Below are 72089 nucleotides of genomic sequence, written 5' to 3'. Positions count from 1 at the left end.
TTGTAAAAAACACAGATACCCCTTTATAAAAACACATACATACCCCTTTTGTAAAAAACAGATACCCCTTTATAAAAACACATACATACCCCTTTATAAAAAACATACATACATTCACACATACATACCCCTATATAAAAAACATACATACATACATACCCCTTTTGTAAAAATCACATAGATACCCCTTTATATAAAAACATACATACATACATACATACACACATACTGTACATACCCCTTTTGTAAAAAATGACATACATATCCCTTAAAAAACATATATACATAAATACATACCCCTTAATAAAAAACATACATACATACACACATACATACCACTTTTGTAAAAAAAAGACATACATACCCCTTTTGTAAAAAACACAGATACCCCTTTATAAAAACACATACATACCCCTTTAAAAAAAACATACATACATACCACTTTGGTAAAAAAAACACATACATACCCCTTTGTAAAAAAAACACATAAATGCGCCTTAATGAAAAAACATATACATACCCCTTTTGTAAAAAACACAGATACCCCTTTATAAAAAACATACATCCATACATACCCATTTTGTAAAAACCACATACATACCCCTTTCACAAAAAACACATACATACCCCTTTATAAAAACATACATACATACCCCTTTTGTAAAATACACATCAATACCCATTTATAAAAAACATACACACATACATACCCCTTTTGTAAAAATCACATACATACCCCTTTATAAAAAAACATACATACATACACACATACATACCCCTTTCACAAAAAACACATACATACCCCTTTATAAAAAACATACATACATACCCCTTTTGTAAAATACACATCGATACCCCTTCATAAAAAACATACACACATACATACCCCTGTTGTAAAAATCACATACATACCCCTTTTGTAAAAATCACATACATACCCCTTTATAAAAAAAACACATGCATACCCCTTACTAAAAAAAACATACATACTGTACATCCATATATACATACATACCACTTATGTAAAAAACACATACATACCCCTTTAAAAAGAAACATACATACACACAGACATACCTATTTTGTAAAAACCACATACATACCCCTTTAAAAAGAAACATACATACACACATACATACCTATTTTGTAAAAACCACATACATACCTATTTTGTAAAAACCACATACATACCCCTTTCACAAAAAACACATACATACCCCTTTTGTAAAATACACATCGATACCCCTTTATAAAATACATACATACATACACACATACATACCCCTATATAAAAACACATACATACCGCTTCATTCATTCATACATACATACATACATACATACATACATACATACATACATACATACATACATACATACATACATACATACATACATACATACATACATACATACCAACCACTTTGGTAAAAAAACACACATACATACCCCGTTATAAATCACACACATACCCCTTTTTAAAAAAACACATACATACCCCTTTATAAAGAAACGTACATATATACATACCCCTGTATAAAACACATAGATAGATAGATAGATAGATAGATACTTTATTGATCCCGAGGGAAATTCAAGAACATACATACATACACATACACATACATACACATACATACCCCTTTTGTAAAAATCACATACATACCTCTTTTGTAAAAAACACATACATACCCCTTACTAAAAAACATACATACATACATACATACATACATATATGCCATTGAATGGCTACACACATTAGTCCACACTTACAGTACATACACATACAGTAGATACATACATATATTCATTTTTATGTATACATTTTTAACTAAATTGGCTTTTTTAATCTTTTGCAAATCATCAGATTTTGTTTTATTCATACCATGTCCAAACGTTTTAAGATTTTGGTTCAGAAAACGTAACCTTTATTTACACTATGTCAATGTGATGCATCGTCTGCTGAAGAGAACATCACTGGTTCCTCATGATTCAGCAAGTGTTCACAGACAGTTTATTACTTAGCTTTGCTATTTATGTTACTGTTATGTAACAGATTGAGGTTTGCGCAGCAGATCCCTCTGCTCATTTATGGCATCGCGGGAGGGAGTGAGGGAGCCCGTTAAACTCCCACTCTGCTGGGGTAGCTGGGTGGCTTTTTGCCTGCCAGCAATGCAAAAGCCTCTGGCCCAGGGACTTTATTTATCCTGCTTCAGCTCCAATGCACATTCCCCAATTTATGGCCCGCCAAACAATTTGTGTCAAACTATTTCTTAAATTATTAGAATTGCAGGCAGGTTTGGTTCGGAAAAAGATCATTCAGCAAAAACTTAAAACCTAAAAAAATAAACTATTATTATGTTTATCTGTGAAGAAAAACATTCAAATCAATCAGCTGGAAACAAAACAAGCAACTTATCACTAGATCTTTTTATTTTTCCTGCATTCCCTGTTTCAAATATGCAACAGATGCCAGAGCTGATGTCAGCACAAACACACTGAGCCTACACACTCCTAACTCTAACAACAGCTGGAAATGCTGCCAATCACAACACAGTGTCAAGAGCTGCACTCGTTCCATTTTTTAATTTTTTTTTTAGAAAAAACAGCATAGCTTTACTGGCATCTGGAGAAAACTTGATATTACATCATTTACCATATGTCTAGCATGTGATGGTGTCTCATAAAGGACTTTTGCTACTCTCACAGCAGAACAGATTTGATGATCTGCAGGGTATCAACAACTCCCTGCTTTGCTGAATAATCATGTGTTCAATTACTTGTGTGCTTCACCCCACACAGTGTGGGTGGGGACAGTGTTGGAAGATTGCAGTTTAAATGGACAGTTGTTTGGTGTTGAAAAAAAAAAAAAAAGGTTGCTTGGGAGTTTTTGTGCTGAGTTTTGAACTGACTGCCCATTGATGTGCTGCCTCATATCAGAACAGGAATGGAATGGTGGGAAAGATTCAGGAGGGAAACTGAACACATACACATTTACACATACACATGCACCTACATTCAGCACATTTGCACATGAAGGAGTAGGCATGTTAAGTCTTTCCGGTTGAACGTGGGCGTATTTGTGTGTTGACTCCAAATTTCTAAAAGGGCCCAGAGGCTTTATGTTGCATTAAATCTCCAACTCAGCTCTGTGGAAACTAGTTCAGGATACCTGTTCTCTGGAGTGGGAGACATACAGCCTTCGCTTGCTTGACTGACTGACTGACTGACTGACTGACTGGCTGACGCCCACAACCACCCAGCATACCTTTCACTCTTGTTTGAGATTGTTTATGAGCCTCTTCCTTTAAAGGGAGGCCAGTTAGACCCTTAGGGCTGAGAGGAAACATGGTAGCTAGCTTTGAGTTAGCGTGCGACAGTCACATCTCTTTCACGTCCACTCACCATACTGAAGGTTCTCAGGCACCTTTTAGTCTACTCTCCAAACAACACCACAGAAACGTGTTTGTTATAATCCACTGTTACTGTATCTCTGTCTACAACTATTCTGTGTGCATTGATTGATTGATTAGGTCTCCACAAATGAATAAAGCTGCTTAATGCTCAGTTATTATTTTTACATTTTTCTTTTTCTTTTTTTGGGTTAGGGGGTGGAGTGGTGGTAAAAGATGTCACATTTCTAATGTCTAGTCAGTGACTTATCATGTACCCAGGGGAGTTTACAATTGTTTCCATCAAATAAAAAGCTTTGTTAACAACCAAATAAGCTAACAATCATCAAATCAAATTCATCCACATTAGTTTATCGAGTAAGAAAATGTTCTGACACTGTATAAAAATGAAGGAGAGTTAGAGAATGGGAGCAAGATGAAGAATGACTAATATTGATATGAGGATGGGAAAAATTGAGGGGAGGAGGAGAAAGATACACAGAAAGACAAATAAGCAGCAACAGCAAAAAGGACAGAGACAGGATGACGCTTGAGGGAAAACTGCAATTTCAGAAAAGGGTAGAAAACAGAAGCAGAGAAAGAGAAGGAGATAGAGAGAGAGAGAGAGAGAGAGAGAGAGAGAGAGAGATGTGAAACTAGGAGGGGAGGGGTATAAGCTGTGCAGCCTATCTAGTGGAGGGTAAATGTTTCTGTGTTTGGGCTCTCACATTGGCGAGCGAGGCTCAACACTTCCCCTGTGGAGTGGATGAGTGTAAGCGTGTCGCGGTTGGAGGCTGGGAGGCCGAGCTGTGATAGCATGTGGTTAGCAGGGGCCTCCTGCAGCCGCCTGCTCCCACTTTGGAGGAGGCGCAGGGAAGGGGAAGAGTAGTGTGTAGTTTTAAATTCCCAATAAATAACACAAAATGAGAGTATTACTCATTCTGCCCCAGAGTTAAATTGTGTTAGAACGTCATATTTAATCAGTACTTTGATATGTGAGCTTTTGAAGCTGAATGAGACCCCAGCAACAAAGTACAGGTGGATAGCCTGAAAATTAAACTGTTGAATGGTTTCTACTATCAAGGGGAAGAATGGGAGTTCTGACAGCAAAGTATCAAACAGCAGACAAAAAGGAACAGTGGTTACAAATTAGAACTAACCATCAGGGAAATGATGGAAATCATCAGAGTTTGGAGCTGCTGCTGATTTGCATAAAAGCTAATAATGTCATACCTTGAGAGTGGTGTTTGTGATCAGGAATTAGTTTGTTCAAGAAGTAGAAAGTGAGCTCCTGGCTGCTATTGGCTGGTCGTGGTGTTACAGGTTTAATACAATATAAGACAGTAGATTCATTTGGAAGGGGAGAATGGTTAGAAGTCCATTTAAGTTATTTTAATTTGATTGTGCACCCAACAGTTGTTCAGTGTTTTTGTCTGCCACAGAGGTTTTCTTTTTCTAAAGCGGGAAAGTCTCAAATAATTTTCGAATTCATTTTAAACATTAATTTTTAACATATAATTATGTTTACTCTTAGTCACATAGGGGCTGCTAAATCTTGTTTGGGGGATTATTGTATACAGAGGGGAGGGGGGACAGCGGGTGTGTATTGTAACTAATGTCTTGTGTCCTGCCTGTCTGTATACTGCTACTGGATGCCTTGAATTTCCCTCGGGATCAATAAAGTATATATCTATCTATCTATCTATCTATCTATCTATCTATCTATCTATCTATCTATCTATCTATCTATCTATCTAAACAAAATGTATAAATGAGTTTCTGATAATATCCTACACCATTGACAAAGCTTACTCAAATGTTGTTGGGTTTTCCTGTAAGTAACACTTTTAGAGTCTGTATTTGTGACTCTACTTTTTTCAGAGACTTTACCATTTATCAGATATGACAGCTGAAGAGAGACAAGAATGATGGGGGCTTGACATGCAGTAAAGGCAAAGGTCAATTAAGAAACCATGGCTGCTGCGAGGAGGACCAAAGTCTCTGTACATGGGTATGCAACATAACCACAAGGCCAACTGGTGCCCCTAGAATCTGCAATTTTCACTTGCGAATAAACAAGGATCAATCACAACATGCAACAGTTTATGAATTTATTGCAGCCCTAAATAAAACATATGCACACATGGATAGATGTTAGCATCGACTTCCATCAAAGACTTTTTTATTTGCAGAAAGTCGGCTAAGACTCTGCTCATAAAAAAGGAAAGTGCAGCTTTTTCTAATTTTTGTTTTTGTGATGTGTCCATTTTAAACCCCTCTTTGTAGCCTTCAAGGGCATATAGATTTGTAATTTATCTTTGAATATCGTCATGCGCTCGTTTTTGTTTTATGATAGTGTTTATCTTATTTTTACATGAGTTTCTCTTTTACTTTTCATTTTTCCATTTGGCATCTGTAAAATAAATTTACAGCCTGCCACAGGATGGGGTTGTATCTTGGACCACACTCCACATTATAAAAAGCCAGACCTGTACATCACTGTATCACGAGGAAGCATTTGTCACTTAAACGTGAGCATGTCATTTAGGTGTTTGCATGTGTGGATGTATGTGTACCTCTGCAGATGACGGTGTCAGCTGTTGAGTGCCACCTCCAGGGTAAATAAACCCACCGACAGACTGGAACTTGATCAACAGTCACAATCCAAACACTTTGCCTGCCCTTCTGTGGCTGTTTTCTCGTTCAGCAAATTGTTGTTTTTTTCCCTCTTGTAGCCCCCATTAGGATGATAGATGAGTGGAGATGCAGAGGGGATGGTTAATCTTTCAGGGAGAGAAAGAACAGTGGGAGGAGGGAGGGAGGTAGAGAGCAGCATGCTATGTATATAAATAAACAAGATGTCGAGATTTCGCGGGAAAATGTGTGGAGAGAAGGGAGATTACACAGATAGAGGATGGAGAGCAGACCTGAGTGATTGAGACAAAACAACACGGAGAGCAGATGGAATGAAAGGAAGAAAAAAGAAAAGAGAGAGAAAGAGGGAGCAGCGGGATTCTGGTGGGCGAGGGGAGGAGATTCTGGAGGGATATATCAAGCTCAGTTTCTCCACAGGAGCTGCTTAATGAGCACAGAGTTTGTAAGTAATTATTGGTTATCAACCTGATAATAGTCATTGCTCCATTTTGTGTTTCAGTTTCCACATACTTATACAATTACGGCAATTATTAACGAAGCAGTGTTGTTTTTTTTAGCGTTTCTCTGCTTTGCATTTCAAATGTATAGAGGCCCCCTGGCAGGCTTTTGTTGGTTTGGTTATTATATAATACAGGTTCCCTGGGAGGTGGAGAGGACAATAAGAAGGGCCTTCTTGTAAGCAATGAAGTAAACAATAAGGAGGAAATTTGGCAAAAAAAAAATACCAGAATTTTATTTGTGTCAAAAGGAACGCAAGAGATTGTGAGTCTGCTTTCAGCAGCAGTTTATCCTCACTCAGATCAAATGAGAGGACTCCTGCGTGCCCCCCTGACATCTGATTGACATCTAACCCATAAACTATGATAAACAAATGGTAAGCTTTCTGCTGCAAAGCATTTTTAGTGGCATTTTATTTATTTATTTATGGGCATTATTTTTAACTTTGACCTTTGCAGATTCATCTCATCCTTGAGAACTTTAATATTAAACTTTGAAAGATTCGATTGTTTCCACATTGTTGTGTTGTTGATCATTTTCTGTGGCAGTTTTGTCAAAGTGGAAACATGGTGAATGAAGAACACAGTTTATTTAGACGTGTGTGCGTAGACTGACTTAACGTGTTTAATTTTGAGCTGCAGGAGCAGAGCAAATCCAACCGACAATCTTGACTGCGCAGACTCTTTGACGACATGATCATTGTTCCAAGGTCTGTTTTTGTTTTTACTTTTTTTAATGAAAAGGATATTTTTTCATCATCAGAGTGGAACTTTGGCTTCACTTTTGTACATTGAGAGGACGTAGTGATGTGTTGTCCACTTTAATTTAGAGTTAACTGTGCAAGTCAGTGCCCCTGTTGGGACCTCTACCCAGTCAAAAAACTGGGCACGCCCCTGTTTACTGGAAAAGAGAAAAAAAAGGAAAGTGGTCACAAGTAAGTGTCAGCATGCGGCAGAGGTAGAGAAGAGAAAAGAAGAAGAATGATGTGGGAGCAAGGTGCGCTCAGCAGCCTCCACTGCGCAGGGAAGTCATCCATTTTAAAGCTGCAGCAGAATACCTGCTAGCTTTTCATTAGCAGGTGAGACACACTGATAGGATCTGAGGAAGCCGACGGATGGCCAGCCAGACAGACAGATGGCTCTCCGCTCCATTAACCAGCGACACAGCACTACACTGGACACATCACACTCCCTTCTCCATATCACTCACACACACACACACACACACACACACACACACACACACACACACACACACACACACACACACACACACACACACACACACACACACACACACACACACTACATTGTAGGCAGACAAAAGAAAAGAGCACTAGACTCTAAAGAGAATGAAAGAGGTGGAGCAAGGCTACATCTTCAAGTCTGCAAAGCGATGTGAACACACTAGCCCGAGGATTTATGGCTGTACACTTTTTGTGAATGAAATCTGCCTCTTTAAATAATACAGCTTGTTTTTTTTTTCCACTCTCTTTTGGAAGAATTGGATTTAAATTTCAGATGAGTGCTGAGCAGGGAAAGAGATGCAATGACTGTTCAGCTGAAAAAGCAAAGAAGTCAGCGGTTACTTTCCACTCTGTGTTTGATTCAGTCATCAATTACTGTACAGCGGCAGCAGTCGTGATAAATAAAAGTCAACAACTGACTAACAGCGAAGCCCTGTTGCTGGCATTCATCCAGCGCCCACTGCAACATATTGAGTTATAGAGCTACAATATCCGCCCGCCTGTATACACACTTCATTGATCTCTATAAGTTCCTCTTCAAAGTCTACACGTTTGATCAAAGCTAGTGGAGGGTGGATGGCATTTTTCGAAAGCGAAAAGACCACTGATGCACCTGAGGAAGACTATGGGGGGAGGGTGTCTCTTCTGCCACGACAGATCAGGATCAAAAGTACTTATTGCAGAATCAAAGTCAGCGCCATCAATATTTCATCATAGGACAGCCTGCTGGTCGTCTCACACCCCCTCATGCAACCTTTTCTTTCTGTCCTTTCTTTTTTTTTTTACAGCTTCCATCTCTGTTAGCTGCAGGCCTCATGAAGAAATATTGTTTTCCCTCTTAGTTTTTTGAGTTCAAAATACCTCCAATCAATTTTAACAGCCCTGGAGTAGGAGTCATTGCATCCTTGTTATTGCAATATCTCAGAATCATCAAAGACATCGTATCCTTCAACACAACCTTTACGATTCTTAGCTATCTGACATCTGCAGTTTAATGAGCTGATACAAGCCTAACCTAGCCAGTGTTTACTATGTTGATCAGAGTAAACATAAGCCACATATTGCTAAACATAAGCTAACATTTCTGTAGAAAAGGCCCAAAGTTAGGGGTATGTCTGATGACCCGAGAAGTGAGCCTGCCCATGTGATGAGTCATAATATGCTAATTAGTGTCACCGCAGTATCAACAGGCAGACGAGAGAGCTTCGGTTGTGCCGTTTTAACTCTATAGAAGCTGTGTGTGCGTAAATGAAAGTGTGAGTATTTACCTCTTGTATAGTTATCACATTGTTACTCATGTTGATGTTGTTGGTTGATGTTGTTGGTTGAGTGAAAGTCGAAGCCTGCGTGCTCGCGGTATGATCGGTCCCGTTAATGATAGCTGATTGCATGCAGGCTAATTTACGTCCCTCTGCTCACTTGACTCTGTGCGTCAGTGTGAGATGTGTCATGTTGGAGGCATGTCCATTATACCCTTATTACGTCGTATTAAGACGGTTATGACTGAGCCGAAAGTGTTTAATGTCAATTGAGTATTGTTATTAATGTTGCGTTCCAACTACGCTAATTTGGTAACCGGATGTAGCAGCTCGTCTGCATGTTTCAAAATAAAAGCATCCTGGTTTTTGTAGTTAGAGGATTTGTATTGTATAGACTGAAATGTTAAAGAGGCCTGTACATTCTGTGTTTATGTTTGATAGTTTAAGTTAGTGTAAAGAGAAATGTGATTTATTATTACTGAATCGCTTGCTGTGTTATATTTCACTGATATTACTTTATATAGGTAAAGTCCTTTGTTATTCTGTATTATTGATACTGTATTTTGTTATTCTTTCTGTTTATAGAGACCACACACACACCCATTCACGTTCAAATGCATAACTGAAGCAACCAGTTACCAATATTTGTATGTGCTGCTTGGTTGGAAGTAAACAAAGCTGAACAGTGAAATCTCTCTCTGCCTGTCATTCATCATACTCCCTGGAACCGTGGCCTTAAGTGGTGTTCTGGCCGACACTTTGGATGTGAACCTAGTGATTAACACAGAACTAGCGCCCAGCCTGAACTATTTTCATTATCTCTACTACATTAATGGTCCTTCGAGCCGGATCACTGGGTTTACGTCAGAGATGGATCATTTTCCGGAGTATGATGCTCGTGGTGCACGCCCCAGACGTGACATTCGCCTCCCTGCACGCTATGCAGACTACGAGGTGGATCACATCAGTCAGAGACCCAGAGAGGAGGTGAAGACGCCAGAACAGGGGAATAGAGTAAGGAGCTCCCTAACCTCCCCTTATGACTCCCCGACACCTAGTCACCTGCCGAGGCGGGATGCTATTCTCCAGGAGATGGAGTTGAGCTATGAGAGTCTGGGCCAACGGCACATTCGTGAAAACGAGCCTGTCTCCCCACAGTTTTCAGAGGAAGAATCTAGGTACCGGTCACCAGATCACTTCACTCCCTTACCTCGCACGCTGCACCCCAGACGGCCATATGAGGATTATAGAGCAGAGTTAGAGGGCATTCGTCAGGAGAGACACACGATTCAGCAAACACAGAGACGCATGTCATCAGAGCTAGATGAGTTGAGAACACTGCGATCGGAAATGAGCCAACTAGTGGATGCTGTACGTAAAATGCAGACGCAATCTTCTGTTCATGTTCACAACTCAGAGTCAATGGTGAAGCCATCACAGCCACCGGCAGCAAGTGGATCTTATGATGGAGAAGAGGACGACTGGCCTGCACCGCCACCACAGTTAGCACAGGTACATGAAGTACCACCGCCTAGCAACCCACCCCAGCTGCATCGCCTTAATAGGAGACTAGAGGAGCTTTACGGTGTTAAGGAAGAGATGCCAACCCCAACCATTGACCATGTTGTGGGTCAACCACAACTCTCAAACTCAGCTCGTGATGTCCCTCCTGCAATGAGGCCACAGGATGATAATACCTACCCATCTCCCTGGTTCAAGCCTGTTCAGCCTCCACCACTGCCATACGGTGGTCCTATGGTTAGATCCAAGTTTACTGCAGCTTATGGTGGTCACAGGAGTGGGCTTGGATATAATTCAGTCCTGCCACAGCAGCACTCAAGCATGCCATGGTCACACCAACCGCCTACTGGACTACCTCAAGGAAGCAATCCAGAGCCAACTTACCATGGACCACGCCCAACAATTCCCAACTTCTCAAGTCGGGACCCTAGTGAGTTTGCACGGCTCAAGATCTCACTGGAGAACCTCCTACCACAGACTGCAACTGAGTTGTTTAAGTACCAGGTGTTGGTCGATCATCTACACCTAGAAGAGGCCAAGTTAATTGCTGATGCTTACCTCAACTCTCCGATGCCCTTCTCAGACACGATGGTTGCCCTGAATGACAAGTATGGCCAACCACATCAGATAGCGTTGAGGCGGATAGCTGCTGTGCTGGACGGCCCAGACATCAGACGTGGAGACCTTACTGCATTTGAGAAGTTTGCACTCCAGATTCAGTCACTTGTGGGAATGCTGAGAACATTAGGCCCCGATGGAGAAGTCGAATTACAGTGTGGCTCACATGTTGCTCGTCTGCTAAGTAAGCTGCCACCTGAACAGAGAGCAGAGTTTCGCCGCTGCATGTTTCATCAGGGCAGACGGTCCCACACCTTACTAGACCTTTCCGAATGGCTGAAATATGAGTCTTGGTGCCAGGACTCTGAAGGGCAGTTAGCGGTGAGAGGTGCTAGGGAGAAGCTGGGGGCAAAATCTGAAGGACGACAGGGCAAGCGATCCATCACTGTCCTCCACGGTGTGGAAGAAGCTGCCAGGACCCCTGTGGTCCCGGTGTCAGGTAGCTACTTTAAAGGAAACAAAAGCAGGCCATACTGTCCATTCTGCAACAATGAGGAGCACTACCTCAGTCAATGTATAGCAGTATCTAAGCTAACTAAAGAGCAGCTAACAGAATGGATAAAGAATAATAGAAGGTGTTGGCGCTGTGCACGGCCACACCAGGCGGCCCAGTGCAACTTGAAAAGGCCATGTAGTCTCTGCCAGGGGAAGCATCTCCAGGTGCTGCACGAGGTCAATGTGAGACCACCTAAGTCAGCGACAACACCCACGGTGGAGAACCACGGAACAAGGGCTACAACTGAGGTACTCTACCTAGACAGACCAAGGGAAGGCAGCCGAGTTCTTCTGAAAGTAGTCCGTGTCCGCATTCACCATGGTGACCGAACACTCAACACCTTTGCCATATTGGACGATGGTTCAGAGAGGACTATGCTGTTGCCAGATGCGGCGGAGAAGTTAGGTGTGCAGGGGACCCCAGAGGACCTACCTCTACGTACAATTAGACAGGATGTACAGACCCTCAGTGGTGAATCAGTGTCATTCACAGTCTCTTCTCCTGCAAAGCCAAAGACAAGGTTCAAGATTTCAGGTGCATTCACTTCTGCTCGCATCGGGCTAGCCGACCATACCTACCCCTTTAAGCAACTTCAGCAGAAGTACAAGCACCTTATTGGCCTTCCTATCCGTGACCTCACGAGAGTGGAGCCCTTGCTTCTCATAGGGAGTGACCACCCCCATCTCGTCACACCTATCGAACCCGTCAGGTTGGGACCTCCAGGAGGGCCTGCCGCCATTCACACTAGGCTGGGCTGGACACTTCAGGGCCCAGCTAGTGTAGTCTGCCACCTCAACCGACCACAGCAGTGCCTATTCACCACAGTAGCACCTCAGGTTAGTGAGCTGATGAAGCACGTAGAGAGACTATGGCAGGTTGATACTGTTCCATTCAGAAGTGAGAAGATAGTCACACGTTCAAGGCAGGACCAAGAGGCCATAAGTATCCTTGAGGCCAAAACCACCAGGGTAGAAGTTGATGGCATATTACGTTATGCCACCCCACTGCTCCGTCGAAAGGACATGCCGCTCCTTCAGGCCACTAAAGAGGCCGTCATCCCCAGTCTACGAAGTGTAGAAAGGCGATTGGCTAAAGACCCTGCCAAAGCTGAATCCTTCCGAGTTGAGATGGAGAAACTGATCAAGGCAGGCTCTGTCATCAAGTGTGGCCCTGAGGCACCAGTGGAGGAAGGCCAAGAGACATGGTATATCCCACACCATATGGTGAGCCATAATGGAAAGAATAGGCTGGTGTTCAACTGTTCCTATCAGTATCGAGGGCAGAACCTGAATGACTACCTGTTGCCTGGGCCAACCTTAGGAGCATCGCTTCTGGGAGTCCTGCTACGCTTTCGAGAGCATTCTGTGGCAATCAGTGGAGACATCAGAGGCATGTTCCACCAGGTTCGTCTCCTCCCAGAAGATCGTGCCCTGCTCAGATTCGTTTGGAGAGATGTCCGTCTAGCAGAGCCTCCTGCAGTGTACGAGTGGCAGGTGCTACCGTTTGGAACGACGTGTAGCCCCTGTTGTGCCACATTTGCCTTACAGCGCCATGTCACTGATAACAGCCAGCCAGATGACGAGGTGAGATTCTCAGTGGAGAAGTGTTTTTATGTGGACAATTGTCTCCAGAGTGTTCCAACCATCACCGAGGCGAGGTGCCTTGTCGACAAACTACGAGCCCTTCTAGCCTCTGGAGGGTTTGAACTGCGACAGTGGGCCAGCAATAGACCAGATGTGATAAGCCACCTGCCAGTAGAGAGCCGCTCTGCTAGTGTTGACCTATGGATGACTCAGAACAAGACAGAGGCCCCAGAATCCACTCTAGGGCTAAGCTGGCTCTTTAACGCTGATATCCTAGGCTACAAGCATCGTCGTGTAGAGTATGGTGTACCCACGATGCGCAACATCTACAAAGTGTTGGCGAGTCAATATGACCCCCTAGGATTCATATTACCCTACACTACCAGGGCAAAGATACTCGTCAGGCACCTTTGGGACAAGCACCGAGGATGGGATGATCCATTACTACCTCAGGAGCTTCTACAGCAGTGGGAGGCCTGGGAGGAAGAACTACAGATCCTGTCCCAGGTCACCTTGCCCCGGCCATACTTGCCAAAGGAGGTAGACATCTCAGGTCTTCACAGGGAGGTACACATTTTCTGCGACGCCTCGGAAGAAGCCTATGGTTCTGTAGCATACCTCCGGACTACTGACAGACAGGGTGGAACGTATATGTCATTCCTGATGGCCCGCTCTCGAGTCTCTCCAAAGCGACTTCACTCCATACCCCGATTGGAGCTCTGTGCTGCACTCACTGGTGCCCAGCTCTCACGGGTGCTGGAAAAGGAGCTCACAATCAACATCAATCAGACAATCCTCTGGTCTGACTCCACAACGGTGCTGACATGGCTGAAGTCTGAGTCCTGCCGATTTAAAGTCTTCGTCGGCACTCGCGTGGCCGAGATACAGGAGCTAACTGACAGGCACGCCTGGAGATACGTTGACTCAGCGAGGAACCCCGCCGATGACTTGACACGTGGGAAAACGCTGAAGGAGCTTGTCGAGCCCAACAGATGGAGCCAGGGACCCTCCTTTCTCCTGCTATCGCAAGACTCATGGCCAGAGGATCTCGCCGTGCCCCAAGCTGAGGATACCTCAGAGTTGCGTAAGTCTATCTTCTGCGGGGTCACTGTTGATGTATCGAGTCAGCCCACTCCAGACCCGAGTCATCACAGCTCTTGGAGAGAGCTGGTAGATGTGACAGTACAGGGGTTGCATGGGGCGGCCAACTCTAATGATAACCTCACTGCTGAAGACTACCGTCGAGCAGAGCAGTTGATTCTCCAGAGGGCTCAAATGGATAGTTTCCAGCAGGAGCACAGCCTATTGAAAGCTGGTAAGCCAGTCCCTAGAAGTAGTCGACTTCTCACTCTGTCTCCTGAACTGGATGAGAAGGACGGGCTCATCCGTGTTGGTGGACGACTCCGTCGAGCAGAAGACCTCGAACTGGCGGCTCTTCACCCAGTCATTCTAGATCCAGGTCATCAAGTAACTAAGCTCTTGATTCAGGACTTTGATCGCCGCCTCAGCCATCCAGGCCCAGAGCGGGTGTTCGCTGAGCTCCGACGATCGTTCTGGATCCTGCGAGGGCGTGAGGCTGTTCGGCGCCACCAGTATAGCTGTGCTGACTGCCAACGATGGAGGGCCAAACCCGCTGTACCAAAGATGGCGGACTTGCCAGCAGCTCGTCTGCGCCTATTCAAGCCAGTTTTCTATTCCACAGGGATGGACTGCTTCGGCCCATTCGAGGTCAAGGTGGGCAGGCGTCGGGAGAAGAGATGGGGGATCATCTTCAAGTGCCTCACTACCCGGGCAGTTCACCTGGACCTTCTTACGAGCATAGATACGGACGCTTTCCTGATGGCCCTCCGTCGATTCATTGCCCGCAGAGGAACGCCAGCAGAACTGTTCTCGGACCAGGGGACAAACTTTAAGGGAGGTGAGCGAGAACTCCATGAGACCTTCATGGGAATCTCTCCTGAACTACAAGAGCTCCTTGCACCACAAAAGATCGCCTTCCGCTTTAACCCCCCGGCGGCTCCCCACTTTGGAGGCGTGTGGGAGAGGGAGATACGTACAGTGAAGAGTGCCCTCTATGCCACAGTGGGTGCTCAGCCTGTCTCCGAGGAGGTGCTCATCACTGTGCTTACTGAGGTAGAAGGGATCCTCAACAGTAAGCCCTTGGGTTATGTCTCTTCAGATGCCAGAGACCCGGATCCAGTAACTCCGAATATTCTTCTGATGGGGCGGCCAGATGGTTCTCTACCTCAGGTAGTCTACCCTGAGAACGAGCTCCTTAGCCGCCGCCGGTGGAAGCATTCGCAAGTCTTGGCAGACCACTTCTGGGCCCGTTTTATCCGCCTCTATCTACCAAGTCTTCAAGCTCGCCAGAAGTGGCAGGCTACTCCAGCTGACATTGCACCGGACTGCGTGGTGATGATTGCTGATCCACAGTTTCCCAGAGCTCTATGGCCAATCGGGAGGGTTGTCAAGACTCATCCCAGCCCTGACGGGCGCATCAGGTCTGCTGACGTAAAAGTAAAGGAGAGAGTGTACACCCGGCCAGTAGCCAGACTGGTGGTGCTTCCCGCACTTCCTTCAGGAGAAGAGGTGGATGATTCCACTACCGCAAATTCAACTTAACCATTGAACTTTGTTGCCTTTATTGATGAGCAAATGTTTACATTTGGGGGCGGCTGTAGAAAAGGCCCAAAGTTAGGGGTATGTCTGATGACCCGAGAAGTGAGCCTGCCCATGTGATGAGTCATAATATGCTAATTAGTGTCACCGCAGTATCAACAGGCAGACGAGAGAGCTTCGGTTGTGCCGTTTTAACTCTATAGAAGCTGTGTGTGCGTAAATGAAAGTGTGAGTATTTACCTCTTGTATAGTTATCACATTGTTACTCATGTTGATGTTGTTGGTTGATGTTGTTGGTTGAGTGAAAGTCGAAGCCTGCGTGCTCGCGGTATGATCGGTCCCGTTAATGATAGCTGATTGCATGCAGGCTAATTTACGTCCCTCTGCTCACTTGACTCTGTGCGTCAGTGTGAGATGTGTCATGTTGGAGGCATGTCCATTATACCCTTATTACGTCGTATTAAGACGGTTATGACTGAGCCGAAAGTGTTTAATGTCAATTGAGTATTGTTATTAATGTTGCGTTCCAACTACGCTAATTTGGTAACCGGATGTAGCAGCTCGTCTGCATGTTTCAAAATAAAAGCATCCTGGTTTTTGTAGTTAGAGGATTTGTATTGTATAGACTGAAATGTTAAAGAGGCCTGTACATTCTGTGTTTATGTTTGATAGTTTAAGTTAGTGTAAAGAGAAATGTGATTTATTATTACTGAATCGCTTGCTGTGTTATATTTCACTGATATTACTTTATATAGGTAAAGTCCTTTGTTATTCTGTATTATTGATACTGTATTTTGTTATTCTTTCTGTTTATAGAGACCACACACACACCCATTCACGTTCAAATGCATAACTGAAGCAACCAGTTACCAATATTTGTATGTGCTGCTTGGTTGGAAGTAAACAAAGCTGAACAGTGAAATCTCTCTCTGCCTGTCATTCATCATACTCCCTGGAACCGTGGCCTTAAGTGGTGTTCTGGCCGACACTTTGGATGTGAACCTAGTGATTAACACAGAACTAGCGCCCAGCCTGAACTATTTTCATTATCTCTACTACAATTTCAGAGTTCATTGTACAAGCTAGCCTGCTTACATGCTTGCATGTGTTTCATTAGGCAACTTGTTATGGAGGTATTGTTCTTGTTAAAAAAAAAAAAACACTAATATGATGATTAATATATGCAAAAATTTATAAGAGAGTAAAAGTGGCTTTCATGGCCACATACAGAAAAAAACTCCCCATGAATCCCTATGATAGATGCTTCATTTCCAATAATGCCTCTTGGTTCCGATCCTAAATTGTGTATTTTGTAAAAATATGCTCAGGATTATATTAGTTATCATGTAAATCCATGTCTTCACCGGCATTATTGATCCCTGGCCAGCAATAAGCAGAAGGTTTTTATTGTTGTAATTGTAATGACGTCATTATCATAGTCCAGCTATGCAGACAGTGGCATCAAACAGTGGTGACTCATCTGTCTGATGAGTTCACCACATGGCCCACTATGGACTGTTATTTTGGACACAACCCAAGACTGCCAAGATGGCATCACTATGACCTCATCAGTGTCATGTTTAAAGGTATATTATGCTTTAGTTTTTAGTCTTTGCTTTTTGACCATTCAGGGCTTCGATCACCTGTTCAGTACCCGATGCGTGACAGTGACGACGCCCACAAAACCCATCTACGGACTACATTGTATCAAAGTCCATGGCATAATGAAGACTTTGTATGTCCTTATCACTACTGCATGTAAAGTACACACGTACTCAGGAAAAAGTGTTGTACAGTATCAACATTAAGTAAAAAAGAGATTTGGAATCAGGGTACAATTTTGTTCTGTTCCCTTTAAATAAGTGGGCAATATGTGCACAAAATACAAATATATATATATATATATATATATATATATATATATATATATATATACACACACTGTATATACAACAAAAAGATACAAACAACAAAAAGCCCACATATGCTGGCCCGTATATTCAAAGAAAGGATCTTCACATTAGGTCAGAACGAATTTTATGGCAGGATGGGGAAATGTTTGTGTACAGAATAAATAGCTGGATTTCGTGTCGCCTCATACTTAAGATTAGAACTTATGAGAAATCCATGCAAATAGAACTTCAACAAGCCAAAACAACTTTAGCTAGACAGTGTGTCATATTCATGACTACAACCCCAATGTGTCATAATTTGGATTCTTCTGCAATCCCCAAAACAGTGAGGGAGCAGCGCTCACGCTGTGCAGAAACTAGGCTACGCTGTGCTTAACATGGCACCACACCGAGTCATACAGGAAGAGGTTAACTTAATGCAGTCTGGGGATAGTGTGAGAGAAATGGAAGAGAGTTTTCCCCCTTTTATAACAGAGGGAGGAAAATGAAACTTTGCATTATTTTTAGAAGGAAATTATGTCTGTGCATCTCAGTAATTATAAAGCAATTCGGAACTGACTGATAGGCCTCGGGTTGACTTTTTCCTCTCGCTACTCTCGCAGTCTTATCTTTTCCCACCACAACTGCACAGACTCCTACATGCATTTTAATATGGTAATTACCGAGTGAATTCAAAATATTAACCAAAAGGAAAGAAAAAGCTGGCGAAAGCATTTAAAACTGGATTCAGCCACCGGTTTTCCTGCATCGACACAACTTGTGCTTCTCCCGCTTCCTGATTAGGAGGATTTAGTCAGGTTATTATTAGCCCCTATCTCTTTTGTGTGTACTGGCAGGCGCGCTATTTACAGTATTCTGCTGCCTTCATTTGGCTGATTTGGTGATAAACTTTCAATGAATGAGGGAGCTTATTGTTAAAAACTGATATCATTGTTAAAAATAAGAGAGCCCTACCCAACCGGAGCTATTCCTAAAGACACATTTATTCCACAGTCTACATGCATTGTTACGTATACAATAAAAAATGCTTGTAGAAAACTGAGTTTGCATATTGTTATTTGCTTTTTCGCTAACAGAGTCCCAGAGTTGTTTTTTTTTTGCAAGCTAAAATAAATGGATTACAGACTGAGAGAGAGAAAGAGAAAGGAGAGAGGGAGGCGAGGACCTCCCTGTGGACTCCCCTGTCTCGAGGCAAGTTTTTCTCCTGTTTGATGGAGCTCAACAGACAAGAGTTTTCTCACTGAGACGAAGTTAAGGGGAAGAGTAACAAAAAAAAAAATTTGCTGTGCCATGGCTCACAGTTAACCAAAATCAGTTCCAAGGGAGGCAGAACCAAAGTTGCTCCTTTTGTGCTTTGTTTAAGAGGTCATGAGGCCAATAGATCGGTTTGTTTCATGTTTATGTGGGAGTGGGATGAATCTGGAGCCTCTTTCAGAGTTTTAAAAATCCTCCCTCACTGGAGCACACGTCTGCTGTCTGTCTACCTTTGGAGGTGTTAGCCACATATTCCAGCAGGAGGAGAGCTAGTGGGATTTTAGCATATGTGTTTTAATAAAGTGCTAAGCATTAGAAAGTAAAATTTTCTCCTCACTGTAGTTTAAATTCTGGGGCCATCCTGCTTCGAGTTGTGAATTTAATTTAATGTTGAAGCCACTGAGACTTCTCCTCCTATATTTTCATGCTCAAAAACACAGTGAGGGAAGCATCAACTTAAGAAATGTGAACACTGAAAGAATATTAGAATATTAGAATATTAGATAGACCTCCAATAGTGGCTTGAATTAACTTTTTGTACTGTGTGATATTTAATGTTGGTCCCACCTGGTCAAAAGGGGATTGAGTTGTTTTCTTAGACCAACCTTGCATGATGTTTTGATTAGGATATTCATCAAGCCATTACTGGTAATTAAATCGTGTTTAGCTGTGTTTTATCTCTCAGTGTTAGCAGGTGCTCGAGCCATGTTTTCCTCTCTGTATGGTTCTAAGATTCTCTTGCATGATTTGTCCTTTCTTCCGTCCCTGCCTGCGCCTTCCTCTCTCTAGCTCTTCCTCCCTCCTGGGTTAGCTTTGCAGCCTAGCCCGTGGGCCCAGGGATGTTGTATTAATTAACTTGCCTCACTGCACTCTCATCAAGCTGCTGGTGAATGGCCCTGCTCCAAGTTTTCCCTCCTGGAGCGCTCCAAGATGGCAGCATCCGTAAACAACTTGAAATTTACGGTGCTGCAGTCACAGCGGCGAGGCTCCTGCTCCTACCGACTCTGAGGGAAGACAGAATGGAGTGTTCGATTCAAACAGAGCCTTGCTCCGCACACCGCTGTGTGGTTTAATATGTAAATGCCTTTTCGTTAGAGTCAAACTGCCATCACACTCATCTATTTCTCTTCTGACGGCTGTGATTTGCAATCGCTGCTCTGAACAAAGTGCAATCTTTTTTAATGTGTACTGCAGTACAGACCGCTCAGATTGCTCAGCGGCGGAGCAGCCGTAAACAACTTTGTATACCTTTTACGTGACATGATTAAAACGCATGCAAATCTCTGTCAATATTAACTCGGTTTGACAAGCAGCCATGCAAATGACTCTGCTCCTCAGAGAGAGTGCAGGCTGTAATGAGGTAAATACTACACTGTGTTTTCTGTATCACTGGAGCTGAGCTGCAGAGGAAACTAGAGGTGGGTAAATACAACACCGCATCCTGGAGGACTTCAAACCCCTGCTATAGTTTTAATAGTCACTACACATTATAAACTCCAATTAGAGGCAACATTTTAAGGAAGAAAACCTCATAAGTCTAATATGATTGTTTTATTTTAATTTCACTTACTGTTCAAGTGTTGTCAAATTATGATACATCTAAACATAATTCAACACAAACTTTTTTTTTTTTATTAAAAAACTATTTAGTGGGAAAATTCAAAACTCCTCAGAACCTCTTTAGAGCTTGAAATAACTGTATTAACTTACCAGGCCTGCGTTGAGAATAGCCAGGCCATTGTTTAAGTGAAGGTGATTCATTCACAAGAAATATTAAGACGGCTTAGGTTTATGGGAAGCATTGCTCTGAAGCTTTTTTAAACCACACACATTGAACATCAATAATCACAAGAGCAAACAGACAACCAACACAGGCTGAAAAACTACCAAGATGTGCTCAATAAATAGAAAGAGAAAAGAAGACAAAAGAGAGACAGTGGTTAAACAACCACGACATGATGCCTGTACTTTGGGAACAATTCTTCCTTTTAAGTTGAGCATATAAATGCAGCATTCTAACACTGAATCCAACATGGACAGGAGCATCTAAGTGAAATGCAATAAGCTAAGAAACCAAGTGTGAGTCACGCTACCAACAGAGCAACACAGGCACTCTTCCGAATTCGTTCTGAAGGTCGAGCACAGAAATACAGCGACCCAGCATCATCTATAAACAATGATCTAAGGCTTCTTCTCTTCCTTCCTGTGGACATAGCTTCTGTCTGTTTTCGCTCTCGGTGGCAGCAGTAGACCAAAATAGCCCTCTCACAGCCACACCCTGAAGAGAGTCAAATCAAACATCATTATTTCCCGGGTAAATATTGTGAAGAGATCTCATCTCACCAGGGCTTCATAGGAAATGAGAGACGTGGCACTCTTCCTGGTGTGCTCTGGTCAGCCTTCAATTAGGCCTGAACGCGGCAGAGCCAATGCTGAAGAAGCAGCCAGCAGCTACTCCACCTACTGCCAAGGACAACAAAAACACACAGGGATGCAGAACTCACATCACATAAATGTATGGAGGCATGGCAAACGTGCTAAATGCATTTAGAGTTGCAGACACCCCTCTGTGTGTGTGTGTGTGTGTGTGTGTGTGTGTGTGTGTTGATATATGCATGAAAGCTCAGCAGGAGGGTGTCTCTGTCCTCATCCTGTGCTGGTGTCTTTGTTTCACACAGACATCACATTTTAGAGCTCCACATACATGATTGTATGAGACAAGAATAATGGATGAATACAAGCTTACAGTTAGCTTGACTGACTTGTAGTTTCTGCTAGCTTTCTTCCCTGCCACAGAAAACTGCTGCAGACAAAGGCAAAACACAGCTGTAGTGGTAAAGCGAGACTTGAATGCATCATCGCTCACTATCCTCGTTCATATCCTTCGCGTGCCGTACAATTAGCGGAACGGGCCCAAACTGCAGCAGATCATCGGACTGTTTGGAAGCAATGAGAGAGCCTGACACTTCAGCAAGAGCTGATGCAAAACACCAGTGTGATGCTGCAAAGCTGAGACAGTTCTTTTCTATTTTACTAGATTACTAAATGACAGGTTACCATGACAACCATGGACTTTGGGAAATCGAAAAAGTGAAATAACTGCAATTATGAGTTTTCTTAATGATCATTTTAGGGGGAAAAAAAATGCATGTAAGTAATCTACAAAGAGCAAACAAAACATGGTGACCCTTTGTATTTCTGTGATAATTTGATCATTTTCATAACTATATAATCCAATAATTATTGAGGGATTTATTTCTACCTTTAAGCAAACAAGTAACAGTGTTTCATTCCAAAGAGCTTTAATCTATTTTCTTTGATGAAGTGTTTAGTTCCAACACTTCCATACCTGTTATTCTAATGGAGCGAAGAGAAAAAGGAGTTCTTTAAGGATCTATTCTGGGCCTTTTTTTTTTCTATTTTCCTTGCATGAAATCATGACACACTGAGGGAAAACATCAGGTCAGGAAACCCTTAAGGAGTAGATTAATATTTAACAGCTGTAAAGAATCAACAGATGACCACTACAAGGCTACAAGTCACAAGTGGTCTTTCTACACACTTTTCAGGTTGATTATGTTTTGATGTATTTCTTTGGTGGTCTATCAGACAGCGTTAAAACAAACTGTATTGAACACCACTGTTTCAATGTTTAATAAACCTGTAAGCTGTGAATTCTTGGACCGGCAGGGGCCTTAAGTGAACACTCCCAGTCCGGAGAAATAAACCCATTTCCAAAAACTACTTGCTGGCTGCTTCAAGACATGTTTGTTTGTCTTTGTCACTGCATAACAAGTCTTAGGAGTGGCTATCCCTGGCAGAACTGTGTCCTTAAGAAGGGGGCTGCAGCCCTCAGTAGTTTCTTCTGAGCTGAAACTCCTCTTTGATTTCCAAAGTCAACAGTCAGGGGCATGGATTTCCTCTCTGTTCTCTTTACACTATTGTCGGGAGATGTGAAAAGGAAAAAGAGGAGAGAGACTGGGGAGGAAGCTATGTAGTGTTGATTGCCGTGCTTGTGCCAGCGGCTTGCCACAGCTGCTATTCTGGGGGCTTGTCTTTGCGTGGGGGGAGTGAGAGAGAGAGAGAGAGAGAGTCAGAGGAGAGATTTTGCAATGGTGCTGCAAAATGAGAAATGACACGGTTTCCCCAAACGTGGCGCCTCATCGGCCTGTTATGGATTAGTTAAGGCTGTTATTCTAATCTGCACCCCTTTTCTTCACTGGCTCATTATGGAGCTGAGGTGCCAAGGCCTCATAGGGAGAATAACATGGAGCCTTGTTAGGAGTCGTTAGGGAAGATAGATGATGCCTTGTTGATAGGAGTCGGTGCCGATCTGACAGGACAGGAAGAAGCCAAGCTTCATCCATTTGTGATGTAAGAACTTAAATCCAATCACTGAACATGTTTGACCATGGACGGTGAAATAAGCAGCAGATCAAGGTTCTTTACACAGCCTGACGTCTTTGATGTCTGAAAAACGGAAATATGATGCAAAAGTGAAGCATTCAATATTGTATACTGCACCATGACAGCTCTCTCTGTAGTGTGGATAGAGGGACATTTCTGAGTGGAGCTTTGAACTTTACATTTAATGAAGTTCAAGCGAGGCAAAAAAAATCAGTGTTTTCAACTTTGCAATTGACACATTTGAATTTGTGTGCTGATCACCACTTATCCTCTTCCACAGACAGGAGCAACATGTCTAACCCCTTCTAACCACTCATTAAAACCAGCCGTGTTTAATGTAAGAACCTCGCACAAAAGGATAGGTACTTGTGGATTTACCTGTGAATTATCCGTGACACCGGGTCATTAAAGGGATCATATACAAGTCACATAAAGGACCGCTATTCATCCACTCTACCCCAATCAGCTCAAAGGCCTTTTCATTTCAAATGCTCTTGAGCGTTTCATCACCAGATGAAAGACAATGTTCTGCAGAGGACAAACAGTGTGAACAGAGCGCACCGTAAATCAGTGGAAAGGGTGATGGATGACACAAACACATTTTAACCTGCAGGGTCACAGCAAGAGGACAGTGTAGTTGTAATGTAACGGACATGGAGACATTTTTCCAAGTACAAAGAGGAGCTGCTTATTTAATTGATCTTTTCTTCAATATAACACAATTTCAGGTTCAGTTATACTAAATGTACAGAGGGGTAGAAGAAACGACTGATCAACTAATCAATCCATCAAACAAAAAAAAAACATTGCAAGTTGAACTTATTTTCAATGTTGGTTCAGTATAGTAATAATTTTAGGGTTGGAAGGTGGGAAGGACAAAGTAAGCATTGTCAAGGTGTTATGAAGTGGACGTATCCCCGTCTACACAACATATTCAAAAAGGCACGTTTTTGTAGCAGAGTTGCGAATGACCCGGGTTAGAAATATTTTTTAAGCCAAGCGCAGTTTGGTATATTTCTTTTCAATTAATGTAAAGTTATCTCACCTCTACAAGTAATTTGTGACAATCCAAAAATGCTGGTGTTTTCATGTTTGCAGATATACCGCTTTTGTGTGCTCAAATGTAACATTATGTCATTGACAAACTCCCATTTAACAGTGTGTGAATACAGAGCTCTCAACATACACAATAGCAGGGAACCAGCAGATGAAAAAGGCCTTTGTGCCTCACTTGTACTGTGGAATGTGAAGAGGAGGGTAGGTGCAAATTATAAATGAACATAATAGAAAATCTGGTGTGCCATAAATCACATCAGCAGACAGAGCATATGCAAATATCTTTTTCGTGCGCCTGCTGACATCAGCATCTCTGGACAAAATGTACAGCATATTTTATTTATCTCCTGTCCCATTACATACCATGTGTTAGGCTTTACAAGTGCAACAGGGAGGTTGTGACGTGGGAGTAGAAAATGGGTGGCATGATGATGAAGAGGACCATCTCTGTGACCCTTTTCTTCATCTACATACACACAGAACTGTGAGGTTGGGCAAAGGGAGACTATAATCAGGACTCACTGTGTGCTCACAAAGTGTGCCACGATAACTACTAAATATATATATCTTTTTATTTAGACGTCATTTAACCAGGTTGGTCCCCGTAAGATTAAGAGCATTTTCCCCAGCAGACCTTGTCAAGACAGTAATATGTGGATTATAGGTCAAAATTACTTGAGGGTGTGTTTACACAACTGCGATTTTTGTTGCGTTTTGGCTGTTTGTTTACATGACAACAGTGTTTTGGGTACCTAAAACCAGAAGGTTTTGAAAACAGCTTTCAAAGTGGAAACTTTTGGTAACAGCACCATCTGTGTTGCTGAGTGAATCAATAATACGCCGTTCTTTACATAAACTCGTATGCAATGAAGTTACAGTCAATAGCCAAGAGCGAAAGGGTGGACTACAACAACAATGGCGGAACCCCCAGTTCTATTTGTACTACTAGTGTACAAACATACGTTGGAATAGCCGTTTCCGTATGTTTACACCTCACCACTCTGTAGAAGGAAGAGTGTGTGAACGTCATTTAATTAGAGAGTCATAACACTAACATTCTCAGACGTTAATTTGTGTATCCGTCTGCAGGGTGCTTATTATCAATATGTTGCAACGGCACTAAAAGTTATAGGAGAGCTAAAGGTCTGTCAAATTGGCAACCAAAATGTAAAAAGATGCAAAAAAGTGCAAGAAATCTTTATCAGTGGCACAGACAGCATCTAACGTATCATACATAAAGTAGGTGATCCCAACATAAGGTTATAGTTTTTCTTAAACATTGTTAAACATTGACACGTGTTGGGAATAAAGGGGCTTGAATTATCTAAGAATTCTAGAAATGTTAAAATGTGGTTCGCTTGTGTCAAGTAAACTAGTGGATAATAGAGGCTGATCGATTGATGTGTGGTTAAAGTAATGGATAAAGTTAGCTATTTTTGATCAATTAAATAAAGACTAAAAGGTTAGCTGAAACTAATCACTCGAGACCTGATATTTTGTTAAGTGTCTTGAAGTAACGTTTATCAGTTGGGATTAATCAAATAAAAATTGATTGGTTGGTTGGTTGACATGGCTGTTGGGAACCCCTCAGTCACACAGACCAGACAACAAAACACCAATGAGTGCCCTTTGGTTATCTTTAACCTTGCAGTATCCATCGCACAATTCGAAGTCTAGGCCTTTCAGCAAGCAGTCGAACATCAACGGTGTCCTCTTCAAAGTTAAAGGCTCTTTTCTTTCACTCAAACTTTACACTTTCATAAAGGAATGACTGCTGGCTCAAAGATGCTGAACGGAGAAAGTCATTTTCAACCTCCAGTCTAAAGTCTGATGATTCATTGCTCTATTAGAAACCCACTGGCTGAAACAGTTTTCTTTACAACAAATAACTGAGAAGGATGTGACATCAATTTACACCAACTCATCTGTGATGGGCATTAACCACTGAGGCCTAATCCTATTTTAAACAGCAGCATGTAATCTCAACATATAGCGAGTGGATGTCCAATCACAAGACTCGTCTGCCATGATAAGACAGTTTGAGCAGGGGGAAGAGCCTTAAACATAGTCAGATAAGAAGAGCAGAACATTCTGTCACTCAGCCAAAGCTCCTCACATCACTATCTGTTTCCAGTAAAGCACAAATAACCAAAGAGCTGCCATGCAAACCTTAACACTGACAAGCGGGATGCTTTCAAACTCCAAAAATGACTCCTTTTATAGTGAAAACTGCTGTCAGGAAAGATTACTTCTGGTCCAACATGCAGGCTAATGGAACAGTAAATATGGGAGAGACTCTGAAAGCTTTTTATGCAGCACACAGATTAGCCTCCTTATCTTCTGCCAGCCAAACAGAGCAAAAATGACTACATGATTGAACTTGCCTTAAATATTGTTTCCATTAAAGAGCAATTGGCTTGATTTTTTTTTTTTTTTTTTTTACTTTTTAAACCCTCAGTGCACACTTTAAAGCTGTGGTTTCTTTAGCCGCTACCATCTGCGTCCTTCCAATGCCCCACAAAATGACAGTCGGGCAGTGTGAGGTGGCTGCGCAGTGGGGAAGCGCACTTCAAAGCAGGCCATTTCATCTTCAGCGAGGCTGTCTGCCTCAAGTGGAGCATGAGATAAAAAAAGAAAAGAAAAGGAAAGGTAAAAGAAACAAAAATCAATACTCTATATCAGGATTCTTGCTTTAAGCCTTGTGCTGCTCTTTGTGACGGCACATCCAAGCCTGCACCTGAACTCTGCCCCCATTATCAGTTGTGATAACTTCAAAAATCAGATGGGCATTTTTCAGAAGCTTGACAGGATACTTAAACTCCTGAGCTTTTATTTTCATTAAAAATCTCAAGGACAGAAGCAAATCTGTGGGCTAAGATTAAACTAGAGTAATAATCTAATGCAGCAACAGAACACAATCGAACACTAAAACTTTGTGACGCCCCAAAAGGAATAGACGAGAGTTTTTATTGTGATGTTGAGAGGCCTGGTTGGTTGCAGTGTACATTTAAAAAGGTTGAATTAGACTGATCTGCCTACGTACACGCTCCCCACTGAGGTTGGTATGTCTGTCTGACTTCAATTATTTAAAGAGCAGTGTACTGTCAGAAGAGAGGCATGCGTTTGTTGCTTACACTTCAAAAAGCAAGGTAAAAAATCATAGACGTGAGAAAGAACTGATTGCTTTTTCTCATTTTGAACAGGAAAAAGAATCGTCTTTGGAAACAGGAAAATGATGGGATCCAATCACAAAGCTTCATTGCCCTTCAACTTATTTATTGATGTACTGAACATGGAAAAAAATCCAAAGTATCCAAACACAAAGTAAAGAACATGTACATCCTTTTAAATACTCAACAAAAGATATTCTATTCCAAAAGAGCTGTGAACTGAGTCAGACTATACAACTTCAAATAAATAATCATTCTCATAGTAAGAATTGAGATAAGAGGGGTGGGAGGGAACATTTTATTTATGCCGGACCATCAGCACAATTTGTCAAGACCAAATAATGGTAAAGAAGTTAAAGGAAAAAGTTTGTTTTTAACAATGACTGGTCCGGCGTCAGAAATGTTGCCTCGACCCCACAGCAGCAAGTATCACAACTCATCTAGACTTAAATGTAACTTTTACATGTAACACAAAGAAGGAATAGATAAACAAGAAAACGCAGTCGCAAAGAGAATTATAGAATGCATAGCACACTGCTCATTTAAGGGGAAGCATGACGAGTAATTGGTTTAATGCCAAGCAGGATGCAGGTGCAGTATTCAGTGCATCTGAGGCTCCAGCATGAGTCCTCCGTCTGTTTGTTCGAGATGACCGAGATGTTGTTCGACAAACTCGCACAACCAAAGTTGGCTAAATGGAACTGCTTCACTGACCTTCCCCCCAAAGTGAATAAAGCAATATACACCTTTTTACCATTTTAAAGACAGGTTATATGCATTACGTATATATATGAGTATGAAAGAAAACAAACTAATCAAATAGTTCAAAACTGTGGTTTATATCCATTCTTTACCACATAAATATATATCTATAATGTTTATATATAAAAAACAAAAACATATGTCTATAGTTTCTTAATACTTTTTTTTTTTTTTTTTTACGAAGCAAGACTATCTACAGACCAAACAACCAACAAATTTGATGCACTGTAATGCTAGTCCATAGGACAACAAATCAAGTCAGTTAACAAAAGGAAAACTTAAAAAAGGTATATATCCAAATAAAAGTACCTTACATACTCAATAAAAGTAAAAAGAAAACGATATCTATAATATCACACTTTCCGATGAAGTCCAAACAAGAACCAAAAAAAGTCTGGCAAATACTCAACATAAAAAAGGACTTATTTACATAGCTCAAAGCTCCGGAGTAATCCCTTCTATACTTCCCTCTAGTTTTTCTTAAGCTGCTGCCTTCATTGGCTTGTCCTCAATCTTTCATACAAACTATGTAAAAACCCTTATTGGTCAATATTAAGACAAAATCAGTCTAATGTTAGATCGTAGGTACACCACAAACATGAGATCCGTCTGAAGGGAATCATTTAGGAAGAACTGATTTTCGATCCCCCCGCTTCCCTTAAAGATCTCTCCATGTTAGAATTTTGCATGCACTTTTAGCGAACAAACCTTCGTATTTTGTCCGTTTCCAAATCTAAAATCGGAAAGCGAGGTGCTAGTCTGAACAACCAGGATGACGGGGGGACCCACAAGATGATTTTACAAATGAAACCAGCACTGCCATTGATTCTAGAATCTAAAGGTAATACAAAGATCTCAAAAGGTATCTTTTACATCATAAATCTTCCCAGAAATTTCAACCACTGCAAACTTTCCTGTAAAGTTCAAAAGCTCACAAGGTGTCATATGAAGATATTTCTCAAAGTATCCAAGTCAAAATATTTTGTTCCAGGTCCAGTAAAAAGTTTCTCCAAATTTTTCTTTTTATAAAAATAGATGCTTTTTAAACCCACATCAAAGAGGTTCTTAGCTCTTTGGCAAGGTACTGCTTTAAGAATTTTTTTTTTTGTCTTTTATCCATTAAGTTTACAATAAGCAACATTATGCAGCCAACCAATGACCAACTCATATTACAATGAACAGAATACTTACAAAATCAACTGAACTGCAAAGAGTATAAAGTAAGTACTTGCTAACCACTCGAGGCATAACTCACCTAAGGCAAAAATCAGGACACAGAGAAATACAAAAGGAAATCACTACACAAAACCTTACAAGACTTACTGTTTCAAAGCAGATGTGCAACAAAATGACAAAACCTATAGTAACGTTTGAGACGGTCCATCTGTAAAGACAGCAAGAGAATTCAACATCACAGGCATTCACACCTGCAGGACTTTTTTTCTTGTTTTAAAGTATATTGAGAAGATTCAAAGCGTAGCAATGAAAAGAAGAAAAAAAAAAAAATCACATTGTTGGACGCCCAATATTGTTTTTCTTCGTAACACTGATTTACAAAGCTGTTTATACTAATGTAGAAAGATACGGTCAATGCGCTTCCATTTTCTCTTTCAGTTTTCTGCTGAGTTTTCTAGAAACAATCTCAGGAGGAATTAGGCTTTGTGTGTTTTGTTGGTTTTGAACGAGACTTGCAGCACTCTGTCCCCGAGGCGATATCCATTCAAGCTTGCTATGGCCACGGCCGCTTCGTCGTAGTTAGTCATGGTGACAAAACCAAATCCTTTGCACTTGTTTGTGTTGAAGTCGCGAATAACCTTGACGTTTGTGACGGCACCAAATGGCCCAAACATCTGCCAGAGGATGCTTTCATCCGCGTCTGGAGCCAGATTGTAGACGAAGATACACCAGCCGGTGCCTGCATGCCCCGGGATGTTGATGCCAGCCAGGCTGGTCACTCCGTCAATGGCCATGGGCGAGAACCTGCTGTAAAGAACAGACATCACAAGGGGTCACGACCAGAGCCAAAATCAACAACATGAGATCATGCAAGCAAGGCTAAAGAGTGTTCATCATTTTTAAACTGAGAGGTACAGTAACACATTACATTACAGATATTCTTCTAAAAGTGAACACTTTCTTCAGCAAGTGACGAGTGAAGACGTCCACCTCGTCCCACAGAGGAATGCTGAACGGTCATTGTTCTGAACAGAACACTTTTCACATCACACCTAGAATTAAAACATCTGTGTTCGACACTTCTGAAGATGGGCCTACAAAGACCCGAGCCAAAAACCATTTACTCCAGAACAGAAAGTGCCAAATTATAATAAGTAGCACATTCAAGTGGAAAATTGTGCCAAGCCTGAAATAAAAGCCACACAGAAGACCTGGCTTTTGGTAAATGTGGTTTTTGCAGTTTGATGAAACAAAATTCAATGTGCATGGAAAGCCTATGAATTATTGCAGAAGGTGTCACATAAGATTAGCTGCTCCAGTTGGCCTCTCAGGGAACATCCACCGTGACAGGTGCGCTCCCAGCATCAAGGACACGCAGAGAGATTTGGCAACCAAGACGTCAGCCGACGGGCCGGGCAGAAGAGAAAATCACAGGTCTATTGTCGCCCGTGATGGGCCTTTGAGCTTTCAGCGGATTGGACTTCAATCATAGTCCAGGAAGGCATTCTTATAAAACTCAACTTAGACAAACTGGTATCCTGGCGAATCCTGAAAGCAGTCTGATGCAACAAAGTTTAAAACAGGACAGGGCTGTCCATAATAGATCAAGGTGAGAGTCTGGAGCGCAAAAATACAAGTATGCAATTTTGTGCAATAGCAAGTAAGAGATTGAAGAATTCTGTCCTTTGTTATGTAGACAAGCAGTGGAGACAATGCTTTAATCTAGACATGTTGTGACATTATGCAGAGATTAAAGGAATTCAGAACATCACCGTCACTAACCTGACAGAGACATATCAGACCTCATCTGATTATTTGAAGCACATGTCTCGACCTGCTGGTTTTTAAGTCATACATGAAGAATTTCACTTTATAAATCATAACGGCCTTAAACAGGTACAGGATGACGTACTAAGGTTTGCTTTCTTTGCGTTCACGTCATGTGCTCCTTAATTCTTGCTATCTGTGTATTGATGCCACACCTAAAAAACACTGTTCTATGCTGCAGTGATTTCTTAGCGCCCACCTGTTCCAAGAACTCAGCCACCTCGTGCTTTGATTTACTGAGGCTGAGTGAAAGAGAGCGTTTGTGTTCATTGGTTGGATCTCGAGGCATGTGTTACACAAGTCTACCTTTCTTTATCGTGCACACCAGCTAAATATTTGCATCATCACTTGCTGTTCCAACAAATACCCTGAGACTGGATTATGGCTGTACATTTGTTTGAGCAGCGAAGCACTAATGCAAGCAAACAAAGCTTTTTTTTTTTCTCTTTGAATTCAATCAAGGCTACCTTATGCAGTGTTAACTACCTACGCATGTTGCCAAGGGCTCAAGCAGGAAAATATCAACATAAGGGAAAACAATATATCCCATCAGTTCCCTCATGTCAGGTGTGAATTTCCTTCAGGACCAATTAAAACACTAAAATCAATTTACCTTTTGACTCCATAGGCCATGTTCAGCAGATTGTCCAACCTAAGAAACACAAACAGCACAACATACAAACATGAATGTCTCTCTCTCTTTTTTTTTTTATGAGGCTGATGATGCGTCTCGAGAGGATGACAGACATGAGTAATACTTCTGATCTTATTTATAGTCAGTCGTTGCGTTCAGGTGATTCCCCAGACTGTGTCCTTATTAACTTGCAGGCTGAACTCGTCTCTCAGTATTCACCTACACAAACAGCCTTCAGTCTTTCTATGAACCGACAGCCTCCTGTTGGCTCGTCTGGAAAAACTGTAGCCTCATGTCCACAGCTTCATTTCCACATTTTAAACAAAATCTGGACTCAATTGCCCTGAAAAAAGACAAATCGATTTGATTTTGGAGTCCTTTAACCAAGTATTGCTCGTCTCATTTGACAAATTCTGCTTCTATGTGTCATGGGCCTAAAGCTGTAACAGGAGGAACACGGCTAAGTTGAAATTGTGAAAATGAGGATGAATCATTCTGTCCAAAGTATCGATGAAGATTTTCATGAGACTGCTGAGAGACAATATCAACTAGGCTCAGCTCTAATCGGATTCTCTTTTTTTTTTGGTGTGCCCCTTTTACCTGAAGCGTTGTGCCTGCTGTGCGAGGGGTCCTGGGTACCTTCGATTGGGTGACTGATACAGCTGGGACAGCAGGGCCTGGCTGGTCTTCTGGCTCGGGTTGTTTGCAAACTTGACTGTGATTGGCTCGGTGGCACCAGGCGGCTTCTGACAGTTCAGACCTTTGATGGCCTCCTCAGCCTCAACCCGACGGTCAAAACGAATAAAACCAACTCCTCTGGAGACACCTGTGGAGGTCAGTGAAATACTCTGTTAAACGTTTTTAACTTCCATTAAAAGTCATAAAAACATTCAGTGAAAACCTGCAGCATCATCTAACAGGGTATATTCACTTTATTTTCATTTGTCTGTAAACCAAAATCATGAGACAATTTGAAGCATCTCAAATTGTACCCTTGCAAAGGTTTAAGTCATCAGAAATGGTAAAGGCTAACATCTCAGTGGTACAAAGATTCCAGGGTTTGTAAGTGCTGCCATAAAATTTATGTCTGAAATAGAAAAATGTGAAGTGTTTGGAATCCTAATCGTTAATAATCCCCAGAATGAGCCTACAGGCACGAGCAACAAGGACATCCACACACGCTGCAAAGACTGAATCACCTGGTAACATCTAAAGCACATGGGACATGTGCAGCAAGAGAAAGAGGCAAGACACCAGCAGCCATAACAATCATGAGACAGTGGTGGACAGCAGGGGACAACAAAGACCAAGAGTGCAGACTGTGAAAAGGAAAACCTCAGAGAGCGGCAGAAAGAGGAGAACCAGAAATCAAGGCACCAATTTTTCCTAGCATAACGTAACTTTAGCTCAAACTTTACAGACAGCTGGATAGTAGCATCCCTTTGAGAAGATAAACTAAAAAAAAAATACAAATCACATTAACAATTTCACATTATTTAACTATTGGATTGACTGCATTTAAAGGCGAGCTACTTGTTAAACGGTGGACAGATATTTCCAGTTTGTCTTTACATTGTTCCACTGACTCATTTACCTCTGACTGCCTTTTGGCTCTTGGTCTTGTTTTTCTTCCTGCTGTCCATCAGCCTTGAGCTTCAGTATCAAGGTAAGTGGTCCGTCATGCTCATACCCCAGGTAGCTTTTTACTTATTCAGTGTTTTGTATTCGTTCTGATAATCGTAACTTGTTTTTTGAACCCTTGTTTTTTGTCCTTTAGAGCTACAGCGCATCAGAAGGCATCTTTGGAGTAAGTGCTGGTCTGTGAAGTTTGTCACTTTGAACAGTTTGCAACACTCAAACGTCATTCTCCTGAAACAAATGGTAATTAAGACAAACATCCCCATGTGGCATGTCTGGAGGAATATGGGGCGTTTACGCAGCACAGGACCTTTGGGAAATGTCTCGGTGAAGGATTCTGTTGATCAAGGTTTCATGAGAGTTCTGCTCTTCATGACAGCTGAGAAATGAAGAATATAACGGCTCTAAGTGCATTTCATTTCCTGCTCGAAACAGGTATTGCATGTACACCTTGGGGATGAAAAAAAAAAATAAAGCAGGAGGTGGCAAGTACAGACAGAAGGAGACTGGACGGAAAAGGAAATTATGAAGCATAGAGTCCTCTTACTTTGAACCCACTTCGTATCTATGCACACACTTGGTGGAAAATCACATTTTTTGGGGACATTTGCCGCCACATTCCTGATGTTTTGAAGGCTTAACTGAGTCGGGAAGGAGGGGGAGTAAGAACTACGGACAGCCGTCGTGTCCTACTCACCAGTCACCTGGTCCACCAGAATGCGTGAGGTAATGATGCGTCCATACTGAGAGAAGAGCTGCTCCAGTTCTTTCTGAGTCATGGTTTTTGGCAAGCCACTGACGTACAAATTTGCATCTCTGATGGAGGCGGAGCTTGGACGCGCATAGGAAACCTACAGACGGAGACATGATAACCATCAACACAAGTATCTATTACCAGCATTAATACACTCAGACATTTGTGATTCAAACAGACGAGCAGGCTTCTCGTTGACCTTTTGGTTTTATCCATTATCTATGACAACTCAAAAAAGGTGTCTTACGACTAAATTGGACAAATGTTCATATGAATTAATACAAATCAAACGCAAACAGACCAAGATTAACTCCAGGTAGCACTAGTTATTTTACAGATCACAAGTTCCAGACCAGATTGTAGATTTCGATCAGATTGTTGTTTTGGATCTAAACAATGCATCTGGTCCTCTAGTTTTCTTCACTATAGCAAACACTACACAAAATGGTACAACTACATTAATAATAATGATAACAATAAGAAGAAGTAGCAGTTAGACCTAAACTCTGGTTTCATTCGAGTACATCAGACAGTAATACAAAGAAACATTTTAAAAACAGGATTTATGGAGGCATTATTCAGGGGCATCCACTTCAACCAAAAAAAAAAAAAAAGAAAAAAAGATTGAGACTTGGAAGTCGTGTTTATTAAAGGCTACACCATGTTTGTGTGGCCAGGTTGATCTGAACGGGTCACGGCTCAGGTGGGATCTGTTTCATCACTACGCAACACAACTTGAGACTAATCCTGCCGGCTCTTTTTTAAATAAAAAATAAATCATTTAACTGAAGTCCTCGCCTTGATACTGGACGAAAGAAGCTCGTGGTAGGATTTCAGAAAAGTCTAAACTTTGCTTGGTAGACAACAGCACAAATAAACCCACATTGTGCTTCCTGTTCAGTCAGAACACACCTGACAGGACACATCTGTCAATGAGTTGGTGTAACACTGAAAGGATTTCTTTGAGGAGATTTGTTGAACACTGACATGATCCAGAAATCTCATACATTTAGATGTGGCTCTTACTTTTACCTTCACAAATTGATTATTTAAAGACCATACGACGATGGCGTGATGTAGTTCTCACTTGCCTCGTTCACGCCCTGTTTTTCCTCCTATCATATTTATGGACAGTGACGAATCAGTCTTGCAGAAAAAGTGAAACTGGTGCAGTTTCTGTCCATCATCTCGGTTGGAAGTGTGACAGAGATGGACGCAGCATTGGGCCCGTCTAGACAGCTCTCATTTAAAAATAAATTCATCATTTCCTGATATGGATACAGACAACAGAGGAACGTATCCCCCTCTTAAATCTAATCTCATCTCCTGTCTAAAGTGAGAAAATGTGCAGAGCGCTAAGCATAGGACCACATAAAAACGCAGCATAAATCAACATTTGTCCATAAACACGGCCAGGTAATAGAAAACAGAGAAAGACTAGAGATGCATCTAGCAGCTCCTTTGGATCAATACATCATTACACCCCTGAGTAGTCATAAAGTCATTTTTTCCCAGTGCAGCGGCCCATTTTCAGTCATGTAGACACTTAGACAATAAAATGTAGAAGGAAGCGATGCAGCTGATGGTTGTGTGGAGGATTAATACGGAGACTCAAAGAGAAGGAAAAACGAGTCCCCTGGATCCTGTGATTCCCTCTCTGCTGGCTCTACTGTCAATTACCTGAATGGCACCACCACTGTATTTAATTACAGTCTTAAATTGTCCTATAGAAAGTCCCTCTCTGCAGTCGTATGCAAAGGTGTTGTGAGAAAAGGATTTACTCACTTTAATTAAACCTTCAAAAAGGATTCCTTCATGTGCTCTCACATCGATAAGAGCTCCACACGGCCGCCCCACCTCTCTCACTCTCGCCCTGACGGGAAGGCTGACAGAGCAAACGTGATGGCTAACGCTCCCTGCCCACGGCCAGGCTACTCCCCTGCTTCTCCTCATCCCCGCCTCGCTCGCTCTCCCTCCCTCCAAGTCTCACCTTCACACTTCATTTGATGCTAATATTTGCAAAGTATATTCCTCCACGTCGCTGGGTTTATTTGCACTTCTGACAGAGAGGCTAGAGGATTTTGTATGGTGTGATGTATAAAGATGTTTCCACGTTCTACTTTCAGAGGTATGAACTGAGAATGGGGTGAGGAGAAAAAGATGTGTTCTGTTTGATTCATGAGAATGAAGAGGTATGGCTGATAAGTGGGCTCAGCTACAGCCGTGATATTCAAACGTTAAATACTGAAATTATCCCGTGTGCAGCCCACATTTTGGTGCGATTCAAACAGACATTTTCATCACTAAATGTGTGTTTGCTCAAAGATGATTTCGCTTAAACCCTTCTGCAGATGTGAGAAGGAAGACCACCGCAAAAAACATCACATCTAATAATCCGTCTCCACCATCCTCATATCCTGCAGTACTATACGCAGCAAATAAGATTTTCCAGCAGCACATTGAGGGCTACATTGCCTGATGAATGCTAATGGCAGCCACCTCCCTGTAAAGACATACAGCAGTACTACAGCACATGCAACCATAGAAACAGTTCTGCTCCACTTGAGGCCCAGGCAGAGCCGCATGTGCCCAGATTAACAATAGGCTCCCTTTCCACCCCACATTTCTCCTGCCTCATTATGCCTCGACTCCAGCCCTGAGAGTCGGTCTTGAAAGGCATGTGTTGGATTTCTGCTTCTGGTCATGAATGGTAACTGATTTCAGTGAGTGGGATATGACTGCCTGATTAGCTCGCTCTCTGGAGATTAAAAAAAAAAATCATGAACATGTCGATGCCCGTCAGCCGATTTATAGAAAACATAGATTGCTTCTTACCTTGATGGTTTTGGTCTGAAGTCTCAAGCCATTTAAGGTGTTGATGGCTTTTTCTGCATCCTTGGGGTCCACGTAATTGACAAATCCATAGCCCAGGCTCTGCCCTGCAATCACAAGACCTTGAATAAAATAAAGTGCATGCTAAATATAAATGCAGACAGTGTAAACATCATGGCTTTTTAAGGCTGTGAAATGGTCATGTTAAACTCCTCCTGATTGACGGATGAATACAGACTGATATAACTTGAGGTTATCTGATATGGTGCTGGGTTTTTTTTTGTTTGTTTTGTTTTTTAAAAATCGACAGGCTCTCTTGCTCGGGATTTTTGAGATCAAAATAAGAATCTGATCAGACAAATCACAATACAAGAGTTAAGATTGATTGTTTTTTTTTTATCCCCTTTCATTGTTGTGTCTTGAGCTCTTTTTCAAGAATTACGTGTTTGTCAAAAAACCTAGATGAAAATGACTCGAGTCAAACTTCTCACATTAAAAACGACAGCCGATCGCTCTGCTTTCCCAGCAGCTCGTCTCTGACACAGTGCAGTAGCCAGAGCTCAATGTGTTCCCCTCCCTCCACAGTTTATCTCTAAAATGTACAATAGATTGACACCCACTCTTTATGTGCACAGAGGCAATTCAATTTCCTCCACCCACACTGCTGGGTCCCTCTGCAATTCCACTGCCGGTCAAGTTCACCAGCTCGAGCTGCTTCAGCATATTAAAAGTCCACATAAACAACTTGGTTTGAAGACTTTACGTGATTAGAGGTTCAAAGAAATGATTGAGGATGCATGGGGTTTATTTATAGAGAATCTAAAAGGTCTGCACTTGTCCATCACATCGTTCAGACATCTGAATCAAACCCTCTGAACTCAGAGGGTTTTCTGCAGGACTTCCCGTGAGATTCATTAGCTTGACATGCTGCACAATGTTCAGACTTTGTAAACATAAATATGCACGTTTTAAAAGTATGTCACATAAACTCATTTGTGCATCGCGAGGAAAATTCAAACAGACAGCTGGGTGTCAAATATTGCTTGCAGCATTGACACCCTATATGGAGGCAAACTGCTGTGATCTATCTTACCACCGTGAATAAGTGCTCTCATGGGTTGTTCTGCTGTGATCAAATAAGGTTCATAAACTTAATTTCACCTTGCATCTCTGGGACTGATATAGCCAGGAGAAACATGCTGTGCTTTGAAATGAGCTGGTGAAATGACACTTTTACTTAAGCCTGGAGGGTAAAGCGCCCGCTGCCTTTGTGCATCCTGTGTTCTACTGTACAACACTGTACGCAACGCCCTTATCGTGATGTCTTCATATGGAAACGTCAAGTCTGGGCTAAATCAACATGACCTCTAAGATGTTCTGATTATAAACAACTTGTTCACTTTCAGCTGTCATTACGGAGGAGAGGAGTCGTAATGAGATGCACTTTCAAACACAGAGCTGCACCCAGTTTCCAGTGAAGGAGAGGGCTGCCCGTAGTGGGAGGAAAAAGAAACGCGCGCACACACAAAGACTAAGCTGTAGCAGCAGCAGCAGCAGCCAAGGCGAGAACATTTAAAGCAAAGAGGAAGCATGCATCTCTCTGGTGATTACTTAACATCTGATGTAGCACCAGCACACAGATGTAGGCTGGCTTAAATCCATTGCCACAGGGCCAAGGGAGAGACAAAAGCAACACAGTCTGGAGGGGATGGGATTTTATGTAGAGCCGAAATTGAAATCAGAGCATCGTTCCTTAAAAATGACTCGGAGGCTTTGAATAACATTAAGGGCCTAATTTCTCTCCCAACTTAGTCTGAAGTCAGTTTTTCCTGTCCCAATTCTAGCTTTGATCAGATAAAAAAAAAAAAAAAAAAAAAAAAAAAGGGATTTATAAAATGCTTCATGTATAAAAGACTGCTGGTTAGATACTATTCATGTGCATCAAGCCATGCAGCCACATACCATTGAATGCATCACAAGGCTGAAATGACAGGAACTAGCTCAGTCGCAGGATTTAGTCAAACAACTGACACTGAAATATTGACAGACTAAATGCACTGGGAACCATTACATAAAGCTACACTGAGCACACACGTCAAAGCAATTTCTTTCAAATTTCTGGTAGTTTCACTGGAACACACATCAGGAATTTGACATTACACTACGATAAAGCTGTCCAGCTTCACTGGTCTCACGATTCAATTAAACTCCACGTCACACGCTCGCTCAAGTAGCACACTGGAAAACAACACGACACATGTTACTTCTCACAGATGCATACAATTGTGGTGCGCTCTAAGAAATGTTTCACAGGAGTGAGAAGCTGCACACTCGCATAAATAAACCTCCAGCACGCTCGGATTTTCTCTATCAGGACATGAAGCAAGACAAACAACGGCCCGACTAAGACTATTCCATGGGAGCAGAGGAAGTCCCACAGTGAAGTTAATGTTATGTGCACACAATGACACAGCAACTTTTACACTGATACTTCACCTTGTTAAAAAATATTAAACTAATGAGCTAAAGTTTGACTTAAATGTATTCATGGCCTTGACATATGATCATTGACGCTGAAGAAACACTTCAGTGTCAATGATAAAGTTTCAAAACTGTAAACAAGAGACTGGACTGCCGAGCATTGTCAGCACCAAAGAAGAGCACGCCTTCGAGGTCAGTGTGTCTGCTTAAATCTACTTGTGATTTTAAATTAAACTTTAACTTGTGTCTGTCAAGGTGCAAAGTTGGATAACACACAGCGCCATATTGGAAAACTTCTCGTCATCCATTGTTTTTACTTCTTTCCACTAAAAGATCAAACTGGATTTTTTAACTGCTGGTCTGCAGACTGAAGTCCTCCTGGGGCTTTCAGCAAATCTCTCCTCAGTCAAACATCACACAAGGTCAGCAATGTTACCGAATAAATCTCAATCTCCATTTTTTTGCACTCCCCCTCATTATGGAGGCGTGTTGCATTACCTCAAGTCCTTCTTAACTCAAGGCCGCGGCTTTCTAACAACTTGTTTTATTTAGTTCCTCGCACTTCATTATCTGGGAGTGCTATGTTCCAACATATCGCGCATTTTCATGTTCAATCACCCAGCAGGCTGCACTCAGCGCTGATTTTAGACGAGGGTCACTTGTCAGATCAGCTCGACCTATTTCATACATTAGCAATCACATGTATTTCTGCCCTGCATGACTTTACAAAGACATTTATTCCATGCAAGACGACACACTTGACAGTGTGTCATCAGTGGATGACAAAAGTATCAATTCAGTGAATACATAATGAGAGACACATACACACTAACTAGAGCCTGTGGAGTGTCTCTCATTAGTTTTGAGTGACATCTACTCATTTAGTATATACAGCGCTATGCTGACAGATTGGGTTGCAACAATAGTTAAAAATAATCTACATTGTCAAACATCTAACAAGACTGCTTTTGACACCAAGACAAACAAAAAAAGGTTTTTTTTTGGCTGAAAAAAAGTCAGACATTAAAGGAATAGTTAAAAAATTATTCATGTGTTTAGAATTTAGATGCAAATTTGATTTCAGATCTTTTTCCAACCCTAACTTAAGACTTTGATACAAATGATACAGATGTAAGAAGCATCTCTTCGAATAAATTTCTTTTCGAGATGGTCTAATGAAGACATACACAGGACCATGCAGTCTACAAGCATGGCTTAGTGTAATCTACATGGAGGACATGGCAAATGGTGGAGTTGCTGCTTGCAGTTGTGAATAAAGGTGAGATATATAAACATTGAACAGCATGAACCATTAACATTGGAAAATCAAATGTGGGTTGGGGTGCATTATGGATCTTATTTCAAAGAAGACATCACAATAAAGACAGATTCTCAAAGCTGCAGCCTCTAAACTCAACGGTGTGTTTCAGTAAGAGCCCTGTGACCTCCAGCCACATTTTAACAGAAAGATCTGTTCCCCTGAAAAAGGCTGCTTAAGTTTCAGGACCAAATGTAAATGGAACAGATGTGGGTGTACATGTCTGTAAAGAGGCCACAGAGCCACATCACAATCAGCAGATGGAGGAAGGTTCAGGTAACCTTGACCACAAAACCGCCTGCAGATAACAAAATCCACAAGACTCAGACGCAATGTTTCAGCATTAAAATAACCTGAGATTATTTGCACTTCTTCTAACTGCTCAAGACATAGGAGATATAATAGTGCAATTAAAATTAACATCCTGTTAAACGCCCGCATTAAAACTACAGAAATATCTCTTTAGATGGACCCCCCCCCCCCCCCCCCCATCACCATCTATTGCCCTAGGGCCTCTTTTGATTTGGAAATGCCATTTTGCTAGTGGCACCAGTATCATGCTGCATATTAAAGCAGTATAACAGCAATTAAAATCAGTGTTATACTGCTGCGTGCAAGGTTTTAAAATAGATTGTTAGAAGAGACGGCCATATATTCTTCATAATGAGATGCAGAATGATTGGCTGCCTTTCAAAATAAATGCCTCTGCATTCATTGGAGGTAAAAAGGTCAGGAGTTATAATTTATGATGCTAGGAGTCAAACAGACAAAGAGGATATTCCATGCTGTGCATGCATAAACTGAAGAGCTCTTGGCATGGACAATAAGAGCAGTGCCCAACTGACACGATATTTGGGTTTAATGTTGTAGAGAGTCTGGAGAGAAGGACACAATCTCATTTCACCTGAAACAAAGGAGAAAAAAAAAAAAAAAAAAAAAAAGGAAAATATAATTGCCACATGAAATGTAAGAACCCTGATTCAATGGAAGCAGGAGACTAAACCTCTTAAATCAGCAAAGTATGTACCAGTGTTTCACACAGACTGACGAGATACCTGGGTGAGAGTGTATGTGCATGAGATTGGCATTTTGTTTTGTCCTTTCTTTTGTCTTTAGGTACATTTCAATATCAGGTTTGTATTATTGTTTTTTCCCCTCTAAATTAATTTAGTTTTTGGAAGAAGCAACTTTAATCTGCTGAATTTATTTACGCACGTGCACAAACCCAAACACCGGAAGTACACATTTTGCATTCTGAAAAGTTCTAATCGATATTTGTAGGAGTCCAGCACAGAATCAGCAGCAAGTTGCTGTAAATTAAATACAGACATGAGGGGTGTTCGGACAGTGGACCTTCTCTCTTCTTGTGAAGCCTGTGTGATACTGCTCTCTTGGTTTTTTTTCGTGCCATGAGGTCCAGAGAGTGCGCCCTTCCCTCTATTGCCCGCACTCTACTCTCTCTCCTCTCGTTGTCTTGCACACTCAAGCAATTTTGTATAAAATAAAAAAAGGTCATAAATATATTTTGGCAGCCATCAATTTACTCAGGCGGCCCACCCAGGTATCGTCTACATGAGGGAAATAATGTACTGTATATGTTGGGCCACGTGCTGTTAACCAGCCATAGACGGCTGGGCCAGGTACCAAAAAAAAAAAAGAGGCAAATCACAGTGCTTCACCAAGCTATCAAAAGCATCACGACAAAGGGAAAAAGAAACATTCAAATGTTACTATCAATGTGAGAAAACTACTACAAAAACTGCAAAAGCTAAAAAAAAAAGCAAACAGTTGCGTTACCTGTGATTTTGTCTCGGACTAGTTTACATGACTCGATTTCTCCGATGCTCCCAAACAAACTCTTCAACTCCTCCTGGGTCATGTTCTGAGGCAGATAGTTGACTATCAAATTAGTTTTACTGTCCTCTATGCTCCCTGACTCTACAGGTGAGGAGCAGTTGTTTGAGATTGTTGACGGACCGTTGCTCGTGTTGTTGCAAGTTGGCCCATTTGACAGCTGTGTTTCCATGGCAGCAATTACCTGCTAAAGAAACAAAGAGAAATCAAGTTAAGACCACGTACAAATCAAGCTAAAACATCTAAAGCACAACTCAAAAAACAGGACTCTCTTCATACAGATTACTGTTGTCATGGAGACATGGCTCACTGGTGATTTTCACCTTAAAATCATATTTGATTTACATTAATTATTAACCAGAAATCAAGCAGGGGATGTACTCAAAAAGCTCCCTTATGATTTGTATGTACGGTGCATAACTAACAGTACAGCTTCCCGTTTGTAAGAGGAAACAAGTTATCTCCCTTTAAAACAGATTGGTTTAACATATACAGTCATGTAAAGGTGTACTTTTTCACCACTGATACATGAACAGCTGTGAAATATTACAGCCACTACTGGCTGGATCAAAGAAAGTTGAAGAGTAAAAAAGAACTCAATGTTCAGGCTCGTTTCTTTTCTCTGCTGCTTTTGTTTCTAGTTACCATGAAGACTCTTTCTAGGGAGAAATCAAATGTGCTCCATTCATTTGTCACATTAACAAACTATTAGTGGAGCAATGTTGGAGTTTGGAAGTAGCAAACCTTTTGAGGTAGTAAAGCATAACGCTTCATTTGGCAATATAAACTAGATTTACGAGGCCTACAGACATCCGTTAGCGAGCACTGGACAGCAGGATTTAAATTGGGTAGTTGGATATTAGTTAAGGCAGGCAGGAACAGGCTAATGTATGAAGAGAACTCCTAAGTCAACGTTTTCATCACGTGAAGAGAGAAGATCTGTATAATCACACCACGGCGCACATAATTCCAGACTATTCACTATTTTACAAATTGGTGCAGAGACAATAATGCAGTCATTGAAAAAAAAAAAAAGATTGAACACATCAGCAGACAGGTTGAGACCATACCAATACAGACAAACGGCCACAACAGGCAACCTTTTCAGAACCAAAACCCAAAATACAAATTGTGATTAATGCAGACAAATGGGATCAGTTTGATTGGTCAGAATATAAGTTAAAGCTGACGTTAACATTGGTATGGCCTGAGCACTGAGGTGCCGAATGATTAAATGAAAAGAAGTGCCACAGACCCCAGTCCAAGGCTCAGGCGCCCACGAACCACTTCTAAGCAGAGAAGCCACATCGCACAGTCTGACTGCCATGTTAGTTTGGAGTTGCCGTCTGAAAATGTGGACACAAAAAAGTACTTCATGTTAGATCAACAGGAATAAAAGCAACAGTCAGAGGTGATCACATGTCATTGCAGGGGTGAGGAGAAGGATGCTGTATTTTGTCAACTGGCTGCCCATGTAGATCGGCTTTAACTAGGAACAGAATCTTCTGTTTGGTGTAAACAGGAGGAACACCTGGAGACAGCAATACTGGCATAAGCATGAGGAATGGCAATCAGCAACATGGATGAGAGGGCAGCAAAGAGATGATCATTGACATTGGAAAGTGCAAATAAAAAAGCTATGCAAAGATTCCTCACTTCGAGCTAAAGTTATATTGAACCTTTCATCATTGTATCCAGCCTGTAGCACACAAAGTGTCCCAAGTACGACTGTAAACATGCTCATACTTTGAAGAAGAAAAAAAAAACATTAACATGGTCAAAATCAACGAGGAAGGATAAAAAGCCAGGGGACACAACTATGAAAATGGCAAAAAGGCAAGGACAAAAACATATCCAGTCTCAACATCAAACAGTATAAAAAAAACACTCTTTAAGGGGAACAGCAATTCAACAGTCATATTCACTGCAGAGGGCAAACAGTGACAGAATTTTTCCAGTGGACAACGCCCTCTCAGTCAGACCGAGTGACAAAACATTGTGTGCACAACAGGACAAAAACTGGAGCAAACAGACACATATCAGTGGAGATTAAGGACCTGAGGTCCAGAAACACAGTGGACATAAAAATGTGGCTATAAATATAGTTTCCTGACATTTTCCCTGATTTCAGAGCTGGGAATTAGCCACACAAAGACAAGCATGAAGGTACACATAAGCCCGGTTTGACCAGTGCTGAGAGAGAAGCTCAAACTTTGGATCAAATGCGTCTCTCAAATCTTAGCACAGGTTTACTTTAAGCTTGCGGTCTTCTGTGTTTGTCAAATCTGTTCAGTCAACCAGACAACAGCGGGGCGTATTCAAAGCAGGGATCATCACACCCAGGCTGTCTTTGAGTTTTAGCTAGCCTGATATTACCAGCCGTGAAACTGTCGTCGCCCCCTGCTTTCTTCTAATGTGACAACGACACAGCTCCAAATCATTCAGACCGGACCTTTCACTTCCTGATAAATACCCATTGGCCAATTTCAAGTGAATTTAATTTACTTTGCCGAGTCATCTTTCTTGTATTAGATTGATCTGCTGAAGTTTAAGCTCTGAGGTATCACGCAAGTAAACCGTTACAAACGAGCCGAGGGAGAATGGAGGGGGTTCAGATTATATTATGGCTACGATAAACACATCACACAGAAGATCCACACTGAGAACATCATTAAGAAATCATGACAGAAAGTCTTTAACTCAAGCAGTTTACTGCTCAGATCAGATTTCTGTGGTTCGGCGGTTCTTATTAAACTGGGCCAGTATGAGCGGGTCATAGTCAGGAATTTCCCTGCATGTACGTGACTACAGCATGATGGGAAGAGAATATTTTATGAAAGGGCACAACTGATGGTCTACCTGGAAGAATCAGACAGAGCCACCATGTTAAGCAGCATCAGATGCAGTGGGGTCTAACTCACTTCACTGTACCAATATGAACGTTAACTTTTGGGCGCTAATCAACCTGCATTATGTGAAGTTTAAGTTAAAAACACACCACACAAATAACTCATCATTTAGTGTCCTATTTGTGAACTCCACTCACTTTGCTGGTTGCCTCTTGTGAAAATGTCAACTTGCAACATCTGAAATGTGAATTGATTTTCTCTACTCAAGTGATGAAAACAACATTGCAACTGTCAGATGAATTGGAAGAAGTCAATATAACTGATCAATATTTCTTAGTGGGGTCATCTTACCCCCCCCCCCCCCCCCCCGTCAGCTAGAGAGATGGATAATGTATACATTAAAACAATTTATCTTTGCTTCTCTCATCTCTTATTTCAGAGAGCCAAAAGAAGAGATTTAATTTGCGACGCAGTCTTGATTGCACAGAGTTGCGTCTAAAATCTCATGCCGTCTTAAATGTCCGGTGATTTCACACTGTGGAAGTTTACGCATGTCGAAAAATATTCCCTTCATTCTTGAGTGATGATCACAAATTGTTCCTGACATTTCCTTTATAATCCTAAAACACATTTAGCGAGCTACTTTTGTCTTGAGTCATATTGTTGTCAGATTATTATTTTGAATCTTGACTTAAGTCGGTGCAGCTGTCACGATTGTAGAGGACCTCCTTCAATATTTCAACAAGCCGGTTCTTTTTTCATTTGCTGCTTTTTATGGCTGTTAATTATGAACGGCACTGCAAGCAGCTCAGCTGTCAGACATCATGATGTACACGACACACGTGGAAGTACAAACTGCAGCTCAAACAGCTGTATATCTGTTCTGGACTCATACTGGATTAGAAAATAATTACAACCTCAGCTTGTTCAAGTGTGAAAAGCTGGAGGTGTTCTGTGAGTGTGCTTGATGACTGTCTACTGTCATATTCTGACTAAAAATGACAATGTACTTAAGTGTGAGTCATCAAGAAATTAGATATCTTTCTGCTTTGATTACATATCAGTCTGATGTCCGACAATAGCAGCGCAAAGAAACAGCTTGTCAGTGGAGAGAATCGGCAGGCTTTGCCTGATTACATAGCAGAAATATAACTGAAGAAGAGCGCAGTGCAGGTAATTAAAAGTTACCCGACAGCTCTCTTGTTTTATAATCCCTTTAAAGTGCAGAAACTATCCACGAGAAATGTTGAGGGTGAGATGTATTGGCAAATAAAGATTGTAATGGACCATCAAACATTTCATACATTCATGAAGAATCTGTTTATTCTTCGTCACCCACTGACGCCATGAGACAAAGACTCCAACTAAACTGTCAAAGACATGGCAACACAGGCGTTCAGAGTGGCTGAGTAGAGATCAGCTACAGGTTAGTTATTCCACTCATGGCTGTTCATCTAGGCACTCCCATTTCACATAAAGCTCGCAACTACAGTGACCTCAGGACACTCTCAGATAGGTTCACGTTTACTTTGTGGATCCACTGCGATCGGTCCACGGTAAACTCACTGGTTGAGTCGGTCATGTTCACAGTGCTCTGAGATCTGATTATCCACACGCGTTTCTATGTACAAAAAAAGTATGCCCATTCATTCTGTATGATGCCACGTAGCAGATAGGAAACTGTCAAAAAAAATAAATTTCTAACACTTTTCTGACTATATATGAACGATCACTCCAGCAGCATCACTTAACCGCTTGCTGCATCATAATAACTGTGATTCCTGCAAACTTGTTGAGCATCAGAGTTACATGACAGTTATTTTTTTTAAATTTGCTGCTTTTGAATTATCTGCTATTTTATTGTCTTTGTTGTTTTTTTTAAACAAAAGAGTAGAATATATGAATTATTTGAAAAGATGATACAACACTGATGTGCCTCATTCATCACATGTAAAAGACACTTCTAGATTAAACTCTAAAGGATGACTGAATTATGCAGAAAAGTTGAAACCTTCAGGTCAACCTTGGTTGCAGATTGGGGAGAACAGGGTGTACATACTGTAGATTTGATCGATTCCTTTATTCTGTAATATGTATATTACCATCCCTGTCGTCTGTTGTCTGAATGGGCTGAGGACAAAATGCTTTGCGAGTGTTTCAGTGCAAGTGCATGACTCATTTGATTCATGTCCCAAAGCCAAAGTCAAAACCCATGACAACATAACCAAAGCAAAAATAGAAACTACAGCCTGACAGCAAACAGCTTCAACCCAAAAGGCCAATTACCACAAATACATTTCATTCACTAAATTAAACTAGATGAGTGTACATGATAGTCACGTTGGGTCTCAACATGGACAGTCAATGGGCTAGTAAAAGTTCCTACTTAAAGACGTCTCTAACATGTCTGCAGTTGAAGGTGCCAATCATACTCGTGTGCAGTCTTACATCTTGTGAGCGACTCTGCATCTGTTCAAGTAAGTATCTCTAATCCTAATGCTCAACACAAAGAATGTTCCAGTATTCGTAAAAAGGAGAGTGAACCCTCAGCAGCTCAGACTGCAGGACCAATTCAACTACAACAGACTATCTGTAGCTCGTCTGCAAAGAAGTAGACAAAGAAATATACTCCAAGCAGTAGCCGTCTGACGATAGTGAGCGTCCCAATATGATTCACTGCTGTGTCTTGCATTAAAGGTGATTATATAAAACAGTATTTTATGTTGCATTAAAAAAAATTAAAAAAACACACCAACTTAAAACTAAAGTTGGAGAGATACAGATTTTCCCGGAGGGTATTTTTTGTTGAAAGAACAACAAATTAAAGTTCTCTCAACAGTTTTCATCAACTTCAATTGATGAAAAATAAAACTATGTAGGCGAAGCTGGAAAGGCCAGTATAATAAAAACTGTTCACAAACATCAGTGCAGGTTTCTTCGGCTCACTTTGAGAGGGTCCTAAACTTTACGGGCCAACACAAAAACAAACAAATACAAATATTAGATGAACAGAACTAAGAATTGATTTTTACACCTAAACTTTTTTTGCGGTTTGCTCACATGAACTCAACAACGAGGGCACAAAGTCGCATACTTCAAAAACACAAGTGGGGTTCAGCCAGTTTCTTATATGCCAAGCAGCTATGGGCTCCACATGCAGCCTCGCCCAGGTGCATGCTGGGGGAGAAGAAGTTCATGTGAGAACATATTGCTGATGAAGAAAATGACTTACTTCAATATCATACGTTTCACCTTTAATTTTAAGTACAAAGCATTGGTTATGGTCTCGCCTGAGATAGCGCCACAAGGCAGAAATATTTCATTAGATAAACACTTGGAGGAGGAAGCTTGGCAACACGCCCCCCCCCAAAAAAAAGAATTTAAAAAAAAATCAGTTGGGGCTTTCAGTGTGTGCAGCCAGCCAGCAGCCTCCTCTTAGTGCACGCATTTGAGTGCGGAGCATCTTGTTTCCCCAGAGGCCTTGCCTCACAGTTTCTCGTCAGGAACCAGCCCAGATAAAAACCACGAGGTCCCTCCCCCCCCCTCCATCATTGCTAAAATAAACCCATCCACCTCCACAGTTTTACCCCACTGAGCAGGCTGCCTTTAAGGACTCATTACAGTGTATCGTGTTTAGTTATTGGTACTCTAAAATCACACAGACGTCTCACAAGGGAGAGAAGAGCTTCTGCACGCAGTGCGACTATGAAGAGATCCCAAATTCAACGGAGGGATTTCTTTTGACCTTCCTACAAGCTCAACTTTGATACATCATCACATGACAGCAGCGTGCAAGAGAATTCAGTACAGTGAAGCCTTTTACAATACTTCACATGCGAGAGGTCCACTCCAGACTTTGTCATTGCTTTACTACTTTTTGTGTCTTCTCCTTATGCCGTGCTGTAACCTCTGAAGCTGGTGCTGCTGGCTCTGTTTTAGCAGCTCACTGATTGTGCTAATTAATTACATGGAAAAGTGATTTTGAGTGGGTAGAAACATTTCACAGCTGATCAAACTCTCAACTGGAGTACAGATGTAATCAACTGATATAGATTCAATCACAAGCTGTTAATGTTTCTTACCAGTATCCTTTACATAACTAAACCAATTAATCGCTTCAAGGGATTTTAATAAACTCAGCTGCAAATTTTTTATTTTTTTTAATCCAGAATTTAGATCACTTATCAAACAACACTGAAGCACTGTTTGTCCGTAGCTTCACCCATTTGATTTGTATTGTTTCTGATTATACCTTTAGAAAGGAATACGGTTTGACTCGCTAATCGAACAATGTGATCGTGTCATTATGACACTGTTTCAACAGTTATCTAAAATGTATTAACCATCACCGAAAATAATCAATAGTTGCAGCTCTTATTCGGTTTACTCGTTCAGCTACTATTCAACGTTAGAGACAGATCTCTCTTACAACAAAAGGTTTCCGAGCCCTGTTAGCTCTTAATTAAAATCAGAATCATGTATTTAAATCCCAGCTGCCACTTGAGGGTACTAAGACTGCCATTTTAGTTTCAATTAACAGCAGTTACTCTGAAGGCCATAAAGAAATCTACTGTAGTTAGAAGAAAAAATTTTTAAAAAAAATCTGACTTCCTTTTCTGCAAGTATTGATTTCTAAAAAAGATTTGTGCTTTATGGGCAGCTTGCTCCAAACTTAAATGGACTCTTTAAGCACTAATGCTTAACAAAGATCTGCAGTCAGTCAGTCTGGACATTGATGGTGGTTTTTATTTTCCCGGTTTTTCTAGAGTATGACCGCACAGGTTCATTCTATTGCAGCCTTGATAAAACCTGAGCACATGAACAACTCCATTTGATTAAGGGATTACACAAGACAAACAACAACTGCAGTATGCAAGAGATCAACTGGGGCTAAGTCTTTCACATTTCGTCATACATGGAGCACGTCAGAAGAGAAAAACTTCTTGTTTCCAGAACTGACTGACTACAGAACTTCTCAAAGATGAACCTGAAGCCAGCAGTGAGATCAGCGTGTACTGATGTGACACTGAGCACTTAAAGTGAGGAGGCACGAATCTCTGCTACTAGCTCCTCAGAGGATTAAATTGACCAAGTATGCGTGACAAGCTGCAGAGTGAAGAACTCCAGAGTGCACATGCTGACATGCACGGCCTGTCCTTGAAAACTAAAAGCCCACAAGTAACGGTTCAAAATATCCCAGCTGGAAACACAGATGTGACTAGTCTACCCACACACTGCAGTGTACAAATGCTACAACATGCAATACTGAAAAATTAGCCCAAATGCTTTAGATATTATAGGTAAAGGAGTTGAGCAAAAAAAACATATGGTTTAGTATGAGTTAGAGGTATGTTTTAAACAAAGCATCTCCTGCACAAATACACCTGAAATAGTTTCTTTCATCAATCAATCTATATTTGTATGGCGCAATCCATAACCTCAAGACCTTTTACAAAAGAGCAGGTAAAAGACCACATCCTTTTTTTATAGAGTTCTTAAACAAACACTTAAATTGTCCCATGTTTGTCTCTTTTTACCTTAAAGGCAGATTTCTATGCTGACTCTTCGTGTGCCTGAGCTGAACTCTGCTGTGTCTCTGCTGACGCTGTTATACAATAAAGCATTCAGCAGCATTTTATTTGCTGTACTATACCAGGAAGCCAGCTTTGTTTGCGAGTTAACATTTAAATCTATCAAAATATATTAACATAAATGCAGTCTTCATTATTTTTTGATCGTTGGTCCTGAAGGTGTAAAGCTACAGCGGGGTCATGAAGCAGCAGCTCCCTCATATGCCTTTCAGCCAATCAAAAACTGAGAAGGGATTTGACGTTAGGTTAACATCAGCAGTCTGCCTCCAGGGGAGAAGCTCACGTTTTTATACTTCCATCTTTAAAGACAGAAATAATTCTGTTTGTATAAAGACATTATATTTACAACTGAGCGCATCGAAAAAAAAGTTTGGTAGCTTGTGCAGCTGTAGACACTGGAACACGTGTTTATCTATATATTGACTTGTGACCAGAGGCCCTTTTTAGTCTTTCTGGTTTTATATGCTGTTTCTGAGCCAATGTCAATAAACAACATGTCACTGCTGCTTGGGGAAAAAAAAGACTACTCTACTCATTTACCAGCAATTTAATCCAAACTGTGAATAAAGACACAAACTGCTGAGATTTAATTATCTACTGACGTGTTACATATAATATTTAATGCTTAGAGCCACGAGAACATGGTATTGACTCTTACAATTTCCTAAAACAATAACATAAACAAAGAACAGATTGAGTGAGGACAACTATCAGACAGAATTGAATATTCTCAGAGGTGTATGTGACACAAAATGAAGATTTAAAACTAAAAGCTGCATTATCTGATATAATCGCTTGTGGTGCAAGACAAAACCCCCCCCATCTCTACAAATGACAACTTAAAACACTTCAAGTTATTCAGAGTATCGAAAACTCAGGAGAGTGAACAAATCTGATTTGTAACTCAGCACAAAAGGTTGACATTTAAATCTGGCAGTTTCATTACCACAGGTTTTAGCACAACAAAGATGCTGTGAGCTTCAGTTGAATAAGTTCCTAATCAGAAAGTCATGTCTATAATGTCTAAACACTGCGCGGTATATTCACACTCCCTCTGCTTCTCACAGGGATAGGCCTACACATTTGTACAGCCAACATAAAACACACTACATAACGCCTATATAAAGCATGATGTGTGCTGATCTATAACAGCAGCTGGGATGCAGTGACAGGAACACTGCAGCGCTGTCCTGCAGTAATGACCCACACACGCAGAGGGAGGGCCACCCTGTGGCCAACACACAATAAGGACTGAATAAACAGTCCTGTGCAGCATCCACCTCCCAGACTCGATCACTGGAGAGGGGGAGGCCACGGGGAGAAGACGGGGGGGATGGGACAGACATTTAAGAAGGACAAAGGGGACAAAATTGCTTTTTTTCCCTTGCTAAAGCCACCCACTGTATGCTAACCCAGTTCTGCCAGCAGCACACATTTCTATACAGAGTGCAGTGATGTGGCCTTTGGAAGTTCACTCACTGTCCTGCATTTTAGTCACTCTGTCAGCAGCCTTTATTTAGAAAGGCAAACGTGTGGGCTCAATAATACATAAAGACAGCCGCTCTTATCGCTTGTCCCTCTCAGGAGCACAGAGGCTGCTGATAATGTGGAAGTGGCAAGAACAGTGAGGAGGCAAAAAGCCTAAAAGGAGCAGAAATACAGAAATAGGAACAAGAGGCGATCTCCAAGTCATACCAAAGCAAAAGCTGTCGTGAAATCTGCCACACAAGTTTAAATGTAATATCTGATCATGCTCTTAACATACATGATTCAGGACCTCTTTTTCACACAAAAGCAGTCTATTGCCTACAAAAAGTATCAACATTTTGTGAGCACAAATACAAATCAGATGATTCAGACAAAAGGCAGTACAGGCATCTAGATTGACAACAGATATTGCATTTCAACAGAATGACAACCCTATTCCACTCTGTCCTTAACATTTCTCGATTGTCACCAAAAAAAAAAATCAAAATCATAAGAAAAATTTGCAATGTAAATATCAACCAAGCACATGAAAGTCAACATGCTACAGCGAGCATGTTTGGTTGTCAATCATTTTGAAAAGGAACAAATGACTAAAAATCCCCACACTCATGCAATCGCCTGTTTCACATCTTTTAAGCCTCAAAAGTTGTCCATGTCTCTCTGCACCCCACAGGAACACAAGCATCCAGTGCGTCCAAAACTTCCTGGTAAATTAACTTGTCAAGCTCAGAGCTGCTTCTGGTTATCTTTTTTTTTTTTTTGTCTAAGATTATTAACTTCTGAAGGCTTTTTATCACAGCTGACATATGTGGCTTCAATATTAACAATATTAACATGCTCAACACTAAAGACCAGACATTTCAATCACTAGAACCAATTAAAGCACTATGAAAACGCCCATTTTCATATGGTCTTACATTTGTTTTTAAACTGAGTCACAGACGGTTTGTTTACATCAACATACAGTACAGTGTCCAAAGACACATTTTGACATGTACAACTTAACAGTGACACTGTATGAGTTTATGCACAACTTAATGTGAACAGGCAGTAAGCTATGATTATTGTGACAAATATCACGATGGAAAAACGTTTTTTTTTAAAGAACTACCAGTGTGTAAAAATATTAAAAAGAAAAAAATGTGGTCTTCTAACTGTGCTGTTTTAAATCTATAGAGCAGATAATGATAATTACTCCCTATAGCAGTAAAAGTAAAGTCACGTGCTGCATTTTTGCAAACATCTATAAAAAAAAAATGGACCTGAATTAAAAAAAACCTCTTAAAAGGTTCAAAGGTAGCTGGTCTAGGTGATGGTGTTGCTAATTAGGTGAACTGCAGTGTGAAGCAGATACAAGGGGGGATAGCTCGAGGAGCTGCCTTCTTTAATTAGTTAATCTGTGACACCTGTGTGGCGCGCGCGACACACACACACACACGCGCGCGCACACACGCACACTTTGCTGTGTAAATTACGATGTAAAAATCTCCCATAACACATCTGCCTACTTGTAGCTAATGCTAAATGCCGGAGAAATGTTCACGCATTTGTACTTTAATTTGGTCAAACTGCTTCCCCATGTGTGCGGCACGTTTTAAGCAGTTACACCAGCAAGCGGCGTAGTTGTCTTAAAAAAAAAAAATTGCGTTTTTTTTGTCGGACTATTAACATGCAGACGTAAACTAGGCACTTGGTTAGATTTGCTAACCCAGCGTTTCAGTGCAGCATTGTATCAAGCTAAAAGGCTGAATTTGAAAATGAGGTTTTCACACCGGCAACATGTGACTCGCTGACCTGCCTGTGCAGCTTCTCCTCAACGCTGCTAGCATTGTTCAGAGCACTTTCTTAGTCAATGTATTTATGCACACTTGATTTTTTACAGTTAATTTTTTTTTACTGCTATCCCCTCTCTGGAGTCTTACCTTGAGGTGTTGTATCGGCGTTGCGGGTATTTATTGAGTAAAGTGCAGACATCAAGCTCTAGGTTGCAGTCTTTGCGCAGCAGTGAAAGGGGGCGGTGGCGGGAACGCGGCCACCCTAAGTAAACTAATCAGACCCTCAGCCAATCAGCAAAGACCCGGTCTCTTACCCGGAAATACCTTTAACTAATTGATTTGCGGCAGGTGTAGCTCTGTTCCTGAATCAGTACCATTCAAGCTAAATTCTTCTTAAAATAAAACAATGACACAGCTGGAGCTTAAACTGCCAATTAGTGCTAATAGGGTCCACAGTGATCAGAGGTAAACAAAATAAGACAGGCCCTAGTTTAATTCTGCTGCTTTATGAAAGAATAAATAGCCTAATACAATGTCCGTTTCTGTTAAAGGATTAATTAGCCCTATTGACAGGCTATTGTTTTTTCCAGATTCAGATCTGATAATGACATGAATATAAATTAATGTTGCCTAATTTTAAAGTAAATCATGAATCTGTAATGCTGATAAATTGATTGTGGCATAAAAAAAAGGGTTAGAATCATAAAAGCTGTGATGTGACATTGACTTGTCTACACAACACAAAATCCACCTTGCATGGAAATTGAAGAACTCCATTAAAATATGTCAATAATAGCAAAATTGAACAAAAAACACAGTTCAGAAACTTCCAGTAGCATAACACACAAGGTGCACTTAACCTATATAGCAAAGTACTACTCCCTTTTAGAGTTACACTCAATCTTAAGCCCTCCAGGCTGTTTTACATTCAAATTGAAGCTTTCTTTAAAATACCCCTTCCGTTTAAACCACCTCTGATTTTAGACATGTGTTGACATAGCATACATATCGCTTTGAGTAAAATACAAGTTTACTTTTATATGAAACAGTCATTTTAGAGAAAACCCCATTTTGTCTATTTTTTCCCCAACTCTGGTATTAATGTGAAACTCGCCAATTGTAAAACACTGTATTGAAGCTCATATTTCCCATGTCAAAACGCTTTACCTAAGATTCTGAAAAATAACCCACTATGCGGATCTCACGTTTCAGCACTCCAACAAGGCCTATATTTCCTCGGACTAGTACCAGAAATGCGCTCGACCACGTCTGCAGCTTGAATGGTTAAGAGATTTGAGCACATGTGCTGAGATCGGCTTCTTGCCCTATCGTGCACGATATGCCAAGGCGCCGCAATACAGAGTAGAAAACCATCAGAGGAAGTATGACTGCATCACGGTGACTTTCCTGTCGCGTTTACATGCAAAAAAAATGAGCTTCCCGAGTCTACAGTGGCGGCATGATCTGAATCCACACACTGTCCTCAAAGAGCTGACAAAAGGAGAACATGTCGATTTAAAATGATTCAGGTGAATGAGCAAATGTGGAAAAAATATCTTACCGTTTCTATAAACGAAAGTTATGGACGTCCTTTAGGGCAAACAATCTCTGAATGACAACACCTGGCCAATAGCTCGTAAAAGGATGAATTCCGCTCTCTTTAGTTCAAACTTAGAAACATAAAAAGCCAACACAAACAAGATAAAATGAGGAAATGAAATATTTATTAAATCAAAACACAGAAATGAGTTCCTTTCAGCAAATGCATGAAACAAAAGGAAAAAAGAACAGAAGAAATAAAAGGAATCAAATAATTAAAAAAGCCGGCTTCTGCCTGTCTCGCTCTTTACAGGTGCGCCACACAAATACGCGACATCACTGAGTGGAAACCAATGCGAGGAGGAGGTTGTCTTTAAAAGGAAGATAGTCCTGCCGGTGAATATATAGGGCCGTATCACAGCATGCCTATACCTCTCCGCATCCCTCCGTTTCATCCATTCAACCTACACATGAACACGCATTGCACGCGGAAGTATACCCGGAGTAGCCCCATCCACCGCTTATGCACACACGAGCTCTTCGCTGCCATTGGCTCGAGCGCGGTCCTCGCTGGGGCTCGAGCGTCTCCACAAATCACAGGACGCCATTCGTCCTCGCCCCAGTCAGTCAAGGCGATCAAGCGTTTTTCTTTCCTAAATATGGCATTTTGAAGTCAAACATCGCCTCGCGGAGAAACACCGTGCCTTGAGAGTACTCGTTCACGCAAACGTGTTTTACGCCACATCATCACAGTGTCACCCTCATCCGAGAGAAGAAGAAAAAACGGACTTAACTTGGCTCATTTTTGGGTGCTTTTTGCACGTTCCCCTCCTCCCGCGTTTTCAACAGGAGATTATATCCCACTTTTACGCTTACATGAGACAAATAAAGACCACGAGCAATCTTCTCTCCTCACGCGCACTCACGGTCTGTGCCTTTTCAGCGTTCACTCAAGAAATCAGAAATGTGGACACAAAGATCTAAATTCAGCGCCTGACATTGCTGCAAACCCTTTTGTTGCAGGTTTCAGCACCACGGACAGCTCCAGTACAGTATCCCTGTAACAGCCCACACGCTTCCTACTGTCTGTCTGCCTGTTAGACTTACAGTCAATGGTCAGCCCTCAAAGCTCGACCTATGGGGATGCAAACAAAGGAGGGTGTTAATTTGGGCTCTCCTGACGAATTTGAAACAAAAGCAAATGCTCTAGTTGTAGTAATATAACAGCAGCGTGATGCACTGTGCAGAGGAAGGCTTATCACATAGCACATCTTTTGTCGACTTTTAGAGGGTGGAGCAACAGTTTGGCTCGTGTGGACACAAGGGGAGAGGAAGATCGATGCTCTGAGAAGCGAATACAGTTTGAAGCAAATACAGTTGTGCAGTGGGGAAAAGGCTATACGCTCATAAGCTGACTGCAGAACACCTGCAACACAATACAGGACCATGCCATTACATCTTGTATACCATACCATGTAAGTTTATCTGCACAGCGTAACTGATACTAAATCAATGGCAGGATGACAACATGTTATTTAAGAGGTTTCATGTAAGTCTCTTAAAATCCAGTGACTTACTACACAATCCTATTTAGTCAATCAAACACTATCACTGACAATTTAAAACACTGATAGCATGCAATCTGTAAAATTAAAAGTCAGACTTGCCAGATCTGCGTTAACAATTTTATTTTAAAACCAAATGTTGTAGTAGTCAACTAAAAGAATTCTCATACAGAGATAAAGGTTTGACAAATGTGCACAGTGGGATCCTTAACTATGGGAAAACTTAAACAGCATACAATATGTTGAACTGAGGCCCAGTCTACAAACAGGAAGCAAAGAGACAAGTGATAGCAATCATTAAACACAGCTGATTTGTCACTGATGGGTGACAGTTGCTAAAAGTGCGGAGAATGTTCGAATAAAGTCTGTTCAATAAACGGTTAAATCCCTCGCTGTACGTCTGCCACAAAAAGTGTTCTCCAAAGAAAATCTACAGAAAATATCATACACCTTTGTTTGTTCATGAAAATTTAGCAAAAATATTTTAGCTTTCTGTGGGACCATCATACTAACCCCCCTCTCTCAAAAGGGTTTTGGTAGTTTTTCATGAGTAAGAAGAAAAAGGTAAATGTTCTTTTAAGTATGCACAGCTTTGAACAACGCGATGTACATTGAAAAGAAAAAAATCTATCATTACTCTAAGCATCACCAATTTATATTAAAAAAAAAATCTCAACATTTCAGTCCCTCTGACCCTTTGTCAAAAACGTGATGTAGGAAATGAAGATCAACACGTCAAGTGTGAACAAGAATACTGTACTGAGACATTTATACATTTATGTGTCCATTCATCGATTCAGAAAACTCACTCACAATAGTGCTTTTATCCCTTTGTTGATGTATTGCAATATAGTTTTATTGTACTTAAGGAATAAAATGGTACTACAAAATATATTTTCGAGGCGTACGTCTTCCCAAATATGAGCATTTTGTGAATTAGAGAGTCAGCAGAATGCTAATATATAATGTACATGTATGTGTAATTGATTGACAGAGGACATGTTTTTGGTTGACATGATTTTAGCATACAACAAAATGGAAGGGCTTCTCCGTCTTTAAAGATTTCAAGGGTTTAATGATGATGAAATACGCAGAAATTGAAGTCGTGAAAATCTTTGAATTTGGTTTTAATTTATATATTCCAGAAATTCATCTCATAGCCAGTAAAAATGTCTTGCCAATTATTCTATTAAGGAAGTTTTCCAATTCAAGCTGATGAATGATATCCTCTTCATCTTTCCCTGGATCACCTTTTGAAAGTATAACACCAGAAAAGTGCAGGAGTGTAAAAAAAGCCGCAGGGGAAACTCCAAATGGATCTATAGCGAGTGCTGCTGGACATATATTTTATAGAGAAGACATTTGTGCTCCACTCTTAGACATAGGCTAATGTTGAAGCACAGCTCCTCTAAAAATCAGTCAACTAAGTTTGATGGAGTTTCCTTTTCTGCCTCAGACTTCTTCAAATTAGCATGACAAAACTCAAACATTTTAAGGTCAAAGAAATCAATCTTCTTAAAGGTATTTCCAGGCTTTTAAACCTTTATGACAGCACATATTTAAGACTTGCTGCTCTGGTTTTTAGCTTTAGGGGAAGTTATTCATGCCCACAAATATCAATTAGATCATTAGCATTTAGATAGCGTCGAAGAATTCTTAAAATGAAGGAGAACACGGACCTTTTGGCCCTATTTTTAATGGTGATTTGTGAAAGTATGTCTCAAAAGAATGTCAGGAAGACTTACTGGGTTGGTAGATTATATTTAAAAGATCAGACACAATGAGAGGTCAATCTATCAGGATAAAACAGGCACCAGAACGCCCATGTGATGTTCCTAGAAATAGAATTAGACAGGGAAAATAGGGAGGCGGCAAATTAACAGCTAATAAAAGGGGCTGCTAAGCTAATTTTTCTTGTCATCTGACGAATCAACTCATTCACTTCAGGTAGTGCCAGGCTTCTTTTTCAAAAATCTGACTTGTTAAATCCCCTTAGACATTATCACAGTCTAGCAGTCCATAATTTTGGCTCAGGGTTGAATAAATACAAAAATCTCTCGGTGCACTAGTGTATTAAATATTAAGCCACCGGGGAGATTTCATCCTCCAAGGCAACATTTATTAGAAAATCTTACCAGACTTGATGTAGCTTTGGTCCAGCACCATCTTTCTGTCAAGACCTCACAGCATGATGCTGGAGGAGCCTCACAGCACCCAGGGAAACAACCATCTTGAGTTTAACAGGGAGACAAAGAAAAACAGTGCAGTGTGGGAGAATGGACATATTTGACTCTGTAAGCGAAATGTAGAGAAACCCTCGAAGAAGATACATCTGAGATGATTTATTTGAGTTTGAAAACAGTCAGAGCAACAGAAGCAATTGTTCTTAATGCAGAAGAAGCCTTTGTTTTGTTCCTTTTATACCACTGCTCACATCACTGCACTTCCTGGTCTGACACTCACAGTTGAACCTGTTGGTTTGGCAGACAGTTTCCTGGCCACGCCTGTGATGGGTGGGGCAAGGGGTGTGGCTTTAAAGGGACAGCGTTCAAAAAAAGAACACAAAACAAACAGAATTGAGACATCCTTGAGTGATTGCTGACTTAATGGTGTAAAAAGAAGGTGTGAGACAAGATGATGTAAATTCAAAATGATATTCTACACCAGCGGTCCAAAAGTTATGACTGATGTTGAACACATTAAAAGTAAAAAATACTCTTAGACCAAATCAGACCACTATTCAAACATCCCTGATCAACACTTTGGACTACAATTAATTATTTCTAAAGGTATCTCTATTTCACAAATGTATATAGTCTATGTTAAACTGGGCCTATAACAATTCAAGGGAAATCAATCATTCACACACAATTGGAAATTTGTAAAACAACATTTTAAGCACTAAAAAATATTTCAAATTTAAAAAACGTATATGTCCTCTCACAGCTCACCTGCAGTACCTCCAAAGACCACCAGGACGCCCCAGTTCACATTTTGGTAATCAGCGCTCCACACGTATCAATGTTGAGATTTAGGACTATGATGTCACTTAGCTGCAGGGAGCCTAATAAAGATAATCACAGAGTTACACATGTTTCATGCTGCAGAGTTCTTAAAGGCGGAGGGGATAAAAGGTGACCAGCAGCCGCATCAGGGGACTCTTTACAGTAAAGCAACATAACCCTGGAATGGAGAGAAAGCACTGCAGATCAAATAACCATCTATATCTCAGGGCCACAAATATGAACTCGCGTGTAATATGTACACCCCCTCAGAGGGAATGTAGGTCAGTGTAGGGGTCATTAACCTAATCCATCTCAGTAATGTGGAGCGCCAAGGTCTCATTTGGACGCTATGGATTTTGGTATGACAGTAATTATTCAGCGACTTCTTGAAGACAGGGGGCGCTGTTTTCTTCGAATGAATCATACAGGAAGTTGTAAGAAGTAGTTTGTCACAGAATGTGTTTTTTGTATTTCTTTCAGATAATGTGTTTTGCTGGGGTGTAGCCATGATCTAAAGTCATATCTTTTGTTTCTTTTACAGATGAACAAAACTTTTTTTAAATGTTAAAAATGACTTTTTCTCAATAGTTAAAGTTCATAAGATTTATAAGCTCATGCACACGTCTTCTAATGAATCCAAAGGGCAGCCTACTGCAAGAAGTGAATGAATTCTCATAACTACAAACCCCATTTTGTATGTTACAGTAAACTAGTGATTAAAAAAATCCTCTTTTACAGATTAGCAGAATAAAACAGCATCAATGCACTGATCTGATGAGAGTCATCAAATATTCCATCCTCTCCTGTCCTCTCATCGGTAATCTGTATGACTGATACAGTGGGTCCCACCCTCTACTATTAAATGTCAAGGGTGAATGCTCTTGACCTCCCCACACTTACCAACAACCTGCAGAGGCTGACAGGCCAGCATTTTATCAGACCCGGGCGTTCAGTCTCTCCGATAGATCCTAGCAAAGGGACCCAGATGTCAATAGTTGTTCCTTTGAGACATTAACGCTCCCTGTGCCGCAGCCTCTCCTGTGACAATGGTCGAGGTGATTATTAACACTCCCCGCTGGGACTGGGCAGAAGTATGCTGAGATGAGCTTCCTGAAAGGCAGCAAAAGAGGGTAATAAGCAGCACTGCAGAAGAATAACTCTTTGTAAAGTGTCTTTTTACTCTTTTAGCCCAAAGATTGCTCTGATCAGAGAGAAGTGCGGAGGAAAAGGGGTTCTCTTCAGGGGCCAAACGTGGCTTTGTTCAAATATTTCTTGGTGTGATGACCTTTTTTTCAGGCAGATCTATGTATTAATATTAAAGGAAAGGTCAGTACACCCTATTTCAAAAACATACATTTCTCTCGAAGCATTTGGATGAAATATGGACAAAACAGTGCTTATTTTTGAAGTTACTGGAATGGAAAATTGGAGTTCTTGTACCTAAAAACAATTCAGATTCTCTGACACGCCTGACGGGCGAGGACGAAAAGGACCTAACATCAGTCATTACACAAAAACTGAGACAATACAACAAACTTTGTTGGCCAAGAAGGAGCTTAAACTGATAAACTGATTAGTGCCCATTGCAAGGTGGGGTAAAGAGGGTAAATAATAAACATATATTTGATTAAAATAAGCCACACAGGCAGTCAGATAGACTAAACATGCTTCATAAATGATGTCAAAAACATCATCCATACCACAGTAGAAAGGCACATGTCATCCAAAGTACTTCCTAAAGTTCTCTTGAGAATCCCTGCATCCCTAACCTGTCACTCAGAACACTTTAGTCAGAGCTCAAAGTCTGCCATCAGAACTTTCACGATTTCCTTCTAATTCCTTCATCTCCTACTTTCAATGAGACAACTCAGGACTCCAACCTATAACAGAAGCAGCCTTTATATTCAACATGTTTGTACAGCACCTACTGCATGGCGAGCAGGAATACTAAAACACTTAAAAGGTGCTGGCGTCAGAATATTAAAGACGTCTCTTCAATGCGTGAACCTTTAAAGGCTAAAATTGCTTGAGCAGACACGATGTCCACGCTGGAGTCAGCGAGAGAGCGTTTCAAACATCTCAAGCTTCTGTTTTGTGATTTTCTTCAAAGGGCGCTCTTTAATAAAGAGTGGGATTTAAATCAAATCCTTAAACTTCGATTGGCTGGAAAAAACTAACAGTCAAGCAAACTGTTTTTAATAATGGGCTGGATTAGCTATCTCAACAAAGTTTGGATCTGGAATGCTAAGGATGTTTTACTTCGGACAAAACATTTTAACCATGCTGAGAGAGTTTAGATATGTATTTATTTTTTAACCAGATCTGTCAGAGAGAGAGAGAGAGAGAGACAGAGAGAGAGAGAGAGAGAGAGAGAGAGTGGGGAACATCAAGTTAGATTCAAACCCACACAGAGGACCACAGCCTCTGTACATTGGGCACCCATTAACCACAAGGCTCCCGGCGCTCCATGTATCTATCATTTATTTAAAAGAGGAAGAGGGGCCCCGCTTGGTTCAAGTGTTTTCACATATGTTGCTCAAAAAATAAAGCTAAAGTCTGTCTGAATATTTCGTTTTCTGTATAACCCCGTCTTTTTCAGGACTTGAAGACCATCAAAGTAGGTTTGCTGCACCTTAAGCTCTCACTATTATGAAAACAGATTCCACTCCTCACAGCACTGAGGAACCCTTTAAAAACTGGATCTCAAGACGTCGTGAGCTCTTTTCTTTGACATATCCTCACCTTAATGTACTTCAGTTTGAAGCACTCTTACAAAACACTTCTTCAAAGTAACTTGGAACAGTTGTTTTGTACTTTTCATGTAAGCATTGAAGATACGAAAGGCATAAAAAAGAAGAAAAAAAACAGAAAGAACATCAAACCTCAACACGATCACTTCATGTCTTGCTGTCATGTAGCCTGCTTTAAACCAGAAGGAAGGGGGAGGAAAAAGCCGAAAGGGGGGCTGACATCACCGCCTCCTTTTGTCTATTTCCCTTTGGTATTAGAGGATGATGCTTGTGCATGATGTCATTGATTACAGACCATCCAATATGGGTCCTGCTGGGAAGCCTAGTGCTCCCACTGTGGGTGTATAGCACTATGTAATGGAAGACTGGGTGAAGTCATCGCAGGAGCACAGGGACCGTAAAGTCAAGGATGAAACATAATGCAGTGAGATACATTAATAAAGGATAAGTGATATGGGACAAGGGGGCTATATTCATCTATCGTTAAGTGTACTGAACTTTAATACATTGCAAAATGCACTATTATAATGTACAGTAGATTTAGTTAGCTGGGGATCAAACCCTTGACCTTCCAGAGGAGAGATGACAACTTTACCAATGAACTGAAGTGAGAGCAATAGGTTTGCTCTTCTCCATGGTAAAAATCACAACTTATTTGACTTCACGCAAAGTCAAATGCATGATTCTGATGGAACTTCATTTAAATGCGCCTCTTCCACTGCCTTTTCAACAAACCAAACCGCGCGGCAAATAAAACCTGACATCGCTCCTTCTCATCTCAATCCTCAGGGAAATACGGCTTGTAAAAGATCAGGGAGAGGTTTTTTCAAATGGCTGAGAACATAGGGCATGAAATCTCAATTAGATGTGTCAAGACACTGGGAAATTTCAGTGCTTTTTTTTCGTGCTTGTCTCCGGGAGACACTGAGAAGCTCTTGACCACCAAGTACCTCATTCCCCTCCTGAAATAGCTCGGTGTAATAGTCTGATTGGAGAGCAGGATGGACATCTCTTTTGGGGGAGCAGGTGCAGCGGGAGACGACGATCGATTTGCTTGTCTGTAGATAAAATAAGAAATCAAGGGGGGTTTTATGTGGCACCGTTCCCTGGCAGGCTTTCGCAGGAGTCCAGGAGATTAGAAAGTGAAGTTTCCAGAAAAAAACAAACAAAGGGCATCATTACACCGCCGCTCGAGACTGCTCACACTTTGTCTCTTAAGTGCAATTTGATCTTTGGCTCCCTTTTTAAATCAAACGCCTGAGAAGAAGAGGGAGTTTCTGAGCTCACATCTGATTGAAAGCCAATTGTGTCTGCCTTCAGCCTCTGGCACAAGTCTTTACACGAGAAAATACACTGAAGTCAAAAAAAATAAGACCTTTGATGCGCAGCAGTTTCTTCTCCCCGTCTGCAGCAGTGCTGTGCTTTGGCTCATTATAGCGCCATTATAAATGTTACGCTTAATTGATGACACAGGTTCTGTTGCTTCTTCAGGAGCGTCATAGTTCACCCAACCCTGAAGACACGCAGGTCAAAGTGGGACCGATGAAGACTTTCACCCAGAGCTCATTTATTTTCCATTATTGCAACTGCTACTCCTTTTAATGACTCAGCCAACAAACACAGGCCCTTTTCACCATCCACGCTTGAAAGCTCACGTTCAGCAAACGTCACCGAATCATTTCACCTGTTTACAATCAGAGTGTGAAGATCAATGCAGGGAAGGGAGAGCGACAGCACCGAGGGTGTTGGACTTCATTTCCTTGTGCTTAAATAATCGTAGCCCAAGCGTAGTTATAACCCGAGTGTTTCCGGACTAAATCTATGACCTCGTTTGCCTGCGCCTGTCGTGGTGTTTTGTTCGTTGGCCATACAAAGGCCTTTTAACTGCAGCTTCAAAATGAACCACGAAACAAGATCATGGTGTGTTTTAAAAGTCGTTCCACCTGTGCTCAGTTCAATCAGGTGAGACTTAGTTTATGAGGGAACATTGATGTGTGAATTGATATAATCCTTGGCGATATCTCATGATGACTTCATCAACTCGGAGGGGTAGAGAAACCAACAGCAGGATAAGATCCCCCCCCCACTACCCCCCTGGAGTCTAGACACTGGTGGTGGTGCGAGAATTCAGGAAGTGATGGAGGCGACTGGCGCGGAGGACGCGGTCGTTCTCAAATGACAGACCGACTGCAGACATATTGGTCGTACAAAACAAGAAATCTCTGGGGAAATGTTGTGACATTTTGATAAAATTATTGAACAAATTACACTCTAAAGCATTCCCTAACTCATCGAGAAATAAATAATTAAATTAATCTATGTAGAAAATCATATTCAATTTCTAGAAATAGATTCATACTGTAAGAACAATTAGCTTTATTAGAACCAGGTTCAACTGTCAAATGTCCCACACATAAACACATAGCAAAGTTTCTTTGTTATTTTAAATGATTAAATGACAAGCTTCTACGTTGACGTGTGTACTAAAGTAACACTTTAATTCAGGACTTTAACAAGTCTTTATCGACACAAAGATTTAGTTCACACTGAAAACCTGTAGCATTCAGAGACTCTTATTTATTCTAATTCACTCTTGTGTATACGCTTCCTGGTCTCCTCCAACTCCTGAGGGAATTCTCTGGATTTTCAGCTGCTAAACGCAAGACAATGTTCACAAGGTCTTTCTGCTCTATGGGTGAGTACACGGGCTCCTAATGTAACTAAAATTGAACCATGCTAAACTCTCATATTACTTGTCATGAAGATTTATGTGGCCATATCTTTGAGATCTAAAAAGCCTCTTGTTAAATCCCCAAGTGTTCCTGACCTTGTATTCAAAAGTGCAGCATGATTGCAATTTATTATGCATTAACCAAAGCCAGAGTCAGGCTGGACTACACAAGAAGAGCCAACATTTTTCACAAATTAAAGAAAGGATTTCATTAGGAGACAAAGAGCGAGGGATAAATGTTATACATTCGGGTCAAACACACAAGTGATGGGATGATTAATTATTCAGCCATGGCCGTTTGCAGAGATAATGGCTTCTTCGCCCTAATGAATTTAACTAAAGAGAAACACGTTGGATCCTATTTTGGTTCTCAGTCTGAGGTATGATTGAGCTCTGCAGTGTCACTTAGAGTATCCCTACAGTTAATTGCTTTCACACAAAGAAATATTTGTACAAATTAGGCGGCCCAGCTTCAGATGAATCAAGCACGGATCTCATTCATTATTGCAGAGGGATTTATTGTGATGTGATTGAAACACATACACCGAGGACAAATAGGACTCCTTCACTTTACTTCTACTTTGTTCCAAAGCCTTGATACCTGTTTACATTCACTACAGAGTAGCATGTTAGGCGTAAAGAGAGAGATGTTTAAGTCTTTAAGTTCAATTTATTCTACATATCAAGTTAAAAAAAAGTTCTCTCAAAACTTTTCAATATAAATGATATTCCTCTATGAAGAAATAACTTGTAATTTGTTCAAATGCAAATTATCAAACTTTTTTTTCATGTTGCCATTTAACATTCAAGCATTTTTTTTTTTTGGCAGCTGGTTCATTCCCCTTCCGTTTATTTAGTTTTGAAGGAGTCTTGGTCAGCTCAGTAACAACAGTCAATCAAATGTGTGACAGGTCGATGACAGTTGGCCGTTGAGGCAATGCTCATACAAGACTGCCATAGAACATAGACGCGTCAATTTGTCATCATGTTATGTAAGCCTTTTCTGAATGACATAAGTAAATAAGGTGAGAGGTTACTGAACATCTGTTAATTAAATGCTGAATCTGATAAGCATGCAGCTAGATTGGAAGACATCTGGTTTCCATTTGTAGTCCACTTGTAGTTTAAATGGTATTGACAAACACTGTCATTGGTTGCTTAGAAGACATTATTAAGGAAGTGGTACATATTTGTTACATGTATTCCAAACTAACATTTACTTTTCTTTAAGTAATTTATATTTTAATTAAGTTATACTTATATTAATTAGTGTATATTTACAAATAACTAAATAAATGCAGATAAGAATCTGGTCCGAGATATTAATATCAAGTACATTATTATTGGTGATGTGATGGTCGGTGTGTTAACAATGTCCAGTGCTAAATTGGTAGGCCTTAGCTGGGGTATTAGCGGGCTAAAGTGGACAGCTCAAAACATATCACCATTTGAAACCATAGGCTATAATTTTTGTCATGTGTTTGCCAATGGGTTATAAAATTGGAACCTTGAAAGACATTTTTTAACGGATTAATGAAAAAAAAAGACAGGTGGTAAACGATAAGGTGAGGGGTCACAAAGTTTAGTGAGATTTATCCTTTTGGACTCTGTACAACATTTTGTTATCTGTCCAACAGTTGAGATATTTTTACTGAGACCAATGTGGTGGATCTGCCAACTAACATTGCCAACACAAGATCAATAGCAGGCATAAAGGCAATCGGAAAACTTCAACAGAAGACAAATCAAAAAAGTGTCTGGTATCATTCACGCAGTCCCTGTTTATCAACTGTCTTGTGTGTCATAGATCTGGAGGGAGTCTGTCAGCATGCGAACCAAGAGGAAAAATAATCCATTTCGATTACAGTCTCAAAGTGGAACATCCAGGAGAGAGGATAATCTCAACCACATTTTCCAGGGCTGCAGACGCTGATCATACAGGCCTGCATGTGATTACAGGGAGCTCAATTAATGTAGACACAGGGGACGGTTCAATCACAGAGACAAACATTCCCCCAACATTGCTTACGTGACCTGCAACCAATGGTCCATCTTAGCTCCATTGATTGAGTTCAACAGGTTTGGGTTGGTGAGCCTTGAAGACAACCACTTGAAACTTCTAAGCAAGTAAAATACTGGTTGTTGCCAGTGAAGTTAACATTTGAGCTTTGAAATATGTACAGTTGATCATGCTGATATCAGTACCAAAACAAGATTTAGCTCTTTTCCAGCTCAATTTTCTATCCACATGATCTCTTGTATGCTCTCATCTCTACCCTCCACTCTCATGCAAAGTTAAATATACCTGTGCTTGCACTGGGGGAATAAAAAGATGAATATTCTACAGAGACTGGCATTGCAAATCTGTTTGATACAAGCCTTTTTTACAGATCACACATAGGTCTCGTGAATTACTCCCATTCCATTTCAAAGCGCTACAATCTGGGATTTTTACAGCGCAGATATCTCATTTAAAATGGAACCATAATTGAATCGAAGATCACGCGTCTCGCTCCCAGATATGGCGCCTGTTCCCTCGACACAGGCATATCAGATGCATCCAACGTTTCAAAGTGGCTTTCATGTGATTTCACGAGAATATGGCTAATACGGAGTGCTTAAGCAGATCACAATGGGCATAATCCTGTGTTTGGAAGACTACCTCCCAGTGGCGCACAAATAATAAAGAAGCCTCTGTGTCCCACAGAAGAAATGCTTCAGTCGCTCTGATTTGTTGTGACTAAGACGTAGATGGAACAGTGAACATGTGACAACCACAAAAAGACAATTGTCTTCTTCTTTGCCTCGGCTGCTGTGTACTGTACATCCTTCGTGGGCAGCAGGACACAACATACACTGACGCTAGAGAGGAGACGGAAATAGAAAGGCTACAGACAGTGTCTTTGTTGTGAAGCAATAGGAGCAACAAGGTATCAAACTCTCCATTTCATCTTTCTGTGCTGCACTAATACCTGATCTGAATAAAGATATTTTTTTTAGAGAACAAAAATATGTGATCCTTTGTTGCCACTGGTAACCTTGTTGGTGCAGCCACTTGCTGCCCGATTAAATGAATCTTAATTCACAACGCTCGTATTTTAAGCTACGCTTCACAAAATGTAATTTAGAGCAGGCTGGCACATTGCTTGTGCTTTTTACAGCATGTGTTCTCCTGGGAAGAGAAGACAGGCTTTTTTTTTTTTTTTGAGCAAATCAAAATCAATAGCTATCTAAAAGGGGGCAAATCTAAAGACATTAATCTTCTGGATCCACCAGTGATTCTCACTGTAATTAATCAATGCTTTAAACTGGAGAAATTTGCCAATTAATCTTTAATTCTCTAATGGAATACACACACAGAGAAGCAAAAAAAGCAGCAAACAGTGGGACTAAGTTACGCCGGCTCTGAGCCTGTTCAATATGAGTCTAATGAGGTCTATTATGAGTCAAATGTGGTCTTTTGAAATCAGCCGAGTGTGCAGGAAGAGGCTCCATGAAGTGGAGAGTAAAGTCATTATGCTTAACATTCTGCAAAATGTACAATTGTGAGGAGAGATGACTTCAGCTGGTTCCCATGGAGATTATTTGTCCCCCCCGTCACAAAAAAAGCACCCAGGCTTAAAGATCATCATGTGTCCTGTGGCATTTTATGAACTCTCGATGAACCCCCTGGTGGTGTTTAAAGTTTTTTTTGCTGATTTAAGGGAATCTTCGCTAATGTTTCTGCATATGAACAATCCCATCCATTCGGCCGAACGGAGCTGCAGAGGCCTCTCTGCACAAGATCCGACACGCAGCTCACTCTGCATTTGTGTAAGCTTTATCAAACAGGTGAATCCACCATGGCACCTACTCAGCGAGTGCCTGAACAAAAAAACACCACAGAAGAGAAATCAGTCAAGCCTGTCACATTGACCTACTTGACAGCGGTGTGTGAGCTGAACAGTGAGAGCTCGAGAAGTCTTGTCTTCTTCTTTCTCACCGTCTCCTTGTCCTCTTTTCTCTCGTTCTCCATTTTGTGTTGCTGCATCTTGTTAACCAGAACATAGTCTAAGGCAACAACATGGATAGATAAATCCTGTACAATAAAGGACAGCGTGGCATTTCACATTTCACAAATCAATTTCACGACTTTAATTAAATACCGCAGCTCTCGTTTTGTTCATTTAGGAATCTAATTAGAAGCATTTCGGTTGAAAGAAAGCAACTCTCCGGGAAAACATCTAACTGTCGAGAAATGGAGATGAAGCTGCCAAGAGCTCCATGGGAATCAAGTTGGTAAAACAACATGCAGTGTACTTGTGTAACATTTAACATCTGAGCTATCTTATTTCAAATTCTTACACTGAATACATAATGTGTGTGGATTATACTGTATGTCACAGGGCTAGCTGGGAAAGTGTTACAGTACAAATAATAAAGATGATCTCCCTTGACCTTAAGCCGGTCTGGAAATATACAGACAGAAATAGAGCAGCACTGCTCATAAGCGTTTGCTGTCACTCACTGCTTAACTGCCATGGTAACTGGAGGTATAACATTTTCAGCCAGACATGTGAAAAAAAAAAAAAAAAATGAAGTTAGGTTTTTTCTCTTGGCTATACCTTGATGATTTAAAGCCAGTCGCTACATGCGTGACAACTTGACAACGTTCACTTTCACATCTGAGAGACGTGTGAGTGAAGTGTCGAGGCAGAGCAAGTGGGAGTTCAGTCCTCCAGTTTGTTTGTGTTTTATGCTACTTTGGGATTCCTAACTGTGCGGCGTTCCTAACACCGCCTCCAACACATACAATTCCAATCACGCTACTCCACACTTCTGTCTGCGGCTCATTAGCAAGCTAGCTTGCGTTCCTCTGTTCTGAGCTATGTTACAACAGTGCATTTATTAACCCTGAATTCGGGTTTATAATGAAATAAGGTGTATATTTATACAAAAAGAGATTCAAAGATACAATGATACAAAAGACAGATTAGGCAATAGTGTCAATAGGTTGGGTTGTTTATTCTTCTAGTTTTTAAAGTTAAAGGGCAAGCTCGCTGTTTTTCTTTGCCCTTAGTCTCCATATTAGTCTGGCTGAACTGGTCCAAGCTCCAACTCTTGACTTAACTCTTTGAATAAATGAAAATAAATGAACATCTACCGAGTTTTTCGTTCACAAAGCGTAACAAATCGCAAAGATTTAGTTTTTTTTAAAAGGACTATTTTGGCCATCCACACACATCCTGTAGAGAGGAAGCCAATCTTCACACTGTGCGCTACAAACTCTACATTTCTCTTGTTTTATTCTCTGTCATGGCAGCTACTCCCGACACGGGGGAACAGTTTAGAATCAAACTGCCAGGAGTCGACAGCTCTGGTGTTTAGGGAGAGAAGCAAGAGAGACACGAAGAGATAGTGAGCTGTGGAGGGAAGAAATGTGGAGGCACAACAGGTAGCTCTGTCAAACTCCAGGGGTCTGCTTTTGCTGATCCCTGCCTCTCATTAGAACAGAAGGATGACACACAGGCAGTGAGGGAAGAAGAGAGGATTCTGGGAATGAGACAGAAGAGGAGGGAGGAAATAAGAGAGGAAGAAGAAGGGCAAAGTAGGCTCCTTTTACTGACAGGTTTTGGTGTTGCAGAGACGTGTTTCAGGGAACGGTGCTGGTAAAACAAAGCTTCATGAGAGGAGGGTTAGGTGGGTGAAGGACGAGTAATTGGATGCGGTGGAATGACAGGCTGCTGGGTGAATCCTCCTGACCCACTGACTCACTATGGTAGTGGGGATGTTTCTGAAGGAGGAGCCACCCCCACAGTCAAAAAAAACCCAAAAGTCTCTGTGGGTGTTGACA

General features: G+C 41.1%; 1 protein-coding gene across 5 annotated transcripts; it reads right to left on the bottom strand.

Annotated features, from left to right (window-relative positions):
- Positions 1 to 27776: 27776 nt before the first annotated feature.
- elavl2 (ELAV like neuron-specific RNA binding protein 2) lies at positions 27777 to 56674 on the bottom strand. 5 transcript variants are annotated; one of them, XM_079371213.1, is made up of 8 exons: positions 56228 to 56674; positions 44219 to 44309; positions 42907 to 43150; positions 37314 to 37417; positions 34422 to 34575; positions 32687 to 32912; positions 32066 to 32104; positions 27777 to 30432 (listed from the first exon to the last, which is right to left on the bottom strand). In XM_079371213.1, the coding sequence occupies exons 2-8, from the start codon at positions 44288 to 44290 to the stop codon at positions 30102 to 30104; spliced, it is 1170 nt and encodes a 389-aa protein (XP_079227339.1). In that variant the 5' UTR covers positions 44291 to 44309; positions 56228 to 56674; the 3' UTR covers positions 27777 to 30101. The 5 variants fall into 5 exon arrangements, with proteins under 5 accessions (XP_079227339.1, XP_079227341.1, XP_079227340.1 ...); XM_079371215.1 differs by lacking the exon at positions 56228 to 56674 and adding an exon at positions 54814 to 54975 and having other exon boundaries at positions 32726 to 32912; XM_079371214.1 differs by lacking the exon at positions 56228 to 56674 and adding an exon at positions 54814 to 54975 and having other exon boundaries at positions 42907 to 43147.
- Between the last annotated feature and the right edge of the window lie 15415 nt (positions 56675 to 72089).

The sequence above is a fragment of the Symphodus melops genome, assembly GCF_947650265.1.
Source record: "Symphodus melops genome assembly, chromosome: 20".
Classification (NCBI taxonomy): domain Eukaryota; kingdom Metazoa; phylum Chordata; class Actinopteri; order Labriformes; family Labridae; genus Symphodus; species Symphodus melops.
Note: the sequence above shows the minus strand (reverse complement) of the source record. Positions and strands in the feature narration are given on the sequence as shown.

Excerpts from the sequence above, each read along its gene's own strand:
- elavl2 (XM_079371213.1), bottom strand. The coding sequence starts at position 44,290 with ATGGCAGTCAGACTGTGCGATGTGGCTTCTCTGCTTAGAAGTGGTTCG. Across the intron at positions 43,151-44,218 it reads CGCCTGAGCCTTGGACTGGG|CAGGTAATTGCTGCCATGGA; the intron begins GTCTGTGGCACT and ends TTGTTTCTTTAG. Across the intron at positions 32,913-34,421 it reads TCTGGTGGACCAGGTGACTG|GTGTCTCCAGAGGAGTTGGT; the intron begins GTGAGTAGGACA and ends TGACCTCCACAG.